Raw genomic sequence first — 71,316 nt, 5'->3', positions numbered from 1 at the left:
TTAGAGACCAAAAGTCTAAACAGACCTAAACAGATCAACTATGTAGAAGAAATAGAGAAAATAGTTCAAGACCTCTCCCGTAAAAAAAGCACAAGACTAGATACTTCCACAGGAGAATTCTACTAAACCTTTAATGGAAAGATGTACAAGTATATAACTGAACCCAAAACCTAACAAAGGTTTCACCAAAAATGGCCAGACATGGTGGCTCACACCTGTAATCCCAGCACGTTGAGAGGCCAAGGCAGAAGATCACTTGAGGCCAGGAGTTCAAGACCAACCTGGGCAACACAGCAAGACCTCATCTCTACAAAAAATTTAAAAATTAACCAGGCATGGTGGTGCACACCTGTAGTCTCAGCTACTCAGGAGGCTGAGGTGGGAGGATCACCTGAGCCCAGGAATTTCAGGCTGTAGTGAGCTATGATTGCAGTACTGCACTCCAGCCTGGGTGACAGAGTGAGACTCCATCTCAAAAAAAAGAAAGAAAGGAAAAAGAAAAAAAAAAGATTTCACCAAAATTTAAAATTACAGATCAATCACAAAGAATATGAAGGGAGTTTCTTAACTATCAGCAAACACAGTCCTACAGCACATACACAAATTGTCCTCCAGATCACAGCATTGTAGAGCTTGTTCCAAGAATGCAAACGTGTTTCAATGTCATTAAATCCAATAATATGATCTATTGTATCAATAAAGCAAAAAAGAAAAAATACATGATCACCTCTATAGATACAGAAAAGGTTTTGATAACATCCCAACATCCATTCATGTTTAAAAGAACTCAAGAAAATGGGAGTTGGTGGATTTTTTTTGGTGGATACTTTCCTTTTTTTATTTTAATTTAATTAAGTTAATTAATTAATTTTTTTGAGACAAAGTTTCTCTCTGTTGCCCAAGCTGGAGTGCAGTGATGTGATCTCAGCTCACTACAACCTTTGCCTCCCAGGTTCAAGCAATTCTCCTGCCTCAGCCTCCTGGGTAGCTGGGATTACAGGCATGCACTACCACGCCTGGCTAATTTTTGTATTTTTAGTACAGACAGGGTTTCGCCATGTTGGCTAAGCTGGTCTCAAACTCCTTACCTCAGGAGTGATCTGCCACCCTCAGCCTCCCAAAGTGCTAGGATTACAGGTGTGAGCCACCACACCTGGCCTGATTTTTATTTTTTAGAGACAAGGTCTTGCTATGTTGCCCATGCTGGCCTCAAATTTCTAAGTTCAAGGAATCCTCCCACCTCAGCCTCCTGTGTAACTGGTACAATAGACATGCACCACCACACTGGGCTTGGTGGATACTTTCTTTTTTCTTTCTTTTTTTTTTTTTTTTTTTGGAGACGGAGTCTTGCACTGTCACCCAGGCTGGAGTGCAGTAGTGTGATCTCGGCTCACTGTAAGCTCTGCTTCCCAGGCTCACGCCATTCTCCTGCCTCAGCCTCCCCAGTAGCTGGGACTACAGGCACCCACCACCACACCCAGCTAATTTTTTGTATTTTTTACTAGAGACAGGTTTCACCGTGTTAGCCAGGATGGTCTTGATCTCCTAACCTCGTGATCTGCCCGCCTCGGCCTCCCAAAGTGCTGGGATTACAGGCATGAGCCACTGGGCCTGGCCTGGTGGATACTTTCTTAACATGATCATACACACAGACAAACTTGCACACACAATCCCCTGGGGCAAAAAGCCAGCATATTACTTAGTGGAGAAACACTAGAGGCTTTCCTGCTAATACAAAACCAAGATATGATGCCCACTTATCTCCTCTCGTATTTGACATTGTGTGGGAGGTATTATCCAACACAATTAGCAAGAGTAAGCAATTAGAAATAAAGGAAGGGGTAAAATTCTTTTTATTTGCTGATGTGATGGTTATACATTGGATAATCCAAAGAAACAATAGAAAAATTAAACAAAAAGAGAATTTAGCAAAGTAGCAGATTATACTATCAACATCAAAAATCAATAACTTTCAATATACAAACAAAAATTCAAACATATAATGAAAGAGAAGAAAATTATTAGCATAAACTTAAGAAGTAATGTCCAATACTTAAAACAGAAACTTAGACTCAAACAAGTAGGACACATGATATTCTTGAGTAAGGAGACTCAATACAATTGAAATGCTAATTTCCCTATATTAATTTATTAATTAAACGTGATTCCAATAAAAATACCATTAGCTCTTTTTGTGGACTTAGACACGTTGATTATCAAAGTTATTTGGCAGACTAAACAGCAAGACTAGGCCGGGCACGGTGGCTCACGCCTGTAATCCCAGCACTTTGGGAGGCCGAGGCGGGCAGATCACGAGGTCAGGAGATCGAGACCATACTGGCTAACACAGTGAAACCCCGTCTCTACTAAAAATACAAAAATTAGCCGGGCGTGTTGGTGGGCGCCTGTAGTCCCAGCTACTTGGGAGGGTGAAGCAGGAGAATGGCGTGAACCCAGGAGGCAGAGCTTGCAGTGAGCCGAGAGTGCCGCACTGCACTCCAGCCTGGGCGACAGAGCAAGACTCTGTCAAAAAATAATAATAATAATACAAATTTTAAAAAAATAAAAAAATAAAAGCAAGACCAGTCAGATAAACCCTGAAAAAGAAGAGTGAAGGAGGGGGGTTACAGCTGGTCCTACCGGATACTAAGACATAAAATAAAGTATATACAATATGAGTGTGGTACTGACTCATGAATGGACAAAAAACCTAATGAAACAAAAGAGAAAATACTGATATAGATCTAATCATATTTGGAAATTTAATATGTGATTAAGGCAGCATTTCAAATCATTAGAGATATAATTGATTATTTAAATGGTAATATTGTGATAAATAGATAACCATGTGTTTAAAAAACTAAAAATGGGCTGGGCATAGTGGCTTATGCCTGTAATCCCAGCACTTTGGGAGGCCAAGGTGGGAGGATTGCTTGAGGCCAGGAGTTCAAAACCAGCCTGGTTAACATAGTGAGAATCCCATCTCTATAACAAAATTTAAAAATTAGTTGGCTCTGGTGGTGTGTACCTGTAGTCTCAACTGCTCAAGAGTCTGAGGGGAAAGATTGCTTGCGCCGAGGATTTCGAGGCTGCAGTAAGCCATGATCGCACCACTGCACTCCAGCCTGGATGACAGAGCAAGACTGTCTCGCTCTGCCAAAACAGAAAAGTAAAAATGAACTCATTCCTCCGTCTTAAATCAAGATAAATTCTAGATTGTTCAGATTTAAATGTAAAAATGAAGCCATCTAAGTATTAGAAGAAAAACAGTGAATTCCTCTATAATCTGGAAGTAGGGAAAACTTTTTAAGTATGATTAAAAATCCAGTGGCATTAGGTGGCAGGACACAAAATGAACCCCAGGCCTGAGTGCCCTCATAGACTGTGCTTTTTCCTCTGTGGAACCTGCAAGACAGTTGGGAGGGAAATTGGTGTTGTGCTCCTATTTCTGACTAACGGTTTAATCATCTTCCCAATCTGTTATCTACTCATCAACCAGTAAGTGTCTACTGAGTCTCTACCATGCTTCACTTCCAGTGGTCTTGTGCTATGAAAGCTACATGTAAGTGCCCACAAGATCTTGCAAGTAATAATGGAGCTCTGTAGGCCAATCTGATACACATCAAACAATTTCAAGGGAAGATTCAAGGCAGCACACTTGGAAATGCTTAACAGTTTTCTGCATCAGTCTACTCATCTCTTGCTAGACCATGGGGTCTTTTCTTTTTTTGTGAGATTGTTCATACAAAATTGGGTGCATTCAGGGTGGTATGGCTGTAGACTTTTCTGAGATTATTCAGAGATTTCCCCCATGAGCCAACTGAAGCTCTGAAGAGTACCTTCTTCAGAGGGAAGTAAAAACCACTGCTCAGTAAGAGTAGCTCTCTACCCTCAGGAGGCCAAGTATAAATGACACAGGAGGTAAGGACCCTCACTGTCTCTTACATGGCAGGGGCCCTATATTGGTTTGATGGAAATTTGGATCAAGGCTGGCTAATATGATGCTGGTCTGGGACTGCCACACAGGAATGGCTGGTGTCTTCAGAGAAAAACCCTTGATATGTTTTCACATACAGTTGGTAAAATTTGAACTATAACCCAGGCCTGTTGACTCCCAGTCCTATGCTCTTCCTTCCGTGCTGTTACCCTCATACTGAGTAAAGTTCCTGTCTACTCCTCACTTCTGCACCAGAGTCAGTTCACTCACTTTGTGTGCCAATCTCAGGAGGGCCATGCTTTTCCGTGGCTCAACACTGGAAACAATCATCCCAATCAGAGAATAGCAATTGTCAAAACTTTCTGGGTATTATTATATTGTCAATAAACATGAAAAGATATTTGAAAGAGGGCACACCCTTTAAGCCTGCAATCATTCCTCTAGTAGTGTTTCCTAAGGAAGTGGTTAACCATGTGCACATAGACTTAGACATACAATGGCTGTCCTTACAGATTGCTCACTTCAGTTCTCTGGCATGGGATGAGTTTCGAGGAAGAGAAAGATGTAAGGGGAAAAGGAATCAGGGACAGGGAAGAGGGAAACAGCTTCACATACTCATATTCTCTGTTGTCACAACTCTACGGTTCTACCAAGGATTTTGATCATAGGCAAAGAGGGTGATCCACTACTACTCAATGATTCCCACAGTCCATAAGATATTACCCACCCACAAGCAGTCTCACGTTCTCCATAGCTCTCATCTATCTTTCTTCTCATCGGCGGACAATGGTTCTATTTCCATGACTCAAACCCCAGAGGTTCTTGTAATACTCCAATGCTCTCTGACAATGGTTTACGATAGGGATGAAAATTGAGACTACAGTAAATCCTCACTTTTTGTCCATAGGTTCTTGGAAATGGCAACTTCAAGTGAAATGATATATAATGAAACTCCTTTTACCACAAGTTAATTGATATAAACAAAAGTTAAGTTTTTGCTTTTATAACAATCTGTTTATAAAAGCATCACCAAATGTTTAAGTAAAGTTCAAAACACTTCTAATATTAAACACTGAAATAAATGTGAGCTATACCTACTGATATGGTTTGGATCCATGTCCTTGCCCAAATCGCGTGTCCAACTGTAATCCTCAATGTTGGAGGTGGGACCTATTGGGAAGTTATTGGATCATGGGGGCAAATTTCCCCCTTGGTGCTATTCTAGTGGTAGTGAGTGAGTTCTCTTAAGATCTGGTCATTTAAGTGTGCAGTACCTCTTCCGTTCCCATTGGTCCTGCTCCTGCAACGTAAGACGCCTGCTCCTGCTTTACCTTCCACCACGAGTAAAAGCTTCCTAAAGCCTCCCCAGAAGCAGATGCCATCTTGCTTCCTGTATAGCCTGCAGAACTGTGAGCCACTGAAACCTCTTTTCTTTGTAAATCACCCAGTCTCAAGTATTTCTTTATAGCAGTGTGAGAACTAATACATCTGCATTTAAGAAAGATTAATAAGAACAAGATAATTATCTACCCAATTATTCCAGTTCAGGGTCACCGGTTGCTAAAGCCTATCTTCAAAGCTCAGGGTGCAAGGCAGGAACCAGCTCTGGACATGATATCATTGCATCACAAGGTGCACATACACACACCCACGTTCACTCACACTGGGACCATTTAGACACGCCAGTTCACCTAACCTGCAGATCTTTGTGATGTGAGAGGAAACTGGACTACCCAGAGAAAACCTAGGCAAACATGGGGAGAATGTGCAAACTTCACACAGATATCAGCCCCGGCCAGAAATCCAGTTGTTCCCCTGTTCAGTGTTAAAATAAAACATTGGGAACAAAATGACAACATTTCAGGACCCGCTATATTTCAGAACTGTAGAAGGTTGGTCTACTGGAATTGTAGTACACACAGGGCTGTGTGTTTCCAACATTTTCCAGCCTGTGGAAACCTGTTGAACCCTATCCTGACAACCACTGTTTCCCTATGGTCCCCAGAGTCTCCAATGGGAGCAACGAGAATAGGAAATATGCCACTCATAATGTTTTTAAATTTTCAACATTATAATTTAAAACTACTACAGCTCACTATTAAAAACAAAAAAAAGCAATGGCTTGGGAAGCCTCAAATATCAGTGCCAAAAATGATTAGGGCAACCAGGGCCCTGGTGGCTTTGTGTCCGGAATTGGTGGGTTCTTGGTCTTGCTGACTTCAAGAATGAAGCCGCGGACCCTCACGGTGAGTGTTACGGTTCTTAAAGATAGTGTGTCTGGAGTTTGTTCCTTCAGATATTCAGATGTGTCTGCAGTTTCTTCCTTCTGGTGGGCTCATGGTCTCGCTGACTTCAGGAGTGAAGCTGCAGAACTTCGCGGGGAGTGTTACAGCTCTTAAAGGTGGTTGTTTGTTCTACCGGGTGGGTTCGTGGTCTGGCTGGCTTCAAGAGTGAAACTGCAGACCTTTGCGGTTAGTGTTATAGCTCATAAAGATGGCATGGACACAGAGTGAAAAGCAGCAAGATTTATTGTAAAGAGTGAAAGAACAAAGCTTCCACAGTCTGGAAGGGGACCCCAGCAGGTTTCCACTGCTGGCTCAGGCACCCTGCTTTTATTCCCTTATCTGGCCCCATCCACATCCTGCTGATTGTTCCATTTTACTGACAGCTGATTGGTCTGTTTTACAGAGAGCTGATTGGTCCGTTTTGATAGGGTGCTGATTGGTGTGTTTACAAACCTTTAGCTAGACACAGAGTGCTAGACAGAAAAGTTCTCCAGGTCCCCACTAGATTAGCTAGATACAGAGCACTGATTGGTGCATTTACAAACCTTGAGCTAGACATGGAGTGCTGATTGGTGTGTTTACAGTCCTCTATCTAGACATAAAAGTTCTCCAAGTCCCCACCCTACTCAGGAGCCCAGCTGGTTTTGCCTAGTGGTTGCCACATGGGGCTTCGGATGGAGCTACCTCTCATTCCCCGCTGAGGAGTGCGGGCACTCCTCAGCCCTTGGGCGGTGGAAGGTACCTGGGGCCAGGGAGCAGGGGGTGGCACCCGTCAGGGAGGCTCTGGTGAGCTGCAGCCCACTGGGGGGAAGGGCCGGGGAGGGCATGGCGAGCTGCAAGTCTGGAACCCTGCCCCTGGGAGGCGGCTGAGGCCTAGGGGTAATTTGAGCAGGGCACAGGCGAGCTGGCAGTACTGGGGGACCTGGCGCACCCTCCACAGCTGCTGGCCCAGGTGCCAAACCCCTCACTGCCCAGGGCCATGGCGCAGGCCAGCCGCTCCCAGTGTGGAGCCTGCAGAGCCCGCGCCCACCAGGAACTTGTGCTGGCCCGGGAACACCGCGCACAGCCCCAGTTTCCACCTGCAGCGCCTCTCCCTCCACACCTCCTCACAAGCAGAGGAGCTGGCTCCGGCCTCAGCCAGCCCAGAGAGGGGCTCCCACAGTGCAGTGGTGGGCTGAAGGGCTCCTCAAGCGCAGCCAGAGTGGACCCCGAGGCCAAGGAGGTGCTGAGAGCAAGGGTTGCTAGCACGTTGTCACCTCCCAGCTTCAGGGTGCAGTAGTAAAAGCTTGAGAGAAATTCCGGGTCAGCCCGGAATTTAATCAGCCATTCAAAGTTGTTTCCCTGATTTATTTAACCTCTCCTAATTTCTATACTCTGAAATAAACTATGGGACAGGCACAGTGGCTCCCTCCTGTAATCCCAGCACTTTGGGAGGCCGAGGTGGGCGGATCACTTGAGGTCAGGAGTTCGAGACCAGCTTAGCCAACATAGTGAAACCCTGTCTCTACTAAAAATACAAAAATTAGCCGGGTGTGGTGGCAGGTGCCTGTAATCCCTGCTACTTGGGAGGCTGAGGCAGGAGGATCTCTTGAACCTGGGAGGCAGAGGTTGCAGTGAGCCGAAATCACACCACTAAACTCCAGCCTAGGCGACAGAGTGAGACTCCGTCTCAAAACAACAACAACAACAACAACAACAACAAAACAGTCAATTCACATAGTGCTCAAACCAAGGTCTCCTGGTCCTAGGGGGATGATTTCACTTCTCCCGCTATTATCATCATCAACAACAGGATTATTTGGTGAGCATCTATGCGGGAATATAAAATGACCAGTCCCTAAGTCTTGGTAGGAGAGGTCACTGGGTATATAAAACATTTCTCAATCTTCTTTCAGTATCACCTCCCTTAGGGTGGTTTTTAGACATATTTTCCCTATCAACTACTTTCTGCCCAGATAATGAAATTTCATTACCACAGACGAAATGTTAACTCGTTATGTACTATGGACCTTTGTAGTACCAAAAATCATTCCAAAGTCTATCATCCCTCTATCCTCAAAAATCTCTTTTTAGCCCCTTACTGGTAATATCACCCCTCTTGGGAACACAAAATAATGTTATGAAAGCTAAAGCTGGAACCACATTCCTGCCCCTTATTTGATGTGTGACACTGGAATCCTTTTCAGCCTCTGTCGGCCTGCCCTTGCTTATCTGTGAAAGGGAACCCATGATGCCTTTCTTAGAAAAACTGTTCTGTGGGGATAAATGAGAAATACCACACAGAGTATATGGCACCTAGTAGGATTTCAACAAATGGTCATCCAGGCCCACCTTTCTTCTCCCTGCCAGAGAAGTGATGACTGTTATCTAAACCAAGCAGCATAACTGCCACAGAAACCATCTGAAAGTGGAGCAGGAAGATGGAGTATGTGCTCACACTTACATTATACATGAAGCTTTGGGGCCATTTCTGTGTTGCAAGATGGTTTGTTAAGGCATTGGGGTGAGGTGAGAAGATTTGTCATTTTCTTCCCCATTCTTTGGTCTTCTAGATAGATATTGGAAAAGCAGTTTCCCATTGAGTCTCAAATGAAGAGAGAGTGCAGATTAAGAAGAGGCAGGAGTCACAAGCCCTTGACGCTCATACCAGACACATTACTGCTTACAGGACCTTGTGCTGGGATTTCATCTGCACCATCAGCTTCTTCAAAGAGAGAGACGTTGTTGAGTGAGTACACATAAGGGCACAATCCTAGCAACATAAAAAACTACAGGTGTTTAAGTCCTAGAAGGTCATTCTTTATAAAAGGAGACCATGTGTTGTCCTTTGAGGAGAGTAAGAGTTACATCCCCATTCCTCATCATTATTAGAGGCCTCTGCAAAATTAATTTTCTATCAGTGAGTCTCAATTGGTCATCTGTAAACTGGAAATAATGATGCCTTCCTCACAGACTTGTTGTGAGAGAATGATGCAAAATGTATAATTGCACATTCTTGGCTGTAAATATTTGTGCTATCTTAGAATAAGTGCCCCTTTACACCTTCTTCCCCCTGAAAATAGTGTTCCTGAGATTTGTCTAATAAGGTAACTTTGCGGATTTTTAGATATTATGAACCCTGACCATTTTTTATACCATTGCCCAAACTGCTGGAGTTTGTGTGGTGAGCAAACTCTGCCATCCAGCTCTGTGCTTAGCAGCAAGTGCGTTGTAGTCATATACATCCATGAAGAGAGCATAATTGTACCTCACTAGTAGGGTTGTCATTAGGATTAAATTCAGTCACTAAAGTCAAGAACATGGAGCTGGACCTTCTAAACAATGTGCTCCATCAATATTGTTAGTTGCCTTTCCTCTCTGGATCAGGGAACTAATGTGGCTTCTACCCAGACCCCTCAGGTAGGACCCCTTCACTTGCATGCACATCAGAATTAGCTTGGAGAGCCTTTTAAAAACTTTTAGCAGAAACTCTCTTGTTGTTGGAAATAGGACTTATATATTAAAGTGCCTTCAAGTGATTAAGCCATAGTAATATGGGCCTCAGAAAGTAATGTTCCACTTGACACCTAAAGTGTTATATGAAAGCTTATTTCCCCTTCATTCCACCAGTGCCAGGTATGACTAGCTTTTGCCTTTACTGACACTTAGAACGCTCATTTCCTTACACCTGCCCATTGGAAGAGCTCTCTCAGATGATCGTTAACTTAAAGATTCACAGCTCTTTTTCCTCTGTGGTGTCTCCTGTTACAAGAGCTCAACGTGAAAACATGGCATGCTTCCATGATGTTAAGTCTGAAGGTAAAATGAGAGGACACAAAATAGCTTATTATCTGGAAATAGGATGTTGATTTTTTTTTTTTTTTTTTTTTTTGAGATGGAATCTCACTTTGTCGCCCAGTCTGGAGTGCAGTGGTGTGATCTCAGCTTACTGCAACCTCCACCTCTTGGGTTCAAGCGATTCTCCTGCCTCAGCCTCCTGAGTAGCAGGGATTACAGGTGCCTGTCACCATGCCCAGCTAATTTTTTTATTTTTAGTAGCGATGGGGTTTCACCATGTTGGCCAGGCTGGTCTTGAACTCCTGAACTCAGGTGATCCACCTGCCTCAGCCTCCCAAAATGTTGGGATTACAGGCGTGAGCCACTGCGCCCAGCCAGATGTTGATTTTTGTCCCTGACCCCAAAGGCCATGAATGAAGTGATGAGATGGTAAGGGACTGATGATGCTCTATTCTTCACAAGATGCCATCAGCTGGAGATGGAAGCCCCAGTGTAGGCTCCTGGGGGTGCCTCTACTTCCCTCACTCCCTGAATTATTTTCTGTGGACTAAGATTTGTGCTCTGTTTCTGGCTCTGATGGTGTTGGAATGGTGTTGGTGTGTGATTTCTGGGAAGTAGGAATGGGGAGGAATGCTAGGGAGGTGTCAGCTGTTAGGGAAGCCTTGAGAGGAAGGGATCCTGATGTAAGAAAGGAGTGAAAACCATGGCCCTAAGTCAGGTTTAGTCTGGCATGCACGAGTTGTCTATTTTTAAATTCTTTTTTTTCTTTTTTGAGACAGTCTCGCTCTGTTGCCCAGGCGCAACCTCGGCTCACTGCAAGCTCTGCCTCCCAGGTTCACGCCATTCTGCTGCCTCAGCCTTCCGAGTAGCTGGGACTACAGGCACCCGCCACCATGCCCGGCTAATTTTTTGTATTTTTATTAGAGACAGGGTTTCACCGTATTAGCTGGGATGGTCTCGATCTCCTGACCTCATGATCCGCCCACCTCGGCCTCCCGAAGTGTTGGGATTACAGGCCTGAGCCACTGGTGCCCGGCCTTAAATTCTTTTTAGAGAAATTATTTTTTCAAAAAAGAGATGAGGTCTCACTGTGTTGCCCAGGCTGGTCTTGAATTCCTGGGCTCAACCAATCATCTTGTCTCTGCCTCCCGAAGTGCTGGGATTACAGGCGTAAGCCACCATGCCCAGCCACATGTGATGTCTAAAAATAATCTTATATTTCTCCTCCTCAGAGGCGTCTGAATTTCCTGTCAGGCTATGACCCTGTTTGTGTGCCTTGGAAACTGGTTTCTGACACTGTGAGTAAGGACAGCATTAGTGTTGTTCTCAGAAGGCCGAGTGGTGGCATGAGGATGGGAGTTGTGGGAGAGGATTGAATCCTTTGGAGGACACAGGTGGTCAGAGCAACTTTCAAGACCCCACTGATGGGAAACAGAACAGCCTCCTCTGGCTGAGAGGAGGGCAGTAGAGACAGCTAGGAGGGCAGCAGGTGCCTCTTAAAGCAGGAACCATACAGTGGCACATGAGGACCTGGATCATCAACTGTGGCTAAGTGAGATGCTAACCTCAGATGTTAGAGCACTTTTACATGCTTTCATGAGCTGGAGCTAGAACATAGGCTGCTGATTCCCAACTCTGCACTCTCCTCATGAATTACTGCAAGCTGCCTTTTCAAAGGAAAGGCAGACTTGTTTCTTGCCATCTTGAAGACAGGGTTTCCTCATCTCAAAAAAGGAGATAGGCACTGCTCCCTTAAAGAGTGGTCCTGAAGGTAAACTGCCATCTTGTGTGTGCAGAAAATAAGCCAAGTGCAAATATAATCCCATTCATGTTAATGAGACCCAGGGGTGATTGGAAAGTGGAGGGATCAGCCAATGGTGCAGTTTGCTCAGAGCACAGAGTGCTTGGCACACAGGGCTAGAAATGTGGGCTGGGTCCATGGGGAAGGAGGTGTCCTTGGCAGGGAGAAAAGGTGGGCTGCTTTTGAGGATGTTTTGAAGGCATGATTATCTTCATCTGCTTTCCTAACAGCACCAACATTATCTGGAACCATTCTTTGTTTCAAGGGCTATATTTGGCTCTGAGGCTCTGTTGCTATGCAACAGGCTCCTCTGAGCTCAGAGCATGATTCAGGGATACTGATCTGGACAGCTGCGTCCACAGAGTCCTGGAGAGGGGATGACAAAGAGGGGGTGGGAGAAGGTCTGGGAAGCCTGTACAGGAGTAAGGTCCTAGGGTCTGCAATGGCCTACTCTGGGAGGGGCCGACTGTGTGGTGTTGACATGTCAGTCAACACTGGTGAGGGACAGAGCAAGCAAAGGAGATGGATTAATGAACAAAATATATGGAGTCAACATAAAATGAAATTTATGTTCAGTCTTTTAATATACATAGGAATTTTCCAAACATAACTGGCAAAAGACTCTCCAAAATGTTTCATAAGTTACTCTGAAGAATAACCTGTTTTGTCATTTCGATAATTAGGGGCTTTAAAGCAATCCTAGGCAAAAAGAACAAATCTGGGGGCATCACATTATTAGACTTCAAAGTATGCTACAAGGCTACAGTTACCAAAACAGTATGGTACTGGTATAAAAGTGGGCACAAAGGCCAATGGAACAGAATAGAGAACCCAGAAATAAAGCTGAATACTTACAGTCAACAGATCTTCAAAAGGCATACAAAAACATAAATTGTTCTACTTAAATGGTGTGCAGTAGGAGAAATTTTTCAAAAACATAAATTGGAGAAGGGACAACCTATTTAATAAATTGTGCTGAAAAAACTGAAAAGCCACGTGTAGAAGAATGAAACTAGATCTCTATCTCTCACCTTGTAGAAAAATCAACTCAGGGTGGATCAAATACTAAAATATAAGACCTGAAACTATGAAAATTCTAGAAGACAGCATTGGAAAAACTCTTATAAACATTGGCCTATGCAAAGAATCTATGACTAAGACTCCAAAAGCAAATACAACAAAACCAAAGATAAATAAATGGAACCTAAGTAAACCAAAAAGCTTTTGTGTTGGGAGAAAAGCTGAGTGTTGGGAGAGAAGCTGAGGCAGGGCTTGCATGTCTGCTAGACTTGCTGGCTCCTTGCTTCTAGCACTCCCATTATCTCAAGCTGCCATATGTTTCTCATTCACTTGATACACTGTTTCCTTTCAACCACCACATCCCCACCACCTGTTTGAGCACCAATAAACAGCATGGGCTTCCAGAGCTCAGGGCCTTCACAGCCTCCACACTTGCATTGGCCCCCTAGTCCCACTTTCTCTCTCAAACCGTCTTTTTCTCATTCCTTTCACTCCACCAGACTTCATCACTCCCACAACCTGGTGTTGGGTCTGATCACCCCAACACTTCTGCACAGCAAAAAAAACAATCAGCAGAGTAAACAGACAACCCACAGAAAGAGATAAAATATTTGTGAACTATGCATCTAACGATGGACTAATATACAAAATCTACAAGGAATTCAAATGAATCAGTGAGAAAAAAAAAACCAAAAACAGTCCCATCAAAAAGTGGGCAAATGACATGAATAGACATTTCTCAAAAGAAGATATACAAATGCCTAACAAACATACGAAAACATTCTCAACATCACTAATTATCAGGGAAATGCAAATGAAAATCACAGCCATACCACCTTACTCCTGCAAGAATGGCCATAATTAAAAAGTCAAAAAACAATAGATCTTGGCATCGATGTGTGGCAAAGGGAATGCTTATATGCCACTGGTGGGAATGTAAATTAATACAACCTCTCTGGAAAACAGTATGGAGATTCCTTAAAGAGCAAAAAGTAAATCTACCATTTGATCCAGCAATCCTGCTACTGGGTAGCTACTCAAAGGAAAATAAGTCATTATATAAAAAAGTTGTTGCATACATATGTTTATAGCAGCACCATTCACAATTGCAAAGATGTGGAACCAACCTAAGTGCCCATTAGTTAATGAGTGGAGAAGTAAATTGTGGTATATATACACCATGTAATACTACTCAGCCATAAAAAGAATGAAATAATGTCTTTTGCAGCAACTTGGATGGAACTAGAGACCATTATTCTAAGTGAAGTAACTCAGGAATGGAAAATCAAATATCATATGTTCTCACTTACATGTGGGAGCTAAGCTATGAGGACATAAAGGCATGCTGAGTGATATAGTGGACTTTCAGAACTCAGAAGGGGGAGAGTGGGAAGGGGCTAGGGATAAAAAGTCATACATTAGGTACCATGTACACTACTTGGGTGACAGGGGCACAAAAATCTCAGAATTCACCACTATTTAATTCAGTCATATAACAACAACAAAAATTACTTGTACCCCAAAAGCTATTGAAATAAAAATTAATAAAGAACAAAAACAAAAACAAAAATTAGGGGCTTTAAATTTTAGGAAAGAAAAACCAAAAATGAAATGGAGAGCAATGACTCTTAGCTCATCGCATCCAGAATTACAGCTTTAGAAACCTCAGATGAGGAATTGCCAAAAGTGATAGGAGGAAGAAAAGGACCCAGCTTGATGGCATCAGCCATGGCCTTCTGGAATTTTCCACACATTGTCAGCAATTCCTCTGTATCCATCACTTTTTGGCTTTTTTCTTGTTGTTGTTTTTCTGAGAGAGAGTGTCGCTCCATCGCCCAGGATGGAGTGCAGTGGTGCAATCTTGGCTCACTGCAAGCTCTGCCTTCTGGATTCACGCCATTGTCCTGCCTCAGACTCCCGTGTGACTGCCAGCAGGTTGTAGTCCAGACTTATGCCACCCGAGATGATCTCTTGGAAGTCCCTTTAGCTAATCCTGACCTTAACCTATATACTGATGGAAGTTCATTTGTGAAGAATGGGATATGAAGGGCAGGTTATGCCATAGTTAGTGATGTAACCGTACTTGAAAGTAAGCCTCTTCCCCCAGGGACCAGTGCCTGGTTATCAGAACTAGTGGCACTTACCAAAGCCTTAGAACTGGGAAAGGGAAAAAGAATAAATATGTATACAGATAGCAAGTATGCTTATCTGCTCCTACATGCTCATGCTGCAACATAGAAAGAAAGGGAGTTCCTAACCTCTGGGGGAACCCCCATTAAATCCACAAGGAAATTATGGAGTTATTGCACAGTGCAAAAACCCAAGGAGGTGGAATTCTTCACAGCATTCTACAAAAACCCAAGGAGGTGGAATTCTACAGCAGCATAAGCAGCTGGCAGAGGCAGCAGAAAGGAAAGAGAGAAAGAGACAGGAAGTCAGAGTGAGAGAGGAGGAAACAGAGACAAAGAGAAGGAGACAGGAAGAGACAGAGAGACAGAAAGTCAAAGAAGGAAAGAGAGGAAGAGACAAAAAGGGAGTCAGAGAGAAAGAGAGAAAGAGAGAGACAAAGGAGAAGTCGAAGAGAAAGAAAGAGAGATGGAAGTAGTAAAGAAAAAACAGTGTACCCTATTCCTTTAAAAGCCGGGGTAAATTTCTAAATGTCTACCCAGCCAAGGTATATTCTTCTTATGTGGAACACTGACCTATATCTGCCTCCCCACTAACTTGGACAGGCACCTGCACCTTAGTCTTTCCAAGTCCCAACATTAACATTGCCCCAGGAAATCAGACCTTATATTTAGCCCTCAAAGCTCAAGTCCGTCAGCACAGAGCCATACAAGTAATACCCCTACTTATAGGGTTAAGAATGGCTACTGCTACAGGAACCGGAATAGTCAGTTTATCTACTTCATTATCCTACTACCAGAGACTCTCAAAGGATTTCTCAGATAGTTTGCAAGAAATAACAGAATCTATCCTTACTCTACAATCCTAGATAGACTCTTTAGCAGCAGCGACTCTCCAAAACCGCCGAGGCCTTGACCTCCTCATAGCTGAGAAAGGAGGACTCTGCACCTTCTTAGGAGAAGAGTGTTGTTTTTACACTAACCAGTCAGGGATAGTATGAGATGCTGCCCAGCATTTACAGGAAAAGGCTTCTGAAATCGGACAATGCCTTTCAAACTCATATACCAACCTCTGGAGTTGGGCAACATGGCTTCTCCCCTTTCTGGGTCCCGTGGCAGACATCTTGCTGTTACTCGCCTTTGGGCCCTGTATCTTTAACCTTCTTGTTAAATTTGTTTCCTCTAGAATCAAGGCCATCAAGCTACAGATGGGCTTAGAATTGGAACCCCAAATGAGCTCAACTAACAACTTCTACCGAGGACCCCTGGACCAACCTGCTGGCCCTTCCACTGGCCTAGAGGGCCCCCCTCTGGAAGACACTACAACTGCAGGACCCCTTCTTTGCCCCTTTCCAGCAGGAAGTAATTAGAGGGGTCAATGGCCAAATTCCTAACAGCAGTTGGGGTGTCCTCTTTAGAGGGGGGATTGAGAGGTGACAATGTGCCAGCAGCCCTCGCTCACTCTTGGCACCTCCTCAGCCTCAGCATCCTCTCCAGCCATGCTTGAGGAGCCCTTCAGCCTGTTGCGGCACTGTGGAAGCCCCTCTCTGGGCTGGCTAAGGCTGGAGCTGGCTCCCTCTGCTTGCAGGGAGGTATGGAGGGAGAGGTGCAGGTGGGAACTGGGTCTGCGTGTGCCACTCGTGGGCCAGCATGAGTTCCAGGTGGCCCAGGCTCGGTGGGCCCCGCGCTCAGAGTGGCTGGCTGGTGCCGCCAGCCCTGGGCAGTGAGGGGCTTAGCACCCGGGCTAGCAGCTGTGGAGGGTGTGCCAGGTCCCCCAGCACTGCCGGACTGCCTGTGCCGTGCTTAAATTCTCACTGGGCCTCAGCCGCCTCTCCCACAGGGCAGGGCTCTGGACCTGCAGCCTGCCATGCCCTAGTCCCCCAACGGGGGGAATCCCGTGCAGCCTAAGCTTCCCCGACAGGCACTGCCCCCTGCTCTACAGCGCCCAGTCCCATCAACCGCCCAAGGGTTGAGGAGTGTGGGCATGCAGTGTGGGACTGAGGAGCAGCTCCACCCATGGCCCTGGCACAGGATCCACTAGGCAAAGCCAGCTGGGCTCCTGAGTCGGGTGGGGACTTGGAGAACTTTTATGTCTAGGTGGAGGATTGTAAGTGCACCAATCAGCACTCCGTATCTAGCTAATCTAGTGGGGACTTGGAGAACTTTTTTGTCTAGCTAAAGGATTGTAAATGCACCAATCAGCACTCTGTGTCTAGCTCAGGGATTGTAAACGCACCAATCAGCACCCTATCAAAACAGACCAATCAGCTTTCTGTAAAAACAGACCAATCAGCTCTCTGTAAAACAGATCAATCAACTCTCTGTAAAATGGACCAATCAGCTCTCTATAAAATGGAACAATCAGCAGGATGTGGGTGGGGTCAGATAAGGGAATAAAAGCAGGCTGCCGGAGCCTGCAGTGGCAACCCGCTGGGGTCCCCTTCCATGCTGTGGAAGCTTTGTTCTTTCGCTCTTCGCAATAAATCTTGCTGCTGCTCACTCTTTGGGTCCACACCGCCTTTATGAGCTGTAACACTCACCGCGAAGGTCTGCAGCTTCACTCCTGAAGCCAGTGAGACCACAAACCCACCAGAAGGGATGAACAGCTCCAGATGCATTGCCTTTAAGAGCTGTAACATTCACCGTGAAGGTCTGCAGCTTCACTCTTGAAGTCAGCAAGACCACGAACCCACCAGAAAAAAAGAAACTCCGGACACATCTGAGCATCTGAAGGAACAAACTCCGGACACACTATCTTTAAGAACTGTAACACTCACTGTCAGGGTCCGCAGCTTCATTCTTGAAGTCAGTGAGACAAATAACTCACCAATTCCAGACACAGAAGCATGTGCAGTGCCTTTCTTATCCTTGGGAATTGAGCACTCTCAATGTGCTTAGAAAGTTGTACGCAAGCCCATTTGAGGCCTTTTTCCCTTTTCCAACAGAATGTCCCTGAGAGGTCATGCATCACCATTTTGTTTCTTAGTGCATATGCCCAGGAATTTTCTTCTCCCTGGCATCTGGTTTCAATGAACACTTTAATGTTAATAGCTGTGTATCATCAAGAGATTGTCCCTCCAGGCTGGGTGTGGTGGCTCATGCCTGTAATTCCAGCACTGTGAGAGGATGAGGCGGGTGGGTCACGAGGTCAGGAGATTGAGACCATCCTGGCTAACACAGTGAAACCCCATCTCTACTAAAAATACAAAAAATTATCCGGGCATGGTGGTGGGTTCCCATAGTCCCAGCTACTTAGGAGGCTGAGGCAGGAGAATGGCATGAACCCAGGAGGCAGAGCTTGCAGTGAGCCAAGATTGTGCCACTGCACTCCAGCCTGGGCAACAGAGTGAGACTCTGTCGCAAAAAAAAAGAGATTGTCCCTTCCTGGTGCCCTGGCATAGGCCGCTGAATTATCATTTTTGGAGAAGCAGTGTGATAATTGTCAAACTGTCACCAGACATTCCTAGTGGGTGGGGGGAGAGTCCTCTTCTGTCCTGCTCGTGCCTATCTAACTACCTGTAACATTTGGAAATGGTGAAGCTGTTGGAGTGTTGTGGGAAGTCAGGGACTCTGAACAGAGGCACTGGCTGGAGCCGTGGCAGAGGAACATAAATTGTGAAGATTTCATTTTAATATGGACATTTATCAGTTCCCAAAATTAATACTTTTATAGTTTCTTATGCCTGTCTTTACTGCAGTCTCTGAACATAAATTGTGAAGATTTCATGGACATTTATCAGTTGCCAAATAATACTCTTATAATTTCTTATGCCAGTCTTTACTTTAATCTCTTAATCCTGTTATCTTCATAAGCTGAGAATGTACGTCACCTCAGGACCACTATTGTACAAATTCATTGTAGAACATGTGTGTTTGAACAATATGAAATCTGATTGTATAACATAGGTGTTTGAACAATATGAAATCAGTGCACCTTGAAAACGAACAGAATAACAGTGATTTTGGGGAACAAAGGAAGACAACCAAAGGTCTGCCTGCCTGTGGGATTGAGCAGAATAGAGCCATATTTTTCTTCTTGCAGAGAGTCTATAAACGGACATGCAAGTAGGAGAGATATTGCTGAATTCTTTTCCCAGTAAGAAATATTAATAATTGATACCCTGGGGAAGGAATACATTCCTGAGGGGAGGTCTATAAACGGTTGCTCTGGGAGTGTCTGTCTTATGCGGTTGAGATAAGGACTGAAATATGCCCTGGTCTCCTGCAGTACCCTCAGGCTTATAAGGTGGGGTAAAGATCCTGCCCTGGTAAATTTGAGGTCAGATCAGCTCTCTGCTCTCAAACCCTGTTTTCTGTTGTTGAAGATGTTTATGAAAACAATATGTACATGACTGAACATAGACCCTCATCAGTAATTCTAATTTTACCCTTTGCCTTGTGATCTTTGCTTTGGCCTTTGCCTTGGGATCTTTATTGCCCTTTAAAGCATGTGATCTTTGTGACCTACTCTCTGTTTGTACAACCCCTCCCCTTTTAAAGTCCTTAATAAAACCTGCTGGTTTTGTGGCTCAGGTGGACATCATGGACCTACTGATATGTGATGTCACCCCTGGAGGCCCAGCTGTAAAATTCCTCTCTTTGTACTCTTTCTGTTTATTTCTCAGACCAGCCAACACTGAGGGAAAACAGAAAGAACCTACGTTGAAATTTTGGGGGCTGGTTCCCCCGACAGTGGAGTTTGGTGGCTAATGATAATTAAAGCATTAGAGTATATTTGAGAAGACTTCTCACGGGAAGTGATGTTTAAGCAAAGACCTGAGGCTAAAGAATGCCAAATGGAAATTATAGGAGGCCATTGTTTTGGACTAACCTTTTGCACTAGGCCCGAACAGCATAGACTAAAAATCAAAATGGAGTCACCCATGCTAAAGTTCCCTTATTTTTTTTTTTTTTTTTTTTTTTTTTGAGACAGAGTCTTGCTTTGTCGCCCAGGCTGGAGTGCAATGGCACAATCTCAGGTCACTACAACCCTCTACCTCCCAGGTTCAAGTGATTCTCCTGCCTCAGTCTCCTGAGTAGCTGGGATTACAGGGGCCTACCACCATGCCCAGCTGATTTTTGTATTTTCATTAGAGACAGGTTTTGCCATTTAGCCAGGCTGGTCTTGAACTCCTGACCTCAGGTGATCCACCCACTTCAGCCTCCCAAAGTGCTGGGATTACAGGCATGAGCCACTGTGCCCGGCCCACTCATGCTAAAGTTCTAAGTAACCAAACCCAAACTAAGTTGCTGTATGACCTTCCAGAGAAAGAGATAACAGTCTCTTTTACTACACACTAGCCCATTTTAAATCAATTGGCATGATAATGAAGTTCCCTCTGCTTTAATTCTCACACAAAAAAGATAGCCTGAAGTTACCTGAGGTTAACTAATCAGTTGTTTTTCTATTGTTCTGCCTCTCTGTCCCTTCCTTATAAGAAAAGTATCTTTGAAATGACTAACATGATCTTTATTCTTTCTTTCTGCAATTTTCAGCCTGTCTCTGTCTATAAAGTTAACCTCTTCTGTTCAACTCATTGGAGCACTTACTGTATTTTATGGTATGATGTGTGACCAGATTCTAGAATTACAAATAAAGCTAATTGAGATCTTTAAAACAAATTTGTTGTAGTTTTATCTTTTGACCTATCTGGCAACCATGAAGTGAACAGTCTTCCCCATGAAGCCCTGAAAGTCTTGAGTAAATCCCTCTTAAGTCTGAGCTCAGCTCTCTTTGGCATTTGAGCTCCCCGATACTTTTGGCTTTGTGGGTACCAAGGTTAGTTTGTGCTATGAGAAAGCATTTGACTTTGGAGTACATAGGGTTAGTTTGTTCTGTGGCAGGGCAGGGTTTGCAGTAGCTGAGAAGTTACTGGCAAGGGCTGCATTTTTTTGCTCTGTTTGGAGATATCTCATGTGTTTTCTCAAGATTATAGCTATACAGAAATGTGGGTTTCACCACATTTGCAGCTAGCATAAAGGGCTGCAGTTTTAAGGTAACTGACAGGAATGGCAGTGAGTGGTTATTACTGCAGGGGAGTGAACTCCGGCTTTCGGAATTCACAGGTATGTGGATTTTTTCTTCTGCACTTAGGTACGGGAAGCATCAGGTATCTGACTGGGTCAGACAGAAACTGTAAAATCATTGGCTAAGTTGGTCAAGAAGATCTTGTAACCAAAGCCATCTTGGCTCTGGGAAACCCAAAATCCAACATGAAAATGGGAACCCTAATTTCCTTCTTTTTCTTTTTTTTCTTTTTCTTTTTCTTTTTTCTTTTTTTTTTTTTTTTTTTTTTTGAGACGGAGTCTCGCTCTGTAGCCCAGGCTGGAGTGCAGTGACGCAATCTCAGCTCACTGCAAGCTCTGCCTTCCAGGTTCACGCCATTCTCCTGCCTCAGCCTCCCGAGTAGCTGGGCCTACAGGTGCCCACCACCATACCTGGCTAATTTTTTTTTTTTTTTGTATTTTTAGTAGAGATGGGGTTTCACCATGTTAGCCAGAATGGTCTTGGTTTCCTAACCTCGTGATCCACTTCTTTTGGCCTCCCAAAGTGTTAGGATTACAGGAGTGAGCCACCATGCCCGGCTGGGATCCCTAATTTCTAAAGATCTGAGTACTTCACATTTCAGTAGACCTGCCTTAGTTGTGCGTAAGGTTTCTAGCCCCAGGCAGGGCTTGGTGGTTCACACTCATAATCTCAGCACTTTGTGAGGCTGAGGAGGGAGGATTATTTTGGGTCAGGAGTTTGAGACCAGTTGTCTCTAAGACAAAAAAATAAAAATAAAAAAATTAGATGAGCCTGGTGACACATGCCTGTAGTCCTAGCTACTAGGGAGGCTGAGGCTGGAGGATCCCTTGAGCACAAGAGTTCAAGGCTGCAGTAAGCTGTGATTGCACCACTGCCTTTCAGTCTAGGCAACAGAGTGAGTCAATATTTAAAAAAAGAAAAAAAGATTTCTGGCCCCAGAAGCAACAAATTTTTACAAAAGTGACAAAATTTTACTAAAGATAATCTAGTATTACGATGGCCATTATGTCGAACATCATCTAAGAAAGTGTACTTGAATTCTCAGCCTCTCGAAGGCAGAGAAAATGGAATTCCTATTGGCATATAGAAGGCTAGAGTAGACAACAGGACTCTAAAATAGCTTTTCTAAAAGACTTACTGTGAAAAGCTAGTAAAAGGCTGAAAATGCAAGATATCCCCCATATAAAGGACTGTAAAACTTACCTAACTCTTAGTGCTTCCCTTTAACTTATGTTACCTGGAATATTCCCAGTGTACTAAACAATTCAGTGTCTGAATTGCATTTCGTTTTTAAAAAAGGAAAGTTAGGCTGGGCACGGTGCCTCACGCCTGTAATCCCAGCACTTTGGGAGGCCGAGGCAGGTGGATCATCTGAGGTCAGGAGTTCGAGACTAGCCTGACAAACATGGTGAAACCCCGTCTCTACTAAAAATACAAAAATTAGCTGTGCATGGTGGCACAAACCTGTAATCCCAGCTACTTTGGAGGCTGAGGCAGGAGAATCTCTTGAACCTGGGAGGCGGAGGATGTAGTGAGCTGAGATCGTGCTATTGCACTTCAGCCTGGGCTACAAGAGCAAAACTCAGTCTCATTAAAAAAAAAAAAAAAAAGGCAGTTAAACGATTTCCTTATGAGGTAGAAACACTCCAAAAGTCTGCAGATAGTACACTATTTGCTTATACTTTCTGGACAAAAAATGGAGGCCAGGGCCATAGTTTAAAAATTTCCAAAATTGGCCAGCCGTGGTGGCTCAAGCCTATAATCCTAGCATTTTGGGAGGCTGAGGTGGGTGGATCACAAGGTCAGGAGATTGAGACCATCCTGGCTAACACAGTGAAACCCTGTCTCTACTGAAAATACAAAAAAATTAGCCCAGCATGGTGGCAGGTGCCTGAAGTACCAGCTACTGGGGAGGCTGAGGCAGGAGAATGGCATGAACCAGGAAGACGGAGCTTGCAGTGAGCCGAGATCACGCCACTGCACTCCAGCCTGGGCGACAGAGCAAGACTCCTTCTCAAAAAAAAAAAAAAAAAAAAAAAAATTCCGAAGATCTTCAAAAGTTTTCTGAAGAATTCAGGCCGGAGTCTTAGCGACAAAGTCTTGCTCAGTCACTCAGCAGGCTGGAGTACAATAGCCTGATCATAGCTCACTGCAGCCTCAAACTCTTGGGCTCAAGCAATCCACCTGAGGTCGTTGGAATTACAGGCATGAGCCACTGTGCCTGACAAAACAAAATTCAAAGTCTTAATTGTAACTTCTTTTTTTTTTTAAACAGAGTCTCACTCTGTGCCCAGGCTGGAGTGTAGTGGCACTATCTCAGCTCACTGCAGCCTCTGCCTTCCAGGTTCAAGGGATTCTCGTGCCTCAGCCTCCAGAGTAGTGTGTGCCACCACACCCAGCTAATGTTTGTATTTTTAGTAGAGAAGGGGTTTCACTATGTTGGTCAGGCTGGTCTCCAACTCCTGACCTCAAGTGATCAACCTGCCTTGGCCTCCCAAAGTGCTAGGATTACAGGTGTAAGCCATCGCGCCCGGCCCTTAATTGTAATTTATGATCCCCTGTGATACTTGACCTCTACTGAAAGGACACAAAGATAGGTGTGTACCCGCCCCCCCGCTACACCCTATTGCTAAAACCTTTGTTCTGCTCTCTAATCTTTGCACATACCAGAGATTTCGTAAGTTCTGTGAGTACCTGTTTTTCTGCACGTACCAGAGATTTTGTAAGTTCTGAGGCAAGGTCACAAGACGTGTTTAAGTAAGATAAACTCTTGCTGCCATAAACCAGTTGGGCAACCTGACGCAATATAATTAACTGCCTTTGTGTAAAACTGCTCTCCCGCCTCAAAGGTTGAACCGAAATATCAGAAATGGCGGGAACCAATCATAGTTAGCCAAATCGCCTTGTTCAAACACTAGCCAATCATATATCTGATTTGTATAATAATTCTATGCCCACTTTTCTTAGACTATATAATACTGCTCGGAGCTCAGTGGGGGAGCTCTCCTGCCCGTCTCGTTTCACGAGCGAGTGAGAGTTCCAGGTTCGAACCTGTAATAAAGATCCTTGCTGCTTAGCTTTGACTCTGGACTCTGGTGGTCTTCTTCAGGGAATAAACAGTCTGGGCATAACACTACCACCTAATACATTTGGTGGGACCTGGGGAGACCCAAAAGGGTAAAAGCGGCAGAATAATCTTCTCTTGAGAATGGTATCTGTAAGAATTAAAAAAAGAGGAAACACAAAAAGTTTATTTTAGAGAAAACAAATCTGAGAAGGGCGTCTGGCCAAGTTAGGTCAGAGGCACACTCTCTTACAAAGAGTTTTCAAGGATTCAGGGTGGGAAAGTTTATCAGAGGCTTGGACTGCTTCTGTGTCTCTTTGTTGTGCTTATCTGGGAGGGACAATTGTGTGTCTGTTCCCGTATATCTTTCTGCAGCTGCAGGCATATCCTCCCCACCCCCCGCCGCCCCCGCCGCGGCCCCCGCCACCTCCCAGAGTCTGCTTTTAGCTTCCCTATCTCAGTGTACCCGAAGGGAAAGGAATGTGCTTATTAAGGCCCACTGTTTTACTGGGGCCCATTGTATGAGGGTGAAGTTTGGCAGTTACCCAAGAGACTTTCCTCCCACCTCCCTCTGTGCCAGAGCTGTCTTATCTGTATTTTACTGTCTGCTCTTTCCGGCTGCTTGAAGTTAGAAGAGAAGTGATTTCCTTGAAATGCATGAGGCTAGAAAGGGAGCTGGAACTTAAAGTGGCGGTGTTTGTTCGAGATGATGGTGCTCCTGCTCTTTCAGTATCAAGGACCTGACAAGCCCCATCTAGTCTACTTATGGGCCAGGCAAAGCCAGAAAGACTGAAATGACCTTTTGAAAGTCGTTCCCAAAGTGTTTCAGCTCCATGGCAACCAACAACCTAGAATGACTTCTAGACTTGTCCCAGAGCACTTCTCCAATAAGGGACCCCTAAAACAGCAGTTTGCGAAGTATTGTTGCCATTTTGTGCAAACAACTAGGACATTGAAAAAGGGAGTGCCCCCAAAGATTTCCAAGAAAGCCCCTGAAAACAGGCTACCCACTCCCTCAGATAATAATCTTCATTTAACACCAGGATTTATAGGCCCCCAAGGAATGCTCAGGTTAAGTTTCTACCAGTTATTTTTTGTCCTATTCATTAAAGGACTCTTCCCTGAAGTCAGTAATCAAATTAACAAAAAATCAAAAAATTTAAATTGAAAAGACTATGAAATGAAATCTTTACAACTGATCGGGCTCTGTGGCTCATACCCATAATCCCAGTGCTTTGGGAGGCTGAAGTGGGAGGATCGCTTGAGGCCAGGAGTTCAAGGCCAGCCTGGGCAACATAGGGAGACCCCCCTCCCTACAAAAATAAAATTAGCCACACTTGGTGGCCTGCACCTGTAGTCCCGGTTGCTTGGGAGGCTGAGGTGGGAGGATTGCTTGAGCCCATGAGTTTGAGGCTGCAGTGAGCTTTGATGGTGACCATACGCTCCAGCCTGGGTGACAGAGAGAGACCATCTCTAACACTATACATAAAATCAAATACAACTGTATGACATTTAGTTGGCTCTTTTGAAACTCTTTGTAAAAGAAATTTACATCTGTAAAGGAAATCCCCATTAGTAAGGTTGTCTCCCTTTCTGCACCTAAACCACTAGAAACTTTAAGGATGGGAAAGGTAGTGGGTTAGTTTACATAACAATCTTACCTATGTTTAAGGTGCTTTTTCTAGCCATCTTGTCTTAATTGGAGCTTTACCTATGCCTTTTCTTGTTTTGACAAATAATAGGGTTTCTATTAATCGAAGTTTCTATATTGCTCTAAGTATTGTAAATTGTCTTGTTTTATCTGAAAGTAATCTTTTTTTTTTTTTTTGGAAGTGCAAATTGTAGAGTTGCCTGGCTAACAATTGCTTAGGGCAACGGAATGGGTGATTGAAAGATTGATGGTCTAAAGGGGAGAAGGTATTTCAAAATTGGCAAATGAAGAATCTTAATAAAGCTATAAAATCTGCTTCTTTTTCCACGTCTATGTGTGTTATGCTTATGTAATATTTCTCAACCAAAATGTGTAAGAGACTCTGACTGATTCACTTAAAGAAAAAGTGCTTGAATCAAATATTTTATTAAAAAATAGAACCTAACTCAAATGCCTTTTGGCTTATGTGACTTGAGTAAATTTTTGGTAAATAGGACTGTTTGGAAATAATTATGTTTTCTGATCAGCAAAAATACCCATGTATTTAACTTTCGGATTTTTGGTTAAGTAGCCAATGCCTAACATTTTTATTCTGTAAAAATGATTAACAGAATAACTGGAGATGGTGGTTAGTTTTATTCAATGTCTTATAGAATTTTCATGATCTTGTGTCAGGTCAAATCAGCCTGGTTGTGCAAATTCTTATGAAAGTGGTGGGGGGAATGTTTCAAAATGACTCACTGACTAATTAAATTCCTACAAATTCATGGTTTACTCCGAGGCTTTCACACACCACCAATCTTGCAAATATATTCAACAGACACAGACAGTTATAGACAGAGAGAAGGAACACAGCAAGTAGTTCAGGAGACCAGTCTACTGACTGGGATGGGGTGGGGGGAGTGCTTCTTTTTCTCTCAGCAGTGCTTCCGGTAACTGCAATGGATGGAAAAGAGGCTTCCGAGTTCTCACAGGCAGAGTTTCTGCAGGTGTCTCTGTCATGGTCCATTTCTTTGTGGTTTTTATGGTCCTCTGTAGAAGTGTCCAGTATCCATACCCATCATCTTCAGCTACCTTTTGGCTTCACTTTCTTGCCAGGTCTTGTTACAGTAGGTAGCTAGCCAGGCATGAGTGGGGCAGGAGAGGGCTCCCCACCCCTGCACCAGAAATGTCAGGTGACCATCAGGTGATGGTTTGGCAGTTGTCACACTGCCTCTCTAAAAATGATAATTGGTCACAGGCACCAGGGAGAGGCAATTTCCTGATGATCCAACAGTTGTCACATTAAAATGTAATTGGTCACAGGTGCCAGGGAGAGGCAATTTCTCAATAGATAAAAACACTTGAAATTGGTAATCAGCAGCTTCCGATAAAATCTCAGGTATTGGTCAAGTGAGCCTGGGCATGCACATTAAGAGACAAAAAGGCAGAGTATGACCTTCTGGGGGTATTCCACTGGAAAAGGGAAGAAAGCCTCCATTAAGCATGTGTACAACTGCAGTAAACACACTGCACATGCTCACCTCCCAAGTGCAATGAGGGCACTGTACATGTGGGTAGCCCACCCTAAGGGAAGAATAAAGGGAAAGAGATGTAAGACACCAAAAGTAGTCCAGCATATACAAGTCAAAAGGTCAAATGCTGCACTTGTCCTTCAAGTTGCCCACTGAGGCCCCTTCCAAGTGTCCTTTCCTTTATTTCGTTCCTGCTCTAGAGCTTTTTAACAAACATACTCCTGCTGTAAAACTTGCCTCGGTCTCTTCTTCTGCCTTGTGCCCCTCAGTCAAATTATTTCTTCTGAGTAGGCAAGAACTGCAGTTGTTGCAGACCTGTATGGATTAGCTGTCAGTAACTTGAATATTCGCCACCCCTAACAGTGTCTGGCCACAACAAGTGTCATCTTATCACCTCATTCCACCATACATATGCTTATCGCTCTCAGAGCTCAGTAGTTTCACTATCAGCTGAGTCACTTGTCATAAGTGACACCATTTTGAGAGATTTAGGAACATAAACATTATAGATCACAAGAAAGGTATTAAATATGTAAATTAGACACAAATGTTTATAAATGAACTCTTCATAGTTTTAAAAATCTTTTTGGTAACTTAAATCCTTAAGTAATAAATAGTCACTAAATGTTCAGGTGATTTCTAAATAAGAATACTAAAACATTAATTACTAATCATATGTGTAAAATTTATATACCTTGGCATCTTGTTTTTATGTGGTATAGAGAAGCAAAATATACTTGGGTCTGTTAGTAAACATTTAAAAATTTGTTATGTGAGACAGTACATGCTTCTAGAAATTATGAAATAAATTGTAGGGGCCAAAGGAACACCTCTCCTTCACTCTGTGAAGGTTTGCTGAAAAATCAGCTCACAAAAGGGAGATTAATAGGAGAAATGGCACGCACATTTATTGGCTTGCCTGAAGAGAATCACCGAGTGATTCCCAACCTCCCCCCCATTGGAGTATGGAAGCTTATATACTATTTCGAGGTTACAGCAAGAATGGGGACATGGAGCATAGCCAAAAACAGGTTATGGTGGTAAATCAGGTTATAGCTGCAAGATGGATTATGGGAGGGAGAGAAGCGGAGGCATGGCTGGCAAAGGTTGTCTTGTTATGTAGATGAAACATCACAGGTAGCAGCCATCAGAAACAATAGATGGTAAATATTTTGTATAGACCTTTAAGGTGTCAGACTCTCAGTTAGTTAACCTTTCCTAGATCTGGACAAAGAAGGGCTTCAGAGAAACTTTGGCTGCATCAATGCAGATTTTTTATAGATGCAAATCTCCTACAAGAAAATAGTTTTGTGGGGTTACTTCTGCTCATTGTGTTAATGGTGGAGGGTGTCCAGGTTCTTGGTGTCATGAACAAGGAATTGGACAAAACGCACAAACAAAGCAAAGAAGGAATGAAGGGTTTTATAAAGTATACTCCACGGTGTGGGAGCGGGCCTGAGCACAGGAGCTTAAAGGACCCATTACAGAATTTTTGGGAGTTTAAATATCCTCTAGAGGATTCCATTGGTTACTTGGGGTATGCCCTATGAAATGGAGAGGATGGGCTGGGCGCAGTGGCTCAAGCCTGTAATCCCAGCACTTTGGGAGGCCGAGACTGGCGGATCACGAGGTCAGGAGATCGAGACCATCCTGGCTAACACGGTGAAACCCCATCTCTACTAAAAAATACAAAAAACTAGCCGGGCGAGGTGGCGGGCGCCTGTAGTCCCAGCTACTCGGGAGGCTGAGGCAGGAGAATGGTGTAAACCCGGGAGGCGGAGCTTGCAGTGAGCCGAGATCCGGCCACTGCACCCCAGCCTGGGCGACAGAGCAAGACTCTGTCTCAAAAAAAAAAAAAAAAAAAGAAAAAAGAAATGGAGAGGATGAAGTAAAGTTACAAAGTCATTTACTTGGCCTATGCCCTATGGAGAGGCTATTTCCTGTCATGGCTAAAGCGTGAATCAGCCTTATGTTCCCTACCTCCAGACCCTATTTCCCTGCCTCAGTTGGCTGTCTGGGCAGCCATCTCAAAATATGTCAAAGAAGTATATTTTGGGGTGAAATATTTTGATTCTCTTCAGTATATTCATAAAATATTGGCATGTGACACAGTTCAAATTGCCTATTTCTTACATTTTCACAAAAAAAATAAGATTACTAAGAATTTAAAATTTTAATTAATATATATAATTAAAACTACTGGAAATAAAAAAATTTATGTACAAGGAAAGTAAGGTGTGTTTTGGCAAGAGAAATTGTAAAAAGACATGAGAATATGTTTTTGTTAAAAGAGCAAATTTCATCTAATTTGGAGGTTTTTAAAAGGATATTTCAAAATATAGATTTAGGAAGTGTCAACAAAAAGAGTCAAACTCTGTAAAATATTTAAAGGGATTTATTCTAAGCCAAATATGAGCAACATGGCCCTTGACACAGCCCTCAGGAGGTCCTGAGAACATGTGCCCAAGGAGGTGGGGATGCAGCTTGGTTTTATACATTTTAGGGAGGCATGAAACATCAATCAAATACATTTAAGAAATACATTGGTTTGGTCCAGAAAGGCGGGACAATTCCAAGGGGGAGCTTCCAGGCTATCAGTAAATTTAAGGTAAATTTAAACATTTTCTGGATGACAATTCGTTGAGGTTGTCTCAAGACCTGTGATCAATAGAAAGGAATGTCTGGGTTGTGACAAGAGGTCGTAGAGACCAAAGTTTTACTATGCAGATGAAGCTTTTAGCTAGCAGGCTTCAGAGAGTATAGGTTGTGAAATATTTCTTACCAGACTTAAAGCCTATGTTGATGTTAATGTTGGAGAGATATAATGAGGCCCGTTCAACCCCCACTTCATATCATGACATAAAACAGTCTCTCAGGTTCAATTTTAAGAATGCTGGCTGAGGAGAAAGTCCATTCAGATGCTTGAGGGGACTTAGAATTTTATTTTTGGTTTACAGAAGGAAAGACAAACAAGGCAGAGAAGGAACCAGTAAGTAGAAGAGATTTAAAAAAAAAGTTATAAGTATGAAGATGTAATTTTGGTAAAGAAAGATGGAAAAAGTAATTTTTTCTTTTGCTTAAGAGAACTTTGTGTGGTCAAAATGATATAGGGAAAAGGAAAGTAAATTTTGCAAGTTATAGAAAATTCACGGAATAGACATCTCATGAAAAAAATTTTATGTGTCATCAAGTTGCTTAAAATTAGAAGCTAATTATAAATAATATAAAGTTTTGCCAAAAATTGATGATTAATTAAAAAAAAATGCACTGGTGAAGGTAAGGTTTTGGACCCCTGTGTTGGAATAACTGGATTTTCTCAGAACATTGAGCTGTTTTTAAAAGGAAATTGTGAGAGGTTTTTCTTTACCTTTTAGGTAACTGGCCTAGGGAACAGAGATTCTGTGTTTAATCAAGATAATTTTTTGGGCTTTGTGCTTATGAAATCTTTTGTCATTTTCATTTTATTTCATAGGGACCTGTGATCCTATTTTGATCAAGTATTCTAGACCATTGATAGTTGACATACTTCTCAAATATCAAAATTAAGTATTTTTGACCTTGAAGTAACTTTGGAATATTATGATAAGCCCTAGAACTTCTGAAAGTAGTTGTAAAAGAGATATTACACCAAGTCAGCTTATCTGATATGCTCATTTATATGAGAAGCACTGTCTAAATAAGGAATGATGGTTATTCTTCTTTTGAGTTATATTTACATGGATATATTATTAATATGTGTTCCGAAATCGTATAACATTCGTGGAACTCTGATATGTCTTGGTATAAATGCTATCAGTCACAATGTTGTTTCAGAAATAACCAAATTCTTTTTGTCAATTCCATCATTATTATAATAGACTCTCATCAGGTTTTTAACAATGGCTATTTTCATATTTAATGTCCACAGTTAATAGCTTTATTCTGATGCCTTTTTGAAAGCGTCTCGCAAGCAATTATAATCCAAAAGTGTTATGACTTCAAGGAGATTCATAGAAATAAGGAAAATAATTCTGACCAGTACAGGTTTTTAATAACTTTGAGTTCATATGATTAGACTATATTTCCATAATTCTAATGAAAAAATAGAGTTTGTGAAACTGATGACCAAGATTAGAGTAAGAATTACATGAGACACAATGAACTGATGAAAAAGAGTTATGGGTTTTTAAGGTTTCTTTATTTCAAACTTTTGCTAGTTCTTTTTTTTTTTTTGAGACGGAGTCTTGCTCTGTGACCCAGCTGGAGCGCAGTGGCATGATCTCAGCTCACTGCAACATCCGCCTCCCGGGTTCAAGCAATTCTGTGCCTCAGCCTCCGAGTAGCTGGGATTACAGGCGCCCGCCACCACGCCCAGCTAATTTTTTTGTGTTTTTAGTAGAGACAGAGTTTCACCATCTTGGCCAGGCTGGTCTTGAACTCCTGACCTTGTGATCCACCTGCCTCGGCCTCCCAAAGTGTTGGGATTACAGGCGTGAGCCACCACCCCCGGCCAGCTTTTTTTTTTTGAAACAGTCTTGTTCTGTGCCCCAGCTGGAGTGCAGTGGCACAATCTCGGCTCACTGGAACCTCTGCCTCCAGGGTTCAAGCGATTCTTCTGCCTCAGCCTCCCGAGTAGTTGGGACTACAGGTGTGTGCCACCATGCCCAGTTAATTTTTTTTTTTTCTTTTTTTAGTAGAGACTGGGTTTCACCATATTGGCCAGGCTGGTCTTGAACTCCTGACCTGGTGGTCTGCCTGTCATGCACGTCCATGTGAAAAAACCACCAAACAGGCTTTGTGTGAACAATAAAGCTTTTTAATCACCTGGGTGCAGGCGGGCTGAGTCTGAAAAGAGAATCAGCGAAGGGAGATAAGGGTGGGGCCGTTTTATAGGATTTGGGTAGGTAAAGGAAAATTACAGTCAAAGGGAGGTTGTTCTCTGGCGGGCAGGAGTAGGGGTCACCAAGTGCTCGGTGGGGGAGCTTTTTGAGCCAGGATGAGCCAGGAAAAGGACTTTCACAAGGTAATGTCATCACTTAAGGCAAGGACCGGCCATTTTCACTTCTTTTGTGGTGGAATGTCATCAGTTAAGGTGGGGCAGGGCATTTTCACTTCTTTTGTGATTCTTCAGTTACTTCAGGCCATCTGGGCGTATACGTGCAAGTCACAGGGGATGCAGTGGCTTGACTTGGGCTCAGAGGCCTGACACTGCCCACCTCGGCCTTCCAAAGTGCTGGGATTATAGGCGTGAGCCACCGTGCCGGGCCAGAAACTTTGCTAGTTCTTATAATGTTTTCTTTTCCAGATTTAAGAAAACCTTTGTTTCTTCTCTTAAGCTATCTATAGCTTACAATAATTTGGTAAAATATACTTTTGTAAACAAAAATTGAAGCATTTACACACATTTACCACACAATAGTTTTTTTTTTTTTTTTTTTTGGTTTGTTTTTTAATTGAGATGGGATCTGAGACAGAGGTTGCCCAGGTTGGTCTGACACTCCTGGACTTAAGTAATCCTCTCACCCCAGCCTCCTGAGTAGCTGGAATTGCAGATATGCACCACATGACCACACAAAATTTTAAATGTTTCCTTACAGCTATCTGTCAAACATGAAATGGTGTCTCTCTAGCTGGAACAACAACTCAAAGAAATCCGTGGTAATAATACAGAATGGCTGGGCTTCCAGCTAAAACCAACCCTCAAGCCTGGAACCTCGACCCTAAAGCCTGGAACATCGACCCTAAGTAAAAACAGACCCCATTTTTCTGCCCAAATGACTGCCTTTCTGGCCCGCCCTGCCCCTTATTCTGTGCCCATAAAAAGCAGACCGGCTGACAGAAAAAAAAAGAAGAAAAAAAAGCAGCAAAAGTGGCTGATGCAAGTGGTTGGGGATACAAGCTGCTGAACATTAGGGATGCATGTGGCTGAACGTCAGAGACAACAGATAGACATGGGTAACTTTAGATGGTGCAGCTTTGGAGGGGGGCCTGGCTGGAGATGGCTGGGCTTCAGGGAAAGATCACCTTCTTCCTGCACCACTCCCTTTCCAACTCCCCATTCCGCTGAGAGCCACATCCATCACCCAGTAAAATCCTCTGCACACACTACTTTTCAGTCCATTCATGTGAACAGATTTTTCCTGAATGCTGAACAAGAATTCAGGTGTCAAAAAGGGCAGGTGCAGGAGGCTGTCACCCTGAACCTTCACTGAGCTGTAACAGCCATCCATGGACTGCAGGCTGAGTGAAATGAGCCACTCCAGTTCCTCCCTACGAAGGGGGTCAAGGTCAAGAAAAAATCCTGTCTCAGTAATGAGGAGGACACTGTAACCTATAAATGGCATGTTGAGACCAGAAACCCAAAATGATGGCAACTGAGAGTAGTACTGATGTCGTAAATTTTTATCACACTCTCACTTACCAAAAGAGGGGGAATTGTCAAATAAAAACTATGGAAAGCCAGTGTTCGGACAGGAGGCATTAGCCAGGGCTAAGAGGAGAGGTCAGAGCTGATTTGAGACTAGCCAGATACATCAGGAAGGAAATACTTCATGATCTGGTTCATTCCTTGGAAATCCAGTGTGGAAATCCGTTACCCAGCAGTTGTGCATGTCGGGATAAATATGTAGAAAAATATATATATATGTAAATAAATAGTTTATATGTATACACATATTACCTAAAGAGATACACATCTGAAAAACGAGTACCAGTCTATTTGCATTGTGTAATTACCTTGGATATCTTGGATATCTATAGGTCATTGTGTGGGGATCTTATAAATGAAAAATACAGAATGATTTTATTTTCTAAGTATACATTTTTAGTGTTTAATATTTTGTTATTAGGGAGATTCACTGAGAAATACTTGAAAGTATTGAATAGCAAATTAACAAGTTCACATATATTTACTATCTTTGTTTGGGTGGCTATAATAGAATGCCATAGAATGAGAAATTTATAAATAGTAGAAATTTATTTCTCAGAGTTCTGGAGGCTGGAAAGTACAAGATCAAGGCATCAGTGGATTTGGTGTCGGGTGAAGGCTTGCTCTTTGCTTCATTGATGGCACCCTTGCTGTGTCCACACATAGCGGAAAGGGCAAAAAAAGATGAACTTGCACTCTCAAGCCCTTTTATAAGGGCACTCATCCCATCTACGAAGGTGGAACTTTCATGGCCTAATTACTTCCCGAAGGTCCTACATCTTAACACTGTTGCATTGGGGATTAAGTTTCTACATGAATTTTGGAGGAACACAAACACTCAAACCATAGCATTTACCATTTTATAAAAATGTTCACATAATATTGTTTTATAAAAAAATAAAGATTTAGGCTGGGTGTGGTGGCTCACGCCTGCAATCCCAGCACTTTTGTAGGCTGAGGCGAGTGATCACTTGAGGTCGGCAGTTTGAGACCAGCCTGGCCAACATGGTGAAACCCTCTCTCTACTAAAAAATACAAAAATTAGCTGGGCATCGTGAAATGTGCCTGTAATCCCAGCTACTTTGGAGGCTGAGGCAGGAGAATCGCTTGAACCCAGGAGGTAAAGGTTGCAGTGAGCTTAGATCACACCACTGCACTCCAGCCTGGGCGACAGGGCGAGACTCTGTCTCAAAAACAAAAACAAAAACAATACAGATTTAAACTCACGACTTCACAGTGTGTGTAGGTGTGTGCTTTTTCGGTCTTACACTTGTTTCACCCCAAATGTTCACACCCTGTCGTATGCAGGTATCTCTTCAGCTTACTCAGGGGCTGGACTTTCTCTCTCAGGGCACTGAGCCCTAGGAAGGGACTTCAGACAACGTGTTACTGGCAGAAGGTATCTGAGTCACATAGCACCAAAATATGTTAGTGGTGGTAAATATTCAAGTTACTGGTGGCAAATATATATGGGTCTGCAGCAATCTCAATTCTTGCCTCCTCAGAAGAAAGAATTCGACTGAGGTACATAAGGCAGAAAAGGAGACCGAGAGAAGTTTCAGAGCAGGACTGGAAGTTTACTTCAAAGCTTTAGAGCAGGAAAGAAAAAAAGAGAAAGGAATGCTTGAGTCCACTCGGTCAGTTCTTGAGATCTTACTGGAAGCTGCCAATTACCCATTTCAGGTGTTTTTGTCTATTGGGAAACTGCCTCTTCCTGGTGCTGGCTGAGATCAATTATCATTTCAGAGAGGCAGTGTGACAACTGCTGAACCATCACCTGATGGTCACCTGACATTCCTGCCCCACTTATGCCTGACTAGCTACCTACTGTAATAAAGTGGTGAAAAATTCCAGAAAATTCTGGCTGATGCCCTGGCACACAGAGAGGCTCCTAGTTTATTCCCTCTCGCTGGCCTGAGACTTTAAGAGCTACATTTCTGGCTCTAATCATTAGGAGTATCCATCTACATTGACTATATTTTATTTTGTCTTTAAGAAAGTACTTGATTCTTTTCTACTTTCATTACAGTGACACACTGAACTTTGACTTTATATTTTCCTGGTCTTTTTTTTTTTTTTTGTATTCTCTCTCTAGGATGGGCTTTAGTTAATTCCAGTCACACGAGTATTTTCAGAACATTCTCTTACTTTGCCCTAACTTAAGTAAACCACAAATATTATAAGAGTTTAGAAAAGCTGTGCATAGAGGGGGTCACCCACCATTCCATGGTTCTCATTTCCACTTCGTTTCTCCAGGTCACATCTGAATCATTCCAGACAAGTTCCTATAGCTTATTAAGCCTTAGCACCTTCACGGAGCTGGTGATTCTGAGTTCAGAGTCCCCTTGTGAGGAATACATGGAGAAAAAAGTAATGTAGCAAGTACAGAGCTTGGGCTAAGATAGGCACTCAGAGTTCTCTGAGTCTGCAGAGTAAATGAATACAATGTAATGCACTGGAGATGACCAGCAAGCTGAGTTCTCCGTGTTTGTTTCAGTAAGTATCTGGGTCCTAGGCCTCATGATTGTGATTGTTGCTAACCACCTTTGCAGGAGTGGCTACATTAGAAACATCTCCCTGGGTGTTAGGCTGGCAGCAAACTTTCGGGGGTGGTAAGAACAGGAAGTTAATTCTCCTCTGACTCCTAGGACACTCCTCTCTCTGCTTGGGGAAGGAACTTCCTGTAAGCAAGGCTTGGGACTTGCTCTCGCCTTCCTCAGCAGCCCTCCTCAATCTTCTCCAAACTCCCGTCCCCAGGCCACACAGATTCTCCTCAAGAGAGCCCTGTAAGGACATTGGTAAAATGTCACTGCCTTCAGGACACACCATGGGTGAGTTGGCCAGCATGAGGCTGGAGTTTCAGGTCTCCACAGGGCAAAAGGGACTGAGCCCCCTTCCCCACCTTACCCTAACCCACATGACACCCAGCCAATCTCCCTTTAGATGGGGGTGGGCAGTGGCAAGGGCCCAGGCCTGAGTCTTGTGGTCTTCTCAGGGCCAGGGTTTGAGGTATGAGGATGGTCTCCTGAGGCAGGGGTTGGTAAAAATTAACATTCCTTGGTTGTACACCTAGAGGCGGTAGTGGGGCAGGGAATAATACATCTTTAATCTTCACACTAACCATTCAAGGTAGATTGTATTACCCCCCACCCCCGCCCCAGAAATTTCTCAAGGCTTGCTTTACGGCCCAGCGTATGACTTATTCTGGAATGTTCCATGTGTAGCTTTTCTGTGCAGTGTTCTATGTCATTTAAGCAAACTTATTACTCATGCCATTTAAATCTTCGCTATGTAGCTGAATTTTTGTCTGCTAGTTTTATCTGTTACTCAGAGAGGTGTGTTAAATTCCCACAGTCATTGTGATTTTATTTATTTATTTATTTACTTAGATCCGTTTTTGCTTCGTATCTAAACATAGATTGGTCCATGTTAAGACATGCATACAAATTTAGAATTACTTTCTTTTTTTTTTTGTATAACTTGAAACTTTATTTTTAAAGTATTCTGAAAATTTTTCAATAATTTTAACCACCACCTACTTCCCTTAAGCACACACACATTTTTATCTTACAATTATAAGCCTTATTGCAGTACAAAACAAGAAACAATAATTCTACTAAGTTAGCCAGCCAATCAAACTACTTCAGTAAATAATCGTGCTACAGCCTGGAATCACTCAAACAAAAAATTCTTCTAGTTCTCTTTAAAGATATGTGTTTATTTTTTCATAAAATCAAAGTAATTGATTCAACAATACTAGCAGTTCTAGTGTGCAACAAACCATCTAATATCTAATGTTTAATCTTTTTTTTTTGAGGTGGAGTCTTGCTGTATTGCCCAGGCTGGAGTGCAGTGGTGTGGTCTCCGCTCACTGCAAGCTCCGCCTCCCGGGTTCATGCCATTCTCCTGCCTTAGCTTCCTGAGTAGCTGGGACTACAGGCACCCGCCATCATGCCTGGCTAATTTTTTTGTATTTTTAGTAGAGACAGGGTTTCACCATGTTAGCCAGGATGGTCTCGATCTCCTGACCTCGTGATCCACCCGTCTCGGCCTCCCAAAGTGCTGGGATTACAGGCCTGAACTACAGCGCCCGGCCTAATCTTCTTAACATGTATATTTTCATTCCTATAAAGTTTCTGTAAAAAGCTTGCAATAATAATAAAGATAAATAAGTACAGTTGTCCCTTGGTATCCACAGGGTATTGGTTCCAGGATCCCCCCAGCCTGCCCACCCACAGATACCAAAAATCCAAGTATACTCAAGTCCCTTACATAAAATGGCATATTTGCATATAACCAATGCACATCCTCTTGTATACTTTATCTCTAGACTAATATCTAATGGAATGTAAATGCTATTTAAATAACAGTTATATTGTATTTTTTATTTGTATTATTTTAATTTTTTTGTCCTAATATTTTTGATCTGCAATTGGTTTAATCCACAGAGACAGAGTCCATGGATATGGAGGGACCAACTGTGTTTTGTTACAGGTACTTCAAATAGCACTTCAGTACACCTTTGACAAAATTTTTACAATAGTCCAACTTTCAATATGAAACAGCTTAAAAAGGCATGGGTCAAAAATAAAGTATAGTAGTATCACTTAGGCAAATAAAGCCTCATAATCATACAAACACAACAGTGTTAGGACTCTCCCTGTTTAGGTTGAGAAAGAGTATATAAAATATTTCCTTCAAATAAAATTACATAAATTGCTTAGAAAAATGCCAAAATCAATACTTTCAGACATACTAAGGAAAAAAACCTTGAACATTATTTGAAAATATAAACTAGTTATTCCTTGCTTTTGTGTAACAGATGAGTTCTTGAAAAGTTTTGTATAAAGCAAATTCTGTAAACCATTATCTTGCTTGCACTAGAGGAACATATCCCAAGGAAACCTAAGAGAAAGTGTTCTTTAAAGCATGTGATTCTCCTCTGTTTTTGTTGGCTGTCTCTACGTAATAAACAGGCACACCTCTATGTCTTTGGGTGTGTTACTCAGACTGTCATGTTTCATCTCTGTAAATTAAACCCAAGTTACTTAAAAATCACCTGTGGTAAAAGAAGCAAGCAGATCACCCCCACCTACTATCCCTCCTGCCTCCCCCTTCCCCAAAAGGGAGTTCTCAGATTATGATGCAAAACTTACAATTGTTCATTTATCCACAGTCTCAACAGAGGATTTTCCACTATATTTAAGTATGGTAGGATAATTACCCACCTGTTCCTCTTTTCAGCTTAGGAACATAATGGTTAATTCCTTTTATTGCTAGAAAATATCATTCCTGAAGATTTTATAAATGAAGGAAAATGTGAATGACAATTTGTCATTATGAAATAAGTCCTTTGTAGTTTAGAATATTTCCCAAATCATAACAGTTCTATTTGGAATGTTACCCACAACTCTACAAGCATCTTATCCCTCTACAGGAATGACTACCTTACTAATTAAAATAAAAATTTAACAAGGATCAAAATAAAATTCTGTAGCATTAGACTCTTGCAAAAATAAAAACTAAAACTAGACCTAGTCATTGCCATTTGATCAAATTTAGAACAGGCTTAAATAATAGGACCACTCCATTAAAGAGGCATAAAAAGAAAAGTTTACTAAAATAAATGTTAAAGTCTTATGGAGATGAAGATCTCTAGAATAGAGTCTTAAGTCTATGACTACTGCTATAATTAATGAGCAAATAAATGACTTGAAATTATTCCTCTGAAAAGATAAAACTGCATACATATTATGAAAAAGACTATGGCACTTGGAAAATATTCCTGGTAAGTAAACATGGTAAATGTATATGGATACATCCTAGCCTCTTGTCTACTTTTAATTTATTTTGTGAAAGATGGCACTCGCTGGGGAAAAAAAAAAAAAAACCTTAATCACCTGAAAAAGTGAGATTACCACATAGTCCTAAAAATAAATAGCTTTGAAAAGACCAGTGAAAAAATACTATAATTTTCTCATCCATATTCACCTTTAGTGTCTCTGTAGTTCTGTAAATTTACAAAAAAAAAAAAAAAAAAAAAAATCAATGCAATTTGAGCCACATGTGGACAAAATTATGCTTTCATATGAAATGTAAAATAAATGAAATATAGCAGGACTATGTGCTGCAGCTAAAAGCGAATTTTTGCCTCTCAGTCTTTTGAGTATATATAAAAAGAGATGGCATGTCTTAAGGAATAATTACTTTAAAAAATGAATTTGACTAAATTATTTGTACAGCATCATGAATTTATACTTTTCAGTACAGCCAAAGCATATGTTTACAATATTAAAGTGCCTACTTTATAGCATCAAATCATGTTCTTGCCTCTGAAAATTAATTTGGCTGTTTCTAAAACATTGTATTAATTTTCTATGTATTTTACCTACTTACTATGCAGGACAAATACTTGAGAAACCATTCAATTTAATGCAGGCCTCTTGATAAAAATGCATTTTAAATAATACAGGCTTTAAAAATAAGATCACCAGAGACCACAATTGTTAGTGGTTGCGACAGTTTACATAACCAAATCCAAGGCAACCACTTTCTCTTGTGGTCATTCTTTAAATTGAGTAAGTTGATGTCTCTTCCAGTGAGGAGCCTGTCTGAATGTTTTGCCACAAACTGAGCATTCAAATGGTTTCTACCCTGCGTGAATTAGGTAGTGTTTTTCCAGTTTAGATGGAGATCGGAAACTCTTAGCACAAATACTGCATCGGTACAGGAAGACAGCATTTTTCTCTTGACGCTCTGAATAACTGCAAAAAGGATGGCTTTGCTCTGATTCCAGAAGTACATTAGGAAGACAGGGCTGCCTGATGCTACCAGGAATAAAATCCTGTGAGTCTGCCTTAACTCCTGACATTTGATTTGACGCTGAGACCTCGTATTTTTGAACACCAGGAGCCTGACATTGTTGGGAATCATTATAGTTAACAATATTACCTGGATGATTAGAAAGATTGTTCAAGTTTCCAAATTCTACTTGGCAAAGGGATGCATAAGGACTCTTTTCATTATGAATCTGTTCATGTCTTTTTAAGTGAGCTGTCTAAAAGATTTCCCACAAATATTACAGTCAAAAGGCCTCTGTCCAGTATGAATTAAATAGTGTCTTTTTAGTTTGGATACAGAAGGAAATACCTTCTCACATTTGTCACAAGGGCATATCTTATGTCTAGTAAGTATGTTTTCCCTTGGAACTGAAAAACCACACTGAAGTACGTCACAGTTATTAAATAATTCCTCACCTGATAAGCCACATATTGACAAGTCTTTCTTATTCACCGAATTATCAATGCTTAATAAGTTTGCTGTCGTAAGGATATCTTTCATTTTTTTCCCAAATTTTGGTTCTGGAACTGCTTTTGCCAAGAAAATGGCAAAGTCAATGTTTTCTCTTTTTTTATTGCCAATTGTTTTATATGTTCCATGTTTGCCAAAAGGACCCACAAATGTTCTTTGGGTTTGTTCAGAGCTCAGCTCACCAGAAATATGATCACAATTTTTCAAGAAACTCTTTTTAAATACGTTTTTCCCAGATCAAAAGTTATCTAATTTTTTACTCCTAGCACGTTTAAGCTTGGCCAAGATATTTTTTTAACAATGGTTTTATAGTTGTAGCTTCTTTTGAACCTGCTTGGAATTTTGCCACCTCTAGCAGGAAAACACATGTGTTCATTGAGAATCTACTGTGATTCAAAACACTTTTCACACTTTGGACATTGAAAAGGGACAATATAAATTGAGTGGACATAAAGTGGATTATTCTACTCAGATTCACCAATATCACCATTTTCAAAACCACCCTGATTTGCCTTTAACTTATTAGGCAGGGGGCGATATTCTGTATGCCTCTTCTTTAATAAAAGAGCCCTAAAAGCCTTATTTCTAGTATGGATTTGTTTATGCTTCAGAAGTTTGCTTTGAATCTTAAATCCTTTTTGACAAAAACAACATTGAAAACGTCTTTCTTCTGAATGTGTAAGTTGGTGGATTTTTAAGTGAGGTGACTGTTGAAAAGATTTACTACACAAGACACATTTAAAAGGCCTCTGACCAGTATGAATAAGTACGTGCCTATTAAGTTTTGACTGTGATGGAAACATCTTGCCACAGATTGTACTTGCATGAATATTCTTTCTTCTCTTCATGTTATATGTGGGATTGGACTTGCAGCACGGGTGTAATGCCCATCTTTCCTCTGGTAAAAGTATTATACACTCCATACATTGGCTTTTCTTGCTTGGCCTCCAGCAGTCTTCTGACCTGTTTAACCTTATTCTGATAGGTTTCATTGTGAAGTTGTTGGTGCTTCACAGATGTCTTCAGATTTTTTAAGTGGCACTGACAAACACTACATTTAAAAGGCAGATTATGAGTTAGTTGATGCCTCTCCAGATGAACTAGTTGTCTAAAGGTTTTATGACACACATCACATTCAAATGGCTTTTGACCAGTATGAATGAGATAGTGCCTAGTTAATTTTGTTGATGGTGTTTCAAAGTGCTTGAAGCAAATATTGCAAATATATGGCCTGTTTCTAGGTAGTTTGTTGGCTACCACGCACTGTTGAATCTTTAGCATTTTAAAATTGTTTTCAGCCATCATATTTTTCAGTGATATACTCTGATGAGCTCCATAGTGTTCTTACACCAATGTTGCCTCAAGGCTGAAAGTCTGTTGATTTTGTTGTCTTGACTAGTACCATTAAAACGATGTGAAGATTTCATGAAAGTAGGCGAACAAGAAATGAAAGACCTTAGCGGAATTGAGGCAGGTCCGACCCTCCCTGGGGGTCTTTCCACTTCTCAATCGGGTTTCTGAAGTCCTCCTCACACACCTGGAGCTGGCGAGGGCCTGGGAGCCACGCACCTCAGGCTCAGGTGCCGCGAAGGCAGTGCGCATACCTGCTTTCTTAGTATCTTCTTGTTGATGTGAACCTTTATCATTATGAGTTCTTTTCTCTAGTATTTCTTTTTTTTTGTTTTTTGTTTTTTGTTTTTTGTTTTGAGACGGGGTCTGGCTCCTTCACCCAGGCTGGAATGCAGTGGCCCGATCTCGGCTCACTGCAAGCTCCGCCTCCCGGGTTCCCGCCATTCTCCTGCCTCAGCCTCCCGAGTAGCTGGGACTACAGGCGCCGCCACCACGCCCGGCTAGTTTTTTGTATTTTTAATAGAGACGGGGTTTCACCGTGTTAGCCAGGATGGTCTCGATCTCCTGACCTCGTGATCCGCCCGCCTCGGCCTCCCAAAGTGCTGGGATTACAGGCGTGAGCCACTGCGCCCGGCCGGCCAGTATTTCTTAAAGTATATATTTTCTCTTATTAATATGGTTATATAAGCTTTTAGTCGGTCAGTGTGTAAATGGTATGCATCATGCCATTTTTCTTATTTTCAAATATTCTATATTATTAAATTTTACATCTTTCTTTTCAGGATAATTTGATGGAATCTTTCATGTAGTGTGATACTCTCGGCCTTTTAATTTGGAATACTTAAGTCTAATTTCTTTTAATGAAAATATAGGTATGATTTGGTTTAAATAGACCATATTACTATATATTTATTTTTGCCTGTTTTAAGTTCTTTTCCACACCTCTCCTTTGAAATGATTAATAGTTTTAACTATTAAAATTTTACCTCATTTGGCTAGAAAGTGAAATGTTCTGCCATTGTCGTAGTGTTTATCCTTAGGATTACAATATATATCTTTGGCCTATCACAATTCAGTGTAAATTAGTTTTGTTATTTTTTCTTTTGAGATGGAGTCTTACTCTTGTCACCCAGGCTGTAGTGCAATGACACGATCTCAGCTCACTGCAACCTCTGCCTCCCGGGTTCCAGCAATTCTCCTGCCTCAGTCTCCCGAGTAGCTGGGATTACAGGAGCGTACTAACACACGTGGCTAATTTTTGTATTTTTAGTAGAGATGGGGTTTCACCATGTTGTTCAGGCTGATCTCAAACTCCTGACCTCAGGTAATTCACCCACCTGGGATTACAGGCATGAGCCACTGTGCCCGGCCGGTTGGTCACATTTTTGCCCAATTTTTGTTACATTAACATCATTATGGAATGTATGTCTTTTCTTTAGAAATGTTTTTTCTTAAAGTACACATTTCCTCCTATTATTTTTTGAGACAGGATCTTGTTCTGCCTTCCAGGCAGGAGTGCAGTGGCTTGATCATGGCCCACTGCAGCCTTGACCTCCTGGGCTCACATGATCCTCCTGCCTCAGCCTCCCAAGTAGCTGGGACTATAGGCATATGCCACCACACCTGGCTAATTTTTTTTCTTTTTTTTTTATTTTTGAGATGGAGTCTCCCTCTATTGCCCAGGCTGGAGTGCAGTGGTGTAATCTTGGCTCACTGCAACCTCTGCCTCCTGGGTTCAAGCGATTCACTTGCTTCAGCCTCCTGAGTAGCTGGGACTACAGGTACACACCACCATGCCCAGCTAATTTTTTAAAAATATATTTTTAGTAGAGACAGAGTTTCACCATATTGGCCAGGCTGGTCTCGAACTTCTGACCTCACGATCCGCCCTCCTTGGCCTCCCAAAGTGCTGGGATTACAGGCATGAGCCACCACGCCCCACTGGCAATTTTTTTTTTTTTTTTTTTTTTTGAGACGGGAGTCTTGCTCTGTCTTCCTAGACTGGAGTGCAGTGGCACGATTTCTGCTCACTGCAAGCTCCGCCTCCCGGGTTCACACCATTTTCTTGCCTTAGCCTCCCTAGTAGCTGGGACCACAGGTGCCCACCACCACGCCTGGCTAATTTTTTTGTATTTTTAGTAGAGATGGGGTTTCACTGTGTTAGCCAGGATGGTCTCGATCTCCTAACCTCGTGATCCACCCATCTTGGCCTCCCAAAGTGCTGGGATTACAGGCATGAGCCACCGCCGGCTGGCTAATTAAAAAAAATAATAAGTTTGTAGAGGCCGGGCACAGTGGCTGAAGCCTGTAATCCCAGCAGTTTGGGAGGCCAAGGTGGGCAGATCACTTGAGGTCTGGAATTTGAGACCAGCCTGGCCTGGAGGTCTGGAATTTGAGTCCCAGAAATAAGGAGAGGGAACAGTGGAGAAGTAGTATTAGATATGCTTACCACATGTTTTTTGTTTTTGTTTTTTGGTTTTTTTTGAGACAGAGTCTCGCTTTGTCCCCCAGGCTGGAATGCAGTGGTGCGATCTTGGCTCACTGCAAGCTCCGCCTCCTGGGCTCACTCCATTCTCCTGCCTCAGCCTCCCAAGTAGCTAGGACTACAGGTGCCCGCCATCAAGCCCGGTTAATTTTTTGTATTTTTAGTAGAGACAGTGTTTCACCATGTTAGCCAAGATGGGCTCGATCTCCTGACCTCATGATTCACCCACCTTGGCCTCCCAATGTACTGGTATTACAGGCAAGAGCCAACGCGCCCGGCCACGCTTACCACTCTTTTTAAATTCTCTCTTTCACTCTTCTGGTAATTAATTTCCATAAGTATGTCTCTCCAAGATTCATTCTGGATATTTTCTTCAGCAATGTTTTCATTTATCTGATTCTTCTTTGAGGCAGGGAACTTGCCTTTGACCCTTGAGCCATAATACCAAGCTTTTAGGGTAGATTTTATTATTCTCCAAGTAGAGGTGGGAATTGAGGGTTAGAAATGATAAGCAATTTGTTCCAGGTTACCCAGAATGAAAAGGGCAGAGCAAGGACTATCATCATAGATCAGCATCACCCAAACCCAAACCCTTTCTGCTGTGCTTGTTTTTTCCTTGGCTGTGAATGTTCCCCAACTCTCATCTCCCAGGAGGTGAAACCACAGTGAAGTCTTTCAACTTTTTTGGCACTGTGATATATTTCTTTCTAGATTATAAAAAATCACCAGCCTGGGCAACACAGGAAGACCCCATTTCTAAAAAAAAAAAAAAAAAAATCAGCCAGATGTGGTGGCATGTGCCTGTAGTCCCAGCTACCTGGGAGGCTGAGGTGGGAGGATCTCTTGAGCCATAGAGGACAAGGCCACAGTGAGCGGTGATCATGCCACTTGCACTACAGTCTGGCAATAGAGCCAGATCTTGACTCTAAAAAATAAATAAATAAATAAATAAATAAATAAACAAACATCAGTGAATTTTTTCATTATCCATTATATTTTCCCAAGATTTTTTTCTGGTATTCTAAGTGTTGATGTGCTGTTCTCAATTTAAGGTCACACTGATCAAGTTGCTCAAAGAAGAGCAAGATGTTCGGATATTTACCAAAGGAGATTGAGCAGTAGGTCTGAAAAAGTCAATCCTGGCATACATTCTTCATCCCATCAGCAGCAAGATGGAGAAGCAGCAATGCATGGTGCCCACATGGACTCTTCAGTAAGATAGTAAGTGACCAGTCAGCATGGCTGGAATGTACCAGCCGATGAAATACATAACCATGTAGCTGAATATGTCATTCTTTCCAACTTGACAGAGAGAGAATGACAGAACTCGATTAATGGTTGAGCAAACGTCATTGTAGCCCTGGTATCAGTGGATCAAATGTGTGTAAAAGACTTTCAGAGCATATGTGAACTACCTTTTCTCCATTTGCTCACAGCACTCCCTATGCTATTTCACCCTATAATCGGAAAGGCAGTTTTCGTAAACAAGACCAAACCCATGTTAACATGGAGAGAGAGCAAAAACCTCCAGAGAGAAGAATGGAGGGGAACATGCCGGATGGGACCTTAGGGAGCTGGTTCAAGATCACAGTGAGTGTCCTGGCAAAATGGATCTAACGTTCCGAAGGAGAACAGGGGTAACTGTGTTGGATTTGTGTAGACACTAGATCCTTTTGTAAGGGCAGGAAAGTTTGTAATCTGTCCTTTATTACTAGGAGTTAACATCCTAGATCATCTAAGAGTAAATTCAGAGAAGCAATGTAAAGGGAACAGACTGACTGCAGAGAGAACGGAAGAGGTCATTTACAATCAAAGGAGGAAACGAATGCTAAGGAGATAGAGTATCTCCACACCGGATGCTTCAGTTTGGCTCAAACTAAGGATGTGAGGGGTTGAATTAGTGGGGTCCTTGTCAAAGGGGCAGGCCTGGTCTGCCTTAGGTAAACTCTTGTGGGACTTTATAAAAGAAAACTCATATTAAACATCTTAAATTGATTATTTTAAGAAAACTGAATAGTAAGAAAGGGTATTTAGGAAATCCATGTGTGCTTAGAAATAATAGATATTAGAAATGATGAATGACATAATAATGAAATACATAAGTTAGCAATAATGGATGTTGTCCTATCTTCAACTATTTTAAAGCCTGAAAGGAACATATTTGGGTCCAATTTTAATGTTTAATTCCATTATGTCAGTCTCCTTTCCTCACTCATTCTTTCTTTCACTCATAGGTTCCCTTCGGCATAAAATACAATGAGAAGTGGCTGCTGAATTTGATTCGGAATGAATGCAGTGTACCCTTCATCCCAGTTGAAGTAAGAAAGGACCATGAGGCAGACGAGAAAAAACAGGACAGGTTGGGGACTGGATGAGCAGAGACTCTGGCCTCATATTTTATTTCTCTTGCAACTCTCCCTATAGTTTCACTATGAAAACATGCATGCCACCTTCTTTGTGGAGAATGCCAGCATCGCCTATGCACTGAAGAATGTCAGTGGCAAGATTTGGGATGAGGATAATGAAAAGGTGTGTGTCAAGTGAATGACCAAGGCTAGCATTGAGCAAGAGGGCAGAGCAAGTGTGAGGTCTTACTTGATCTTGGGGCTCAAAGTTCCTAGTGCTTACTCAGCCCCTCTTGCATTCTCTGCAGATATCAATCTTTGTCAACCCTGCTGGTATACCCCACTTTGCGCAGAAGGAGCTGAAGTCAGAAAAGGTGGAGAAGATAAAGGTAATACAGACTCATGGCAAGTTGTTCACACAAAGCCAGACCCACCGCTTCTTCCCCACCTATTGTCCCCTTCACCACCTCAACTTCAGAGCCTCTGAAAACCATCTCTATACTCTGCAGCTGGCCATGAACCAACAGTGTGATGTCTCCCAGGAAGCTCTTGATATCCAGAGACTCCCCTTTTACCCAGGTATGGCTGATAACAGTAATTCTATGGCAGATGAGGGCAGAGGTGTCTGTGTGAGATGGTGCCTTAGAGTTGGCAACTTGGGGAGGAGTTAGTGCTGATGCTGTACCAGGCAGGTCCCTCTCAGACTTCTGATTTTCTCCTCTCTGCTTTCTGGAGACATGATGACCCGTGATACTAAAATGGCGTCGAATCCTGGAAAGTGCATGGCTGCCTCCCTGCACGTCCATGAAGAGAACATACCTATGGTGAGGCCTTAGGCTCATGCTGTGATTGAGGGTGAAAGTGGAAGAGATTAGCTAGGAGGCTAATTGGTCTAAGATATCCCCTGTTGGGGGCCTTCACTCTTAATTCTTAATTCATGCCTCATCATAGCTTTTGCCCTTGAACCCAAACAGCAACAAAGCCTCCCAGAAGCTTGACATTATGCCAAAGGCCCCCGACATTAACAAGCTGAATTTCTTGAAAAATAAAATGATCGTTTTTTGAAGAAAAAGGGAGAGGAGAGTTCATTAGGGTAGTGACAAGAGGCAAGGAAGTGGATTTGTTGGCAAGGGAGGAGACTGAGGGTGCAGGGCCCTCCGGCTGCTCTTTCCTGGGTCTATGTGGTTCTTCTGCATAATTGCAGGTGATGTCTGCAGTGGGGATGGACAAATGGAAAGGGACAGAGCCAGGAGAGAAGTGTGCGGACAGAAGCCCAGTGTGCACCACCTTCTCGGATAACTCCGGCAACATAAAGTCAGTCGTACCCTCTGTCACCGCCTGGGGCCCTGACCTGTGCTTGATAGTGCCCTTCTGCAGGAGGAGGCAGCACTGGTCTTCTGGGAGGACCACAGACCCTCTCCTTCCCCCTCGCCTCACTCCTCTCTCTGTGTCACTCACTCATCTGTGCTTAGAGGTCTCCTTTCCTTCCTCTGACATGCTGCCCTTTTCACCTGCTCTGGGATGCGTTTCCCGCCTGTCTCCACCCAGCCTCCTTCAGCGTGCCCTCTGTGAGTGTGCACCAGGAAGCGGGACTTCCCCACCTCCCCAGGACCAGCAGTATTCAGGTGCTGGTGCCCTGGACCCAGAAGAGTCCTCCAGCCCAGGTCTTCATGCTGAGACAGGCCTTCCTGCCTCCATGCTGAGACACGGTTTCCCTCCCCTGTCCTGAAGGGGATTCTCCTTCTCTTGCTCCAAATAGGTTCTCCCACCCGTCCTGAGCTGGCATGGGGGCTTCCCTGCCTCATACTGAGGGCTGAGGCCCTGGGTGGCTGTTGTCATGCCATCTCTTCTCTGGCCCAATGCCAGGAGCTGGGCCCTCCTCGGGGAGAAACCTGGGTTTCCTGAGTCAGGGGACCAAAAGTGGGCCACCTTCCCGAGGCAGGAGTGGATGGCAGAGGGCAGAGGAGGTTGAGGAGACAGGCCTCTCGGGGCGCTACCTCTCCTTCCCTCCACAACTCACATTGTCTTGCCTGGGCCCTCAGAGGAGTCCTGGGTAGCCCAAGACAGGTAGCATTCTTCCGTCAAGGCGTCAGCACAGAGGGGCACAGGTGTCAGGGACCATCACAAGAGAATGCAGTGGTCGGGAGAGGGGGTCCCCAGACTCTGAACCCCATGCTGAGCTAGGGCCTGACCCTTCACTCCTCCATTTCCCATGCGCAGCTCAGACTGAGCTCACACAGGTGAGAAAGGCTCCAGCTGCATCCAGTGGGCCCCAGCCCAACAGCTGCATGTTTTCCTTACCTGCCTCGGTCCCCAGGACCAGCCGGGGGCGGTGAGGGAAAGGGCTGCAGCAGGGGCGCCCTTTTCTTCTCTCTTCCTCCTCGAACTCCATCACCATGGTACAGCATCTTTCCCTTCCCTTTGCTTTGCATCCTGTTTCTCACTTGTCTCTCCTCTCCTATGTCTCACCTGTCTCTCCCTCCCCTACCTTCACCCCGTTTCTGCCATCATCCCTCTGTCTTCCCCTTCCTGCCTCCTGAGCCTGCATCACCACCCTCCCTGTCCCAGCATCCTGGGCCGTCCATAAGAGCTGACCTGGTCTTGGACAGGGCCAGGCCAGGCAGATTGATGGACACCCAGTGAGGTAGCAGAGCCCTGGGCTCCCACCCCATTTCCTGCTCCCTGTGGAGCCTTCATTGGGGACCTGGACAAAAGTGAGAGAGGGATGGAGGGAGGGGAAGAAAGTCCTGAAGCCTGGGCTCTCAATGCTGCCCAGGGCTGCAGGGGCAGGGACTCCGGAGTGTAGGTGGACACACTGCACTGTGTCTCTGATGTAGGTGTGATTGCTCCCATGAGGAGGACAGCTCCACAGTTTCACTTACCGTTGTCCATTTTGTTTTGATTTTCGGCAGCTCCATCCTGGAATTGTTCCCCAAATTATTATGCCTGGTAAGCGTATTCCTTGATCATTGACTTTCCTAATTGGGATTGATGCTGCCCCCAACTGCCCCAAACCCCTTTAGATATTGTCCCAGTTACATTTATGGATCTAACCCTTAAACCTCAAGGGAGGGGGGAAGGTGATACAGTCCCATGTGGGAACTTGGCAGAGCCTGTGGAGCTTCTTCACACAAGTTCACAACAGCCTTCAGGTGGCGGCAATGCTGACTGTAGTAATCTTGCCCATGTAATTTCCAGAACGCTTTCACACCTGATTTCTGATCTCACCCTCTCCTGGGTCTTTCCTTTTCCCTAATTATCCAGTGCCACCTCCCTACTTTGCACTACTGACTTCCTCTTGCCTTCCCCAGGATGGCCAGCAGTCACCCAGACCAACTCTGTGTGGTACTGAAGCCCACAAGACGTTACCAACCTGTAAGGTGAGAAGAGAGGATCCAGCAGGGTGGTGCATGAGAAAGGGGGGGTACCATCTGTGGTCCTGGGGACTCTTTATTCCAGGGAAGCTTCTTTGGATCTGAGATGTTGAAGAATCTGGTCCTGCAATTCCTGCAGCAGTAAGTATCCCTGGGAATCTGAGGCAAGAGAGGGTTAGGTCAGATGAGGTTAGCCAAGTACAAGTCTGCCCACAGTGAGACTTTTAAGTCTCATTTGGCACCCAGGCCACAGAGATAGCCTATTCTTATTGGTCCCCAACAGGTATTACTTGATCTATGACTCTGGAGATCGACAGGGTCTCCTTAGTGCTTACCATGATGAGGCCTGCTTCTCCCTGAGCATTCCCTTCAACCCCGAGGACTCAGCCCCGTGAGTATTATAGCTCAGACCCTGGTCTGGGGCCGTGTGACTCCCCTGCAGAAAGACACCAACTCCTGGAAATGCCCTCGCTGGCCGGACCACCCACTCCTGCTCCTCTTTTTCTCCTAGGAGCAGCTTGTGCAAGTACTTCAAGGATAGCAGGAATATAAAAATTCTCAAGGACCCCTGTAAGTGTGTGATGGAGAAGACTGGGCAGGGTAAGCCGGTGTGACAGGAACAATCACACAACCAAAGTGTGGCAGCCCCCCAAATCCTTGCTTCTCTTCTCCTCTACAGACCTGAAGGGGGAGCTGCTGAGGCACACAAAACGTGACATTGTGGACTCCCTCAGTGCGTTGCCCAAAACTCAGCATGACCTCAGCTCCTTCCTGGTGGACATGTGGTGCCAGACGGTGAGCACCTGCTTCCTCCCTCGGGCAGGCCCAGAGAGCCAGAGGTGGGTAGGAGGTTAAGGGGGATCCTGAGCACCTGAGCTCTTCCCTTTCAGGAATGGATGCTCTGCTTTTCTGTCAATGGGGTATTCAAGGAAGGTGAGTGTCTGTAGAGTCCCTTCCCCAGATCCCCCACTGCTCCCTCCCCCTGGCTGGGCTCCCTCTCAGAACTCCCCCAGCTTCCCTGATTTCGTTCCTTTCCTTCCTCTTGTTCCCTCTGTGTTTTCCCACCCCAACTCTGCCCATAAACCACCCTGATCTGACCTAGGTCCACGCCTGTCTGCCCTGCACAGCTCAGGCTTGCATTAAGGTCACAGACTGTGGAGTCTGACAGCTCTCATCCCAGGTCCTTACTCTGTGAACTTGTGCTAGTTACTTAACCCTTCACTTTCCTCATTTGCACAATAGGGCTAATAATAACCCATCTCTTGGGCTACTGTGATATAGGAATCAAGTGAACTTGTGGTTTTCACAGGGCCCCACACATGATAGGGGCCCTATCACTGGGAGCAGATTATTCCTGTTGTTGCCCTCCCCATTCCTACCACATCCGCCTGACTCCAAGTGAGCAATTATCCTGGCCTGGCCCCCTTCTGTGTGAGTGTCAAGCAAGACTGATTGGGGAACACCGTGTGAACATGTAAAGCCTGTGCAACTCTAAGGCAATGTTGTTTGTTGTCTTTGAAGTGGAAGGACAGTCTCAGGGTTCTGTTCTTGCCTTCACTCGGACCTTCATCGCTACCCCTGGCAGCAGTTCCAGGTTAGTGCTGTGTTGTGGGTGGGAGCACCCATCCCGGCCTGGGGCCAGTGGTGTGGGAATGTGGTGGTGCAGTCCTCGGGGTGTTCTCAATGTTGTAAAAAACCAACAGTCTAGTGTAATAGTTAAGAGTATGGGCCAGGAGCAGTGGCTCATGCCTGTAATTTCAGTATTTTAGGAAGCTGAAGGTGGGAGGATTGCTTGAGCCCGAGAGTTTGAGACCAGCCTAGGCAACACAGTGAGACCCTATCTCTACAAAAACACTAAAAATTAGCTGGATGTGGTGGTGTGCATCTATCATCCTGCCATTCAGGAGGTTGAGGTGGAAGGGTCTTGACCCCAGGAGGTTGAGGCTGCAGTGAGCCTAGATCACATCACTGCACTCCAGCCTGAGTGAGACCCTGTATTGAAAAAAATTTTTAAAAATGTGTGGGCTCTGGAGTCAGAGTATGAGTTCTTTCCTGATGCGATACTCACTGTGACTTTGGTCGAGGCATATGACCTTTTTGTAATTCAGAATCTTCCTTTGAAACTGGTGATTACACTGTCTATTCCCTTGGGCTATTGTAAAGGGCAAATGTGAGTGTAAAACCATCCTTGGGTTGTAGGCAAACCTGCAAAACTGGTGAAGCATATAGGCAGTCTCTCCAAAGGTGGCCTCTGTGGGAAGGTTAGAGGGTACCAGCCAAAAAGCTAGGAGGCAGGCACAGTAGAGGTATCGAAGAAATCAGGTTTCTGAACAGTAGGAAAAGATTCTTGTAGGGGGTGGGGAGATGTCCTTCTCTCCAGCTACCTGATGGCCCATTTTTCCTCCAGTCTGTGCATCGTGAATGACAAGCTCTTTGTGTGGGATACCAGCCACCAAGGGACCCAGAGTGCCTTATTCACCCTAGTGCCCACAGCCTTCTCCAGCGTGCCTGCCTTCTCCCAGGAGCAGCAGAAAATGGTGCAGGTTTTCTCTGTCCAGTCGGGGATGAACTACTAGTTGTCTCAGAAGTGAGTGCTAGGCCGGGCGTGGTGGCTCACGCCTGTAATCCCAGCACTTTGGGAGGCCGAGGTGGGCGAATCACGAGGTCAGGAGATCGAGACCATCCTGGCTAACACGGTGAAACCCCGTCTCTACTGAAAATAGAAAAAAAAATTAGCCGGGTGTGGTGGCGGGCGCCTGTAGTCCCAGCTACTTGGGAGGCTGAGGCAGGAGAATGGCGTGAACCCAGGAGGTGGAGCTTGCAGTGAGCTGAGATTGTGCCACTGCACTCCAGCCTGGGCAACAGAGCAAGACTCCGTCTCAAAAAAAAAAAAAAAGAAGTGAGTGCTGGGTGTGTATGGTGATCAGTGATTGGTATGCGCTGGGAGGAGCAGGGGAATGAATAATGGGAACTTGCAGATCGTTGGCTTTGCTTCTTTATTTCACTCAGTATCAAACTGTACATTTCCCTTTTGGTATATATTCAGCTACCTAGTTATTTTGAACAGGTGTACAGTACTTCTCTGAATTCTGTCAATTGAGAAAAATGACGAGACAAGTTTCAATCATTTTAGGAGGTTTATTTGCCAAAGTTAAGGACATGTGCCGGGGAGACAGGTCTATGCCTTTCAAAGATGATTTTGAGGACTCTGGATTTAAAGGGGAAAGGGTAGGATATTGAGAAGTACACAATTTTCATGTAAGGGGGAGGGTAGGGAAAGATAGTTACTCATGCCTTTGTCTGGCTCAGTGAATCTGCATTTTTTAATATAAAGATGACATAGACAAAATGGGGCCGGGGAACAATCAGATATGCATTTGTGTCTGGAGGACAGGGGGGTGACTGTACCTGTAAAGATAAGCTATCAATTTACATTGTCGTGGTGAAATTTTAATAGAAACACCTTACGGTAAAGATCTTGCAGCTCACGAGAAATTTCCTTGCGGACAAAATATGGGGGAGGCGTGTAGCTTTTCATCTTATAGCCATCTTATTTAGGAACCAAAAGAGGAGGCAGGTTTGCATGACCCAGTTCCCAGCTTGACTTTTCCCTTTAGCTTAGTGATTTTGGGATCCCAAGATTTATTTTCCTTTCACAGTTCCGTGGATCCTGTTCCTTTGTTGGTAGACATTTGGCTTTTCAGGGTTGGTAGACATTTGGCTTTTCACAGGGTTCCTTCTGCTGCAATAAATTCCAGAAAACACAGACATGTTTCTGTTGCATAGATTAAGAAATGGCATTGTATTGTCAGAGTGTCTCCACTTGGGTCCTAATGGATGTTACCTGTCCTTCCCCCACCACAGCTGCCTTCATAACAACCAGTGTGACTACGTCCAAGCTCCTCATGTTCTTGCACGGCCCAAGGTGAGGTCTAGGAATTCAGGCCAAGTGAGCAGAGGTCGGGTGACCTGGGGATGGAACTTTGGACTTCCGGCTCTGCTGATCTCCCAGCTCCCTCCTGCACTTCCTCTCGGCCAAGGGCAAGATCCCAGAGAAGGCCCTCACATAGACTGACCTAGGATTCTGAAAACAAAGCCCTAAGAGGAAATCCTTAAGTGTCATAATCTTCAGCCTCATCATCTTCCCTGTATTTTTATTCCAATAGATGTATTTCCCTGTGACTGAACCAGGAGATCTGGCTCGGGCTAAGAAACCAAAGCCCAACTCACAGGGTTGACTTTCATCCTTCCAAAGGGGCCAGTTCTGTGCACTTGTCCACCCCTGTCACCCCCAGGATCTCTGTTTCTTTTCACAATAAAGAATGATGTTGCTTGTTATGTCAAATCCCTGCAAAATCCATTTGAGTCAGGCATTATAATCTCCGTTCTACGGAAAAGGAAAAGAATATTCAGAGAGAATGAGTAACTCCTGGGAAATCCTAGAGTAGAGTCTCAAATCTTGGACCCAGCCTTAGGACAGAGCTGTGCTCCAGAGGGCCATGTGGCTTCCAAGGTGGGGAGTGCTCTCTAACCCTGTTAAACCTGGAGGCTAATATTCTATGTCCCTAGTCCATCAAGTAAGATACTTTTTATGCAGAGAACATTATTACTTTCTTAGCCATACAAATCTATTCAAATTTAAAAACAACCCATTTGGGGAAAAATAGCATTAAAGAATGCATGAAAACCTGGGAAGAAAAAATTGCCCACATATATGATGGACATAGGATTAATAGTCTTCATATATAAAGAAATCAGTAGAGAGAAGGGAAAGTGATATCAATCTCAAATCATTATAAAAAGCTATTGCAGCCGGGCACGGTGGCTCAAGCCTGTAATCCCAGCACTTTGGCAGGCTGAGGCAGACGGATCACTTGTCAGGTGTTCAAGACCAGCCTGACCAAAATGGTGAAACCTTGTCTCTACTAAAACTACAAAAATTAGCCAGGTATGGTGATACATGCCTGTAGTCCCAGCTACTCTGGAGGCTGAGGCAGGAGAATCGCTTGAACCCAGGAAACAGAGGTTGCACTGAGCCGAGATTGCACCACTGCACTTCAGCCTGGGTGACAGAGCAAGACCCTGTCTCCAAAATGTAGTAATAATAATTTCAAAGTAAAAAATAAAAAGCAATTGCAGTGGCCCCCCAAAATCTATGAAAAGCTATCCAACTATAATAACTACAAAAACATAACTGCAGTCGTTGAGATAAGATGGTAATTTAGAAGAAAAAGCTAAAAACATTTTCAGAAAAATAACATTGTGTGTGTGCACGCACATGTGCATGTGGGGAATCGTGTCTGTATTGATGTAGTAGTTTCCTAGAGCTGCCATAATAAAGTACCACAAACTAGGAGGTTTAAAACTGCACAGATTTCTTTTCTTACAGTTCTGGAGGTCAGAAATCCAGAATCAAGATGCCAGTAGGGCCATGCTCCGTCCAAAGGCTCTAGCGGAGAATTCTTCCTTGCCTCTTCCAGCTTCTGGTTGCTGCTGATGATTTTTAGCTTGTGGCAGCATAACTGGTATCTCTGCCTCCATCTTCACATTGTCTTTTTTTCAGTGTCTTCTTTCCCTTTCAAAGTCACTCACTGGATTTATAGTTCACCCTAATCCAGGGTAATTTCATATCTAGATCCCTACATCAATATCTGCAAAGACATTTATTCCAAATAAAGTCCCATTCTGAAGTTCCAGGTGACATATCTTTTGGAGGCCACTCTTCAACCTCCTACATTGTACCCTCTGGTCCCTGAAAATTCCTATCCATCTAATGTGAAAAATACATTCACCCCATCCCACCATATCCAAAAGTTAATGCAGTCCAGCATCAACTGTAAGTCAAATATCCTGTCTAAATACCATCAACTCAAAAAGTCCCAAATATCATCTAAATCAGGTATGAGTGAAATCTGATCTATGAACCATGTAGGGGCAAAATTCCTTTCCATCTGTGGACTTGTAAAACCAGAAAACAAGCAACCTGCTTCCAAAATTCATTGGCAGGACAGGTATAGAATACACATCCCCATTCTGAAGGGGAGAATATGAAATAATAAAAGCAGTCACTGATTCAAGCATGTTTGAAATCTAGCAGGGTTTTGCTGGGCGTGGTGGCTCACACTTATAATCCCAGCACTTTGGGAGGCCGAGGCAGGTGGATCACTTGAGGTCTGGAATTTTAGACCAGCCTGGCCAACACGGTGAAACCCTGTCTCTACTAAAAATACAAAAATTAGCCAGGCATGGTGGCAGGCACCTGTAATCCTAGCTACTCGGGAGGCTGAGGCAGGAGAATTGTTTGAACCTGGGAGGTGGAGGTTGCACTGAGCCAAAATCACACCACTGCACTTCAGCCTGGGCGACAGAGTGAGATTCTGCCTCAAAAAACAAAAAACAGAAACCTGGCAGGGTTTCAAGGCCTGAGAATTACCCTCTGTGGCTTGATGCTTTATTGTCTGGGCCACAAAGGCATCACTGCTCTACTGGCCTCCTCCTCTGTATCCATGGCTCTGCCCTCTGAGTCTTTCTTCCTTTATCTTAAAGGATGTCAGATGTTAACAGTCAAGTAACTCTATCATCCTTTTTACTGCCTGTAGAATCCTAGATGTCTGATAGCCTTCTTTCATTTTTCCCTTTTTTTGTTTTCTTCAGGTCAAGCTGGCAGTGTTTTTAGTGGTATAACGTTCTTCTAAAAAAACCTTGTGGGTCTCCTGTGTGTGTCAAAGGGATCCATGCCATCAGACGAGGATTATCCACAGATCCTTTCTGGATACTATATATTTTTCCTTGATTGGGCTTAGAGGATTGATTGGATTTATTAATCACACATTAAATGTCTTTAGCAAAAGGTATCCAGCCACACTCTTGGCTCTTTATCCAAAACACACTTAAAATCTTTCATGTGTTTATTACTACTTGTATGTCTTCTTTGGAGAAATGTCTAAGTCCTTTGCCCATTTTTGAATTGGGTTGTTTTCTGTTGTTGTTCTTGCTGAGTTGTGGGAGTTCTTTATATTTTCTAGATATTAATCTCTTATCAGATATATGATTTGAAAATATTTTCCCTTTTCATTCCATTGCTACATCCTCTGATGCACAAAAGTCTTTCATTTTGATGTAGTACAATTTATCTGTTATTTTCTTTTGTTTCCTTTTCTTCTAGTGTCATATCCAAGAAATCATTGTGACATCCAGTATTATGAGGCTTGTCCCTGTGTCTTCTGCTAAGAGTTTCATGCTTTTAGCTCTTATAATTTTATCTTTCATCCATTTTGAGTTAATTTTTGTTTATGGTATAATGTAAGGGTATAACTTCATTCTTTCCTGTGTGGATATCCAGTTTTCCCAACAACATTTGTTGAAAAGACTGTACTTTCCTCACTGAACAGTCTTTGCACCCTGTTGAAAAGCATTTGACCATTTATGCCAGGATTTGTTTTTAGACTACCAATTCTATTTGTTTACATGTCTGTTATTCTGCCAGTACCACTGTTTTGATTACTGTAGCATTGTATTAAGCTTTGAAATCAGGATGTGGGAAACTTCAAACTTTGTTCTTTTTCAAGATTGTTTTGGCTAATTGGGTCCTTTGAGTTTCCATATGAATTTTAGGATAGATTTTGATTTCTGCAAGAAAATCATTGTGATGTCGATAGGGATTGCATTGAATCCATAGATCACTTTGGGTAGTATTGATATTTTAACAATACAATGTCTTCTAATCCATGAACACAGGATGTCTTGCATTTATTTGTCTTCTTAAATTTCTTTCAGTAACATTTTGTACTTTTTAGTGTACAAGTCTTTTGCTTCCTTGGTTAAGTTTAATCATAAGTACTTTAAATGGAATAGTTTTTTAATTATTCTTTCAGATTGCTCACTGTTAGTGTATAGAAATGTAAATAATTTTTTTTTAAGAGCCAGAGTTTCACTCTGTCACTCAGGCTGGAGTGCAGTGGTGTGATCATAGCTCACTGTAACCTTGAACTCCTGCACTCAAGCAATCCTCCTGTTTCAGCCTCCTGAGTTGCTAGGACTATAGGCATGTACCACCACAGGTGGCTAATTTTTAAAATAATTTTTTTGTAGATCAGAGTCTTGCTATATTGCCCAGGCTGGTCTCAAACTCATGGCCTCAAGCAATCCTCTCACCTCAGCCTCCCAAAGTGCTGGGATTACAGGAATGAGTTACTACACCCAGCCTTGTATATTGATTTTGTATCCATCAACATTGCTGAATTCATTTATTACTTCTCACAGATTTTTGGTGGAGTCTTTAGGATTTTCCGCGTATAAAATTATTTCCACTGCAAACAGAACTAACTAATTTTATTTCTTGTCTAACTTGAATGCCTTTTTACTTATTTTGCTTGCTTAATTGTTCTGGCTAGGACTTCCAGTACTGTGTTGAATAGAAATGGCATGAGTGGGCATTCTTTTCTTATTCCAATCTTAGAGGAAAAATTTTCAGTCTCTCACCATTGAGTATGATTTTACCCATGGGTTTTTCATATATGGCCTTTATTACGTTAACATAATTTCCTTCTATTCCTAGTTTATTGAGTGTTTTCAATTGTGAAAGGGTATAAGTTTTGTCAAATGCTTTTTCTAAATTGAGATAATTATGTGCATTTTCCCCCTTCATTCTGTTAATGTGGTACATTACATTACTTGATTTTTATATGTTGAAGCACGCTTGTATTCCAGGAATAAATCCCACTTGGTCATCGTGTATAACCTTTTAATATCCTGTTGAATTTAGCTTGCAAGTATTTTTTTGAGGATATTTGCATCAGTATCCATAAGGGGTACTGTTCTATAGTTTTCTTGTAATACCTTTGAAATTATTTCAAAAGTTATATTTACACTGCACTATAGTCTATTAAGTGTGCAATAGCATTATGTTTAGAAAAATGTAGGCTCGGCACGTGGCTCACGCCTGTCATCCCAGCACTTTGGGAGGTCGAGACGGGTGGATCACGAGGTCAGGAGATCGAGACCATCCTGGCTAACACGGTGAAACCCCGTCTCTACTAAAAATACAAAAAACTGGCTGGGCATGGTGGCGGGCACCTGTAGTCCCAGCTACTTGGGAGGCTGAGGCAAAAGAACGGCATGAACCTGGGAGGTGGAGCTTGCGGTGAGCCAAGATGGTGCCACTGCACTCCAGCCTGGGGACAGAGCGAGACTCCATCTCAGGAAAAAAAAAAATGTAAATAGCCTAATTTTAAAACACTTTATTGCTAAAAAATGCTAATGATCATCCGAGCCTTCAGTGAGTCATAATCTTTTTGCTGAAAGGATAAATGGTCTTACCTCAATGTTAACGGCTGCTTGTTGATCAGGGTGATGGTTGCTGAAGATTGGGTTGGTTGTGGCAATCTGTTAAAATAAGGCAACAATGGCTGGGTACAGTGGCACATGCCTGTAGTCCCAGACACCTGGGAGGCTGAGGAGAGAGTATCCCTTGACTACAGAAGTTTGAGTTCAGCCTGGTCAACCTAGTGAGACCTCTGACTCTTACATTTAAAAAAAGACAACAATGAAGTGTTTTTTTTCTTGCTCTGTCACCCAGGCTGGAATGCAGTGGCATGATCTCCACTCACTGCAAGCTCCGCCTCCCAGGTTCACACCATTCTCCTGCCTCAGCCTCCCAAGTAGCTGGGACTACAGGTGCCCGCCACCACTTCTGGCTAATTTTTTGTGTTTTCAGGAGAGACGGGGTTTCACCGTGTTAGTCAGGATGGTCTCGATCTCCTGACCTCGTGATTCACCCGCCTTGGCCTCCCGAAGTGCTGAGATTACAGGCGTGAGCCACCACGCCCAGCCAGTAATGAAGTTGTTGCTCCACTGATCGACTCTGCCTTACGTGAAAGATTTCTCTGTAGCATGTGATGCTGTTTGATAGCATTTACCCACAGTAGAACTTCTTTCAAAATTGGAATCAATCTTCTCAAACGTTGCCATTGCTGTATCAACTAAGTTCATGGCATATTTTAAATCCTTTGTTGTCATTTCAACATTGTTCACAGCATCTTCACCAGGAGTAGATTCCATCTCAAGAAACCACTTTCTTTGCTCATCCATAAGAAACAACTCCTCATCCATTTAAGTTTTATCATAACATTGCAGCAATTTATTCACATCTTGAGGCTCTACCTTTTTTTTTCTTTCTTTTTTTCTTTTTTTTTTTTTTTGAGATGGAGTCTTGCTCTGTCACCCAGGCTGGAGTACAATGGTGTGATGTTGGCTTACTGAAACCTCCATCTCCCGGGTTCAAGCGATTCTCCTGCCTCAGCCTCCTGAATAGCTGGGATTATGGGCGTGTGCCACCACACCTGGCTAATTTTTGTATTTTTAGTAGGGATGTGGTTTCACCATGATGATCGGGCTGGTGTCGAACTCCTGACCTTGTGATCTGCCTGCCTCAGTCTCCCAAAGTGCTGGGATTACAGGCGTGAGCCACCGTGCCCGGACCAGGCTCTATTTCTAATTCTAGTTCTCTTGCTGTTTCCACCATATCCGCGGTGACTTCCTCTACTAAAGTCTTGAAACCCTCAAAGTCATCCATGATAATTGGAATCAACTTCTTCCAAACTCCTGTTAATGTTGATATTTTGACCTCCTCCCATGATTCAGAAATGTTCTTAATAACATTTAGAATGATGAATCCCTTCCAGAAGATTGTCAATTTACTTTGCCCTAATCCATAAGAGGAATCACTATCTATGGCAACTATTGTCTTATGAAATGTATTTCTTAAATAATAAACCTTGAAAGTTGAAATTACTTCTTGATCCATGGGCTGCAAAATGGATGCTGTATTAGCAGCTACGAAAATAACATTGATCACTTTGCACATCTTCATCAGAGCTCTTCAGTAACTAGGTACATTGTCAATAAGCAGTAATATTTTGAAAGGAATCTTTTTTACTGAGCAATAGGTCTCAGTAGTTAATTTAAAATATTCAATAAACCATGCTGTAAACATATATGCTGTCATCCAGGCTTGGTTGGTTGTTCCATTTCTAGAGCACAAGTAGAGTAGATTTAGCAAAATTCCTTAGGACCGTAGGATATTCAGAATGGTCAATGAGCATTGGCTTCAACTTCAGGTCACCAGTTGCATAAGCCCCTAAGGAGAGTGAGTCTGTTCTTTAAAGCTTTGAAGTCATGCATTGACTTCTCACTAGCTATGAAAGTATTAGATAGCATCTTCTTCCAATGGAAGGTTGTTTCATCTACATTGAACATTTGTCATTTAGTGTAGCCACCTTCATCAATTATCTTGGCTAAATCTTCTGGGTAACTTGCTGTAGCTTCTATATCAGTACTTGCTGTTTTACCTTGTGCTGTTATGTTATAGAGATAACGTCTTTTCTCAAACTTCGTGAACCAGCCTTTGCTAGATTCAAATTTTTCTTCTGCACCTTCTTCACCTCTCTCAACCTTCACACAACTGAAGAGAGTTAATGCCTTGCTCTGCATTAGGCTTTGGCTTAAGGGAGTGTTGTGGCTGGTTTGATCTATTCAGACCACTAAAACTTTCTCCATATTAGCAATAAGGATGTTTTGCCTTTTTGTGCCCAGGCTAGAGTGCACTGGCACAGTCCTGGCTCACTGCAACCTCCACCTCCCGGGTTCAAGCGATTCTCTTGCCTCAGCCTCCTGAGTAGCTAGGATTACAGGCACACGCCACCACGCCTGGCTAATGTTTGTGTTTTTAGTAGAGATGGTGTTTCACCATGTTGGCCATGCTGGTCTCAAACTCCTGACCTCGTAATCTGCCTACCTCAGCCTCCCAAAGTGCTGGTATTATAGGCGAGAGCCATCACACCTGGCCCTATTTTGGCTTTTGACATGCCTTCCTCACTACACTTAATAATTTCTAGCTTTTATTTTTATTTTTTTATTTTATTTTATTTTTATTTCTTGAGATGGAGTCTCATTCTGTCACCCGGGCTGGGGTGCAGTGGCACGATCTCAGCTTACTGCAACCTCCACCTCCTGTGTTCAAGTGATTCTACTGCCTCGGCCTCTTGAGTAGCTAGGACTACAAGCATGCTCCACTACTCCCAGCTAATTTTTCTATTTTTTTTAGTAGGAACAGGGTTTTGCCATGTTGCCCAGGCTGGTCTCAAACTCCTGACCTCAAGTGATCTGCCCCCCTTAGCCTCCCAAAGTGTTGGGATTACAGGCGTGAGCCACCACACCCAACCAATGGAATTGTTTTGAGAGTCCAAAAGTAAAACAACATGACTAATCTCAACTGAATTTTGACAAAGGTTCCAAGACAATTCAGTGGAGAAATAATAGTCTTTTCAACAAAAGGTGCTGGGCCAACTGGATAGCCACATATAAAAGAATGAAGTTACACTCTTACCTTCGCCTTATAAAAAATTAGTTCAAACTGAGTCAAAGACCTAAATGGAAGAGCTAGAACTATAAAACTCTTAGAGGAAAATATAGGGATAAATATTTGTGACCTTGGATTACAAAGGATTCTTAGATTCAAATGACTCTTGAATTCAAAAGATTCTTAGATATGACACCAATACCAGGAGCAGCAAAGAAAAAGATAATCTAGACTTCATCAAAATTAAAAACTATTGTGTTTCTTTTCTTTTCTTCTCTCGCTCTTTTTTTTTTTTTTTTTTTTCCTTTTGAGACACAGTCTCGATCTGCGGCTCAGGCTGGAGTGCAGTGGTGCAATCTCGGCTCACTGCAACCTCCACCTCCCAGGTTCAAGCGATTCTCCTGCCTCAGCCTCCTGAGTAGCTGGGACTACAGGCAGGTGCCGCCACACCCGGTTAATTTTTTGTATTTTTATTAAAGGCGGGGTTTCACCATGCTGGCCAGGCTGATCTCAAACTCCTGACTTCAAGTGATTCACCCGCCTTGGCCTCCCAAATTGCTGGAATTACAGGCATGAGCCACCGTGCCTGGCCAAACACCATTGTGTTTCAAAAAGCACCATTATGAAAGTGATTAAAAAATCCACAGAATGGGCTAAAATATCTGCAAATCATATATGTAGTTAGGGATTTCTGTCTAGAATATATAAAAACGCTTGCAACTCAATAATAAAAAGAAAAATAACTCAAATAAAAAGTGCACAAAGATCTGAATAGACATTGATCCAAGGAGGATATACAAATGACCAATAAGCACATGAAAAGATGTACCACATTATTAGTCATCAAGGATATGCAAATAAAAACCACCATGATATACCACTTCACCCCCACTAAAATGGCTGGAATCAAAATTTCAGATAATAACAAATGTTGACAAGAATATGGAGAAATCAAAACCATCATACACTACTGGTAGGAATGTAAAATATTCAGCCACTTTGGAAAATAGTTTGGCAGTTCCTCAAATGAGTAATCATATTGGAATCATAAAGCTTAAAAACATCATGCTAAAAAAAAAATCCAATTTCCAAAGAATACATATTATACAATTTCATTCCTATGAAATGTCAAAATAGGGAAATCTATAGACAGAAAACGTATATTAGTAGTTGCTTTGGTATGAAGAGGATGGGGGAATAGGAGAGTGATAGCAAAAGAATAGGAGGTCGCTTTTTTTTTTTTTTTTGAGACAAAGTCTGTCGCCCAGGCTGGAGTGCAGTGGCTCGATCTCGGCTCACTGCAAGCTCTGTCTCCCGGGTTCACGCCATTCTCCTGCCTCAGCCTCCGGAGTAGCTGGGACTACAGGCGCCCGCCACCACACCCGGCTAATTTTTTTGTATTTTTAGTAGACATGGAGTTTCACCGTGTTAGCCAGGATGGTCTTGATCTCCTGACCTCGTGATCCACCCGCCTCAGCCTCCCAAAGTGCTGGGATTACAGGTGTGAGCCACTGCGCCCAGCCAGGAGGTCGCTTTTGGAGGTGATGAAAATATCCTAAAGTTGACTGTGATGATGATTGCATGTATCTATGAATATACTAAAAACCATTGAATTTTACACTTTAAATGGGCAAATCTTATGGATTGTAAATTGTATCTCCATAAAGTTGTTTCTAAAAGATAAATTGAGGCCGGGTGCGGTAGCTCACGCCTGTAATCCCAGCAATCAGGAGGCCGAGGTTGGCGGATCACCTAAGGTCCGGAGTTTGAAACCAGTGGGGCTAACATGGCTGAACCCCCATCTCTACTAAAAAGAAAAAGAAAAATTAGCTGAGCATGGTGGCATGCACCTGTAGTCCCAGCTACTCTGGAGGCTGAGGCAGGAATATCCCTTGAACCCGGGAGGCAGAAGTTGTAGTGAACCAAGATCGTGCCACTGCACTCCAGCCTGGCTGACAGAGTGAGTCTCCATCTAAAAAAATAAATAAATAAATAAATAAATAAAGACTTAACCAGACTTGGTTATTGTTTGAATACGAGGGACAATGTAGAGCGATTCAAGGATAATAGCCACGTTTCTGGGTTGGTCAATGGGTGAGTACTAAGGTAAAAAACAAAGGAAAATAAACATGTCTAAGGTGAGAAGAAGTGATGAGAGAGAGAGAGGGAGAGAGAGGAAGAAAAGAAGAAGGAGGAGGAGGGAGAGAGAGAAAGAAAAGAAGGAGGAGGGGGGGAGGAGGAAAGAAGAAGGAGAAGAAGAAGAAGTAAGAAGAGAGGAGAGAGAAGAAGGAAGAAGGAAGAAAGAAGAAGAAAAAGAAGAAATAGTAGTATTAAGGGCTTCTGAGTTGAGAAGGCCAATATAGTAAGAATGGTCAGTGGAGAGTGTTCCTCAGGCCCTAGCATAAATGAAGAGGTATCAGAGTGGGCGTGGACTGGCAGATAGTGACCCTGCAGCAAGACGAGGCTCTTCTGGGTGACCTGGAGGTGAGACAGTTAGGGTGAGGGTCTCAGTATTCTGCACTACAAAAGTCAGGTGAGAGATAGCAAAAATGTCCCAAAGAGGCTTTTCCCTGGGGTGGGTGAAAAAGAGAAGAGAGCAAGCAGATTTGAGAACTGCTCCCCACTCCTCCCACCTCCTCAATTACTTCTAGGCTTTTCTTGGAATCTCTCACCACAGAGCTGTAGAAAAGCCCTATTCTGGTTTCCAGAATGGGAAGAGACCTCCCAACTATGCTCAGAAGTGAGTCACTAGGTGGGAATTTGGGGAAGAAATGGAGGGAAGGAGGTAAAGTGATATATTAAGGTCACCACCTTGGTCACGTGTCTATCTATATTTTTGGAGTAAGCAACAGAATTAGGAGTCTGAACTTAAGAATTAAGAAGCTCTGTAATATAACAGTGGAAGATCAGCACCTTCCCAACCTCTTGTCAGGGCAGGGATGCTCTATCTCTGCATCACTCAACCTGCCTTGGCCTCACAGCTCTTCCTTTTGCTTAGGTCTTCAAACCATCAACAGTGAAAGCCACTAATTTTAGCAGGTGGCATTAGTTGTCAGCAAATGTTTTTTCATATTTAATGAATGTTTATTATAATAGAATAAAATAAAAATGTTTATTAAACTTGAAATTTGTCTCAGAAGGATAAAAAGGTAGATTATTTACGTAAAATGGCCAAGATCTGACAACAGAACTGTTCCCTGAAGATTTACTTCACAGATTATTTTGAAAACACCAACTGTGTTCAGGAAAATTTTCTCTCCTTTTTTTCCATAAAAAATTCAAACAAGTGAGAATGCTCTAAAAACGATGGTGTGGAGCCCAGAGAAAATGTTTTCTGTGTGCTATAGATGAACATAAACTATATATAAATATATTACTTTCCCAGGTTGAAGTGTTTCTTTCAAAAATAAAATTTGATTATTTTCAATTTTGTGAAGCATGCTGATTTTTAAAAAGGAATTAAAGAGGCATTATTAGGAAGCATATACACAGCCAGGGAGAAGAGGAGAGAAAGCAGAGAAGGCCAAGGCCAGGGTCCGGGGGTTTGGGGTGGGGGAAAGGAAGGGTACAGACCCTCCCAAGTAACCGAAGATGGGTAAACTCCAACCGCAAGGCGATGATGCCACTTGTGGGCCCTCAGATTGCAGAGGACGGAGATGAGTGACGGGGCTGTGCACACTGGGGCACCGCGCACAGACGGGAGGAGGGGGGTGTCTGTGTGTTCCAAGAGGGGAGTACCAGTTGACTGGCCGCCGGCCCGTGGGGGTTGGTGGGAAGGAGGGTGAGCTTGGCGGTGACGCACGGCCCTCACGTGACCGGGAGCTGCAGAGCTACGCAGCCTTCGGCGCAGTCGTCACTCGCGTCTAGCTACCAGCTCCCCGCTGCCCTGCGCTCGGCGGGCTGGCATCCGGCCCAGGGGAAAGCGGAGCAGGTAAGGGCCCCGGGGCCGGCGCGCCCTGACCAGGCCAGCAGCGGCTTACCGACCCCCTGACGGGCACAGAACAGCGCAGGGGGTCCCGGCCAGCTTTCTCCACAACCCAACATTCTCGGGAACATAGTGGTCCCCTGGGGTGGGGAAGCAGGGGCGGCTGGGGCTCCAGGGGCAGCAGAGCAACCAAGAGCGATGGAAAACCATTCCCGAGTCCTTGCAGGAAAACGGTGAACACCACTGGGGGCGGGGCGGCCGAGGGTGGGGGCGGGGGGCGGGAGACGCGGGGCGCTGGCAGTGAGGAGGGCCCTGGGCGGGGAAGGAGCCGGGTGCCCGCGGTTCCTCGCTAGCTTTCCGCTGCAGCAGCCCCCGCTCCCCGCACCCCAGCCCATCTGCAGGTCTGCGGGGCCAAGTGTCCCGGCGGCGCACCTCGCGGCGAGAATCGGGAGAAGGAGGAGACTGCAAGGATAGGCCCAGGTCAGTGCGAGGGACGGTGGTGGGGGCAGGTGCAGAGTCCAGTCTGAGGTCCCCTCCCAACTCCCCCATCTCTCGTCCTCCATTTTGGTGCCTGCCGAGATCTAGGGATGGATCTGTAGGGAAAATGGTGGGTTTGTGGGGAGGGAGGGGAAGACACGAGAGGTCGGGGGGTGGGGGTGGGGGGTGGTGGGGGGGTGGGGGGGGCTCGAATGGAGGCCCCCTAGTGGGCGCACTAAGCCTTTCTGGTGGGAAACATGAAATTAAAACAAAACATGTTGATATCCATGACGCGGAGTTCGGAAAAATGAGTATCCATGCCTCTGTCCTCGGTACTGAAGCGTTCACCAGCTGTTCAGCCCCTTCTCTCTCCTTTTGTCTCCTAGGAGTAATGGAGTCCAAAGAGAAACGAGCGGTAAACAATCTCAGCATGGAAAATACCAACCAAGAAAATGAAGAAAAGGAAGAAAAGGAGCAAGTTGCTAATAAAGGGGAGCCCTTGGCCCTCCCTTTGGATGCTGGTGAATACTGTGTGCCTAGAGGAAATCGTAGGCGGTTCCGTGTTAGGCAGCCCATCCTGCAGTATAGATGGGATATGATGCATAGGCTTGGAGAACCACAGGCAAGGATGAGGGAAGAGAATATGGAAAGGATTGGGGAGGAGGTGAGACAGCTGATGGAAAAGCTGAGGGAAAAGCAGTTGAGTCATAGTCTGCGGGCAGTCAGCACTGACCCCCCGCACCATGACCATCACGATGAGTTTTGCCTTATGCCCTGAATCCTGATGGTTTCCCTAAAGTTATTAGGGAGACAGACCCCTGCTTTCGAAATTTACATGTTCATGATGTGCCCTTGTTGTAAACCTTTACCTGTCACTTGTTTACGTGGGTCTCCTATTACCAGCTTCTAATTGAATATTGTGTTTTTGAACCAGTCTGTAAGATTTTTGTTAGCAGAAGAATTTTACCTATTGCATGGAAAGATGCTCATTATATATTGTGAAGTTAATAAAGCAGCTTTAAAAACAATCTCTATATTCTTTTTTTGTTTAAAAAATTATATTAATCTACTTAATACATGAAAAGTACTGAAATTAAATATACCAAAGGATTAATATAGGAACTCATTCTATTGGATGGGTTAATGTATTTTTTATATTTTCTGTAATTTAAGAAGAATTGGAAACATTTTTAAATAACCTTTGAAAGCAGTAGAGTCACTTAATAAATACTTGCTGATCAGCACTACTCACAATAGCAAAGACATGGAATCAACATAAATGTCCATCAGTGAGAGACTGGATAAAGAAAAATGTACATCATGGAATATTATGCAGCCATAAAAATAAAGAAATCATGTCTTTTGTGGGAATATGGATAGAGCTGGAGGCTATTATCCTTAGCAAACTAATGCAGGAACAGAAAACCAAATACTGTGTGTTCTCATTTATAAGTGGGAGCTAAATGAAAACTCATGAACACAAAAAAGGGAACAACACACTGGGATCTGTAGGGGTGGAGAGTGGGAGGAGGAAGAGGAACCTAAAAGATAACTATTGGGTGCTGTGCTTAATACCTGGGTGATGAAATAATCTGTACAACAACCCCCCAACCTGCCCCCAGCCCATGACAGGAATTCACCTATGTAACAAACATTCACATGTACCCTGGAACCTAAAAGTTTTTTTAAAAAAAGAAAAAAAAATACTTGCTGATCAAATTTGGATCTCTTAGCCAGGTAAATAAACCCAGGACCTTGTATAAATTGGGGGTGGCATTTCCTTCACATGACTGGAATGAGGTCATTTGTGTGAGACCTGTGTTTACCTGTTTTTTCTCCCATCCACACCTATTATGCAAGACTCCCATCCTCAGATTTTCCCTTCAGATATTTAGCAGAGTGCTCAAAGTAGGTCCCACTAGTCCGGCATACCTCCTGTTCTCAGGATTAAGATGTCTGTTGGTCATGCTATGATTTCTTCCTGACGAGGCAGGCACTTAACCAAAGTAAAATTAATAATGACTGAGTCAGGAGCTCTGCGTTTTTGTCTTGGTTCAGTTTTTAAACAAGTAAATAACTTTAGACGTGTAACTTAGATTACTTGCCATTCCTAAAGGAACACTGGGTTCATTTAGTAATGTCACAGTGTTTCCAAAACTATGCTAATCTGCCACCTGTGTGAGAATCACCAGGGGACTTTCTTGAAAATGTGGATTCATACACATTATTAGTCGCCACCATGCCTGGCTAATTTTTTGTGTTTTTTAGTAGACACGGGGTTTCACCATGTTAGCCAGGATGGTCTCGATCTCCTGACCCCGTGATCCGCCCACCTTGGCCTCCCAAAGTGCTGGGATTACAGGCGTGAGCCACTGCACCTGGCCGGTATCAATTCTTAAAAGCCATAATAACTTGTAGAATATAAAGGTGAATATCTGAATTCAGTTCAGGGAAGCATTAAAATGTAAAGGATGAGATCATGAAAAAAGCATTAGATTTATTACATAACAATTTGAATTTTGTTATCTTTTGTGGGATATTAGGTGATTTCTTTTGTACTCAATTGTATTTTTCTTAACATGGATTATGTTAAAAAGAAATACAAGCTAACAACAGATCCAGATCCAAAGAACTATTCAGTGAGCTTACAAAAGCAAATGAAGCACATAAAAATTCCCATTGACAGAACTGAGATATGCAAATTTCATGTTAGCCTTGGATAGAGTGTTCATGCCTTAGTGTAATTATCCCTCCTATGGAGTGTAGGTAAAATCACTGTCTTACTTTTAATCAATAGAACACAGCAAAAGTGACAGGATGTCACTTCTGTGATTATGTTACAGAAGATTGTGATTGTCATCGTGCTAGCAGATTCCTTGTCTCTCTTCCTTCTTCCTCCCACTTGCTGGCTTTGATGAAACAAGCTGCCATGTTGGAGAGGCACATATAGCAAGGAATTGAGAGTGTTCGCCAGCCAACAGCCAGTGAGGAACTGAGGCCCTCAGTCTAATAGTCCTCAAGGAATTGAATCCTGCCAAAACAACAAAGGTGAGTTTGGAATCAGATTCTTGCCCAGCTTAGTCTTCAGATAAAACTGTGGCCCAGGCTAACATCTTGATTACAGCCTTCTAAAAGACCCTGAGGTGGAAGATCCAGATAAGCCACACCCAGACTTTTGATTCACAGAATCTCTGGGATAATAAATGAACGTTCTTGTAAGCTGCTAAATTTTGGGGTGATTTGTTACACAACAATAGATAACTAATACAGTCTCTAAAGACTTTTAAAAACAACCACAGCACCATTATCACAAATAAAAATGGACAAAAATTTCTTTTTTTTTTTTTTTTTTTTGAGACGGAGTCTTGCTCTGTCACCCAGGCTGGAGTGCTGTGGCCGGATCTCAGCTCACTGCAAGCTCCGCCTCCCGGGTTCACGCCATTCTCCTGCCTCAGCCTCCCGAGTAGCTGGGACTACAGACGCCTGCCACCTCGCCCGGCTAGTTTTTTGTATTTTTTAGTAGAGACGGGGTTTCACCGTGTTAGCCAGGATGGTCTCGATCTCCTGACCTCGTGATCCGCCCGTCTCGGCCTCCCAAAGTGCTGGGATTACAGGCTTGAGCCACCGCGCCCGGCCGACAAAAATTTCTTAATGTCCAGTCAGTATTCAAATTCTCAGTGGTCTCATATAGATAGATAGATAGATAGATAGATAGATAGATAGATAGATAGATGGAGTTTCACTCTTGTTGCCTAGGCTGGAGTGCAATAACACAGTCTCAGCTCACTACAACCTCTGCCTCCCAGGTTCAAATGATTCTCTTGTCTCAGCCTCCCAAGTAGCTGGGATTACAGGTGCCCACCACCATGCCTGGCTAATTTTTGTATTTTTCATAGAGATGGGGTTTCACCATGTTGACCAGGCTGGTCTCGAACTCCTGACCTCAGGTGATCTGCCTGCCTCGGCCTCCCAAAGTGTTGGGCTTACAGGTGTGAGTCACTGCGCCCTGCCAGGTCTCTTAATTTTTAACCTCAAACTATGTAAACTAACACAAAATTAATTATGTGCTTGAGGAACACTTT

General features: G+C 43.3%; 2 protein-coding genes and 1 pseudogene across 4 annotated transcripts; 2 read left to right on the top strand and 1 right to left on the bottom strand.

Annotated features, from left to right (window-relative positions):
* The first annotated feature begins 36,174 nt into the window (after window positions 1–36,174).
* On the top strand, window positions 36,175–54,826 carry NXF3 (nuclear RNA export factor 3). Of its 2 annotated transcripts, XM_025372279.1 has the most exons (20): window positions 36,175–36,440; window positions 45,808–45,976; window positions 46,192–46,345; window positions 46,990–47,073; window positions 47,180–47,284; window positions 47,409–47,489; window positions 47,610–47,679; window positions 47,836–47,924; window positions 48,305–48,414; window positions 50,013–50,049; window positions 50,412–50,480; window positions 50,560–50,615; window positions 50,758–50,865; window positions 50,986–51,044; window positions 51,154–51,269; window positions 51,365–51,407; window positions 51,996–52,068; window positions 52,882–53,011; window positions 54,339–54,399; window positions 54,641–54,826. In XM_025372279.1, the coding sequence occupies exons 1-19, from the start codon at window positions 36,413–36,415 to the stop codon at window positions 54,348–54,350; spliced, it is 1,593 nt and encodes a 530-aa protein (XP_025228064.1). In that variant the 5' UTR covers window positions 36,175–36,412; the 3' UTR covers window positions 54,351–54,399; window positions 54,641–54,826. The 2 variants fall into 2 exon arrangements, with proteins under 2 accessions (XP_025228064.1, XP_025228063.1); XM_025372278.1 differs by lacking the exons at window positions 54,339–54,399; window positions 54,641–54,826 and having other exon boundaries at window positions 52,882–53,155.
* LOC112615529 lies at window positions 40,133–42,225 on the bottom strand (annotated as a pseudogene).
* An 11,711-nt stretch (window positions 54,827–66,537) lies between the features above and the next one.
* On the top strand, window positions 66,538–68,259 carry BEX1 (brain expressed X-linked 1). 2 transcript variants are annotated; one of them, XM_025373318.1, is made up of 3 exons: window positions 66,538–66,763; window positions 67,148–67,237; window positions 67,621–68,259. In XM_025373318.1, the coding sequence occupies exon 3, from the start codon at window positions 67,626–67,628 to the stop codon at window positions 68,010–68,012; it is 387 nt and encodes a 128-aa protein (XP_025229103.1). In that variant the 5' UTR covers window positions 66,538–66,763; window positions 67,148–67,237; window positions 67,621–67,625; the 3' UTR covers window positions 68,013–68,259. The 2 variants fall into 2 exon arrangements, with proteins under 2 accessions (XP_025229103.1, XP_025229104.1); XM_025373319.1 differs by having other exon boundaries at window positions 66,660–66,763; window positions 67,159–67,237.
* The last annotated feature ends 3,057 nt before the right edge of the window (window positions 68,260–71,316 follow it).

The sequence above is a fragment of the Theropithecus gelada genome, chromosome X, assembly GCF_003255815.1.
Source record: "Theropithecus gelada isolate Dixy chromosome X, Tgel_1.0, whole genome shotgun sequence".
Taxonomy (NCBI): domain Eukaryota; kingdom Metazoa; phylum Chordata; class Mammalia; order Primates; family Cercopithecidae; genus Theropithecus; species Theropithecus gelada.
This window is presented reverse-complemented; position numbering and strand designations above follow the sequence as displayed.

Bases quoted from the DNA above. Each gene is read 5' to 3' on its own strand.
- NXF3 (XM_025372278.1), top strand. From the start codon at position 36,413: ATGTCACTGCCTTCAGGACACACCATGG. The intron at 46,346-46,989 runs GTGAGTGTCCTG...TTTCACTCATAG, and splicing joins GGAGCTGGTTCAAGATCACA to GTTCCCTTCGGCATAAAATA. The intron at 50,866-50,985 runs GTGAGTATTATA...TTTTTCTCCTAG, and splicing joins AACCCCGAGGACTCAGCCCC to GAGCAGCTTGTGCAAGTACT.
- BEX1 (XM_025373318.1), top strand. From the start codon at position 67,626: ATGGAGTCCAAAGAGAAACGAGCGGTAAACAATCTCAGCATGGAAAAT.